The sequence below is a fragment of the Salvelinus namaycush genome, chromosome 37, assembly GCF_016432855.1.
Source record: "Salvelinus namaycush isolate Seneca chromosome 37, SaNama_1.0, whole genome shotgun sequence".
Classification (NCBI taxonomy): Eukaryota; Metazoa; Chordata; class Actinopteri; order Salmoniformes; family Salmonidae; genus Salvelinus; species Salvelinus namaycush.
In genome coordinates this window covers 14,396,463-14,466,922 of record NC_052343.1, presented here as the reverse complement: position 1 = coordinate 14,466,922, position 70,460 = coordinate 14,396,463, and the positions used below count along the sequence as shown (strand labels likewise).

The 70,460-nt window shown below is 41.7% G+C and overlaps 2 protein-coding genes, 3 non-coding genes and 1 pseudogene across 5 annotated transcripts; all 6 read right to left on the bottom strand.

The window, feature by feature from the left end:
- Positions 1–31,909: 31,909 nt before the first annotated feature.
- On the bottom strand, positions 31,910–39,314 carry LOC120031637 (protein C8orf37 homolog). The gene is made up of 4 exons (XM_038977438.1): positions 39,229–39,314; positions 34,202–34,267; positions 33,653–33,748; positions 31,910–32,069 (listed from the first exon to the last, which is right to left on the bottom strand). Exons 1-4 carry the CDS (start codon positions 39,312–39,314, stop codon positions 31,910–31,912), a joined length of 408 nt encoding a protein of 135 aa, XP_038833366.1.
- trnas-aga lies at positions 34,567–34,648 on the bottom strand. The gene has a single exon. It is a non-coding gene; the product is annotated as a tRNA-Ser (tRNA).
- Positions 35,339–35,420, bottom strand: trnas-aga. The gene has a single exon. It is a non-coding gene; the product is annotated as a tRNA-Ser (tRNA).
- Positions 37,127–37,198, bottom strand: trnae-cuc. The gene has a single exon. It is a non-coding gene; the product is annotated as a tRNA-Glu (tRNA).
- A 1,714-nt stretch (positions 39,315–41,028) lies between the features above and the next one.
- LOC120031171 lies at positions 41,029–43,164 on the bottom strand (annotated as a pseudogene).
- A 4,217-nt stretch (positions 43,165–47,381) lies between these two features.
- Positions 47,382–50,491, bottom strand: LOC120031170 (CD83 antigen-like). The gene is made up of 5 exons (XM_038976776.1): positions 50,416–50,491; positions 50,186–50,322; positions 49,219–49,453; positions 48,967–49,067; positions 47,382–48,829 (listed from the first exon to the last, which is right to left on the bottom strand). Exons 1-5 carry the CDS (start codon positions 50,441–50,443, stop codon positions 48,677–48,679), a joined length of 654 nt encoding a protein of 217 aa, XP_038832704.1. The 5' UTR covers positions 50,444–50,491; the 3' UTR covers positions 47,382–48,676.
- Positions 50,492–70,460: the final 19,969 nt, after the last annotated feature.

Here is a 70,460-nt window from a genome sequence, read left to right as displayed (position 1 = left end):
CCTCATCTAAGCCTGTGGTGTCTTGACATAAAGTCAAATAAAGTAAAGATTATAGGGATGGTTTTGTCACATTTACCAATCCCATTCCCTGTAGTAATACATGATGTATGAAGCTTAACTTGTCTAACAAGTGCAATTTTTTTATTTTTGAATATTTTACTGTCCCTCTCCCCGCAGGTACAGGTCTATCAAAACATTCAGGTTAAAGTTGGTTAAATGCCCCCAAATCCCTTCGATACACCATCCAGCCCAAATCCCTTCGATACGCCATCCAGCCCAAATCCCTTCGATACGCCATCCAGCCCAAATCCCTTCGATACGCCATCCAGCCCAAATCCCTTCGATACGCCATCCAGCCCAAATCCCTTCGATACGCCATCCAGCCCAAATCCCTTCGATACACCATCCAGCCCAAATCCCTTCGATACACCGTCCAGCCCAAATCCCTCCGATACACCGTCCAGCCCAAATCCCTTCGATACGCCTTCCAGCCCAAATCCCTTCGATACGCCATCCAGCCCAAATCCCTTCGATACGCCATCCAGCCCAAATCCCTTCGATACGCCATCCAGCCCAAATCCCTTCGATACGCCATCCAGCCCAAATCCCTTCGATACGCCATCCAGCCCAAATCCCTTCGATACGCCATCCAGCCCAAATCCCTTCGATACGCCATCCAGCCCAAATCCCTTCGATACGCCGTCCAGCCCAAATCCCTTCGATACGCCGTCCAGCCCAAATCCCTTCGATACGCCGTCCAGCCCAAATCCCTTCGATACGCCGTCCAGCCCAAATCCCTTCGATACGCCGTCCAGCCCAAATCCCTCCGATACGCCGTCCAGCCCAAATCCCTCCGATACGCCGTCCAGCCCAAATCCCTCCGATACGCCGTCCAGCCCAAATCCCTCCGATACGCCGTCCAGCCCAAATCCCTCCGATACGCCGTCCAGCCCAAATCCCTCCGATACGCCGTCCAGCCCAAATCCCTCCGATACGCCGTCCAGCCCAAATCCCTCCGATACGCCGTCCAGCCCAAATCCCTCCGATACGCCGTCCAGCCCAAATCCCTCCGATACGCCGTCCAGCCCAAATCCCTCCGATACGCCGTCCAGCCCAAATCCCTCCGATACGCCGTCCAGCCCAAATCCCTCCGATACGCCGTCCAGCCCAAATCCCTCCGATACGCCGTCCAGCCCAAATCCCTCCGATACGCCGTCCAGCCCAAATCCCTCCGATACGCCGTCCAGCCCAAATCCCTCCGATACGCCGTCCAGCCCAAATCCCTCCGATACGCCGTCCAGCCCAAATCCCTCCGATACGCCGTCCAGCCCAAATCCCTCCGATACGCCGTCCAGCCCAAATCCCTCCGATACGCCGTCCAGCCCAAATCCCTCCGATACGCCGTCCAGCCCAAATCCCTCCGATACGCCGTCCAGCCCAAATCCCTCCGATACGCCGTCCAGCCCAAATCCCTCCGATACGCCGTCCAGCCCAAATCCCTCCGATACGCCGTCCAGCCCAAATCCCTCCGATACGCCGTCCAGCCCAAATCCCTCCGATACGCCGTCCAGCCCAAATCCCTCCGATACGCCGTCCAGCCCAAATCCCTCCGATACGCCGTCCAGCCCAAATCCCTCCGATACGCCGTCCAGCCCAAATCCCTCCGATACGCCGTCCAGCCCAAATCCCTCCGATACGCCGTCCAGCCCAAATCCCTCCGATACGCCGTCCAGCCCAAATCCCTCCGATACGCCGTCCAGCCCAAATCCCTCCGATACGCCGTCCAGCCCAAATCCCTCCGATACGCCGTCCAGCCCAAATCCCTCCGATACGCCGTCCAGCCCAAATCCCTCCGATACGCCGTCCAGCCCAAATCCCTCCGATACGCCGTCCAGCCCAAATCCCTCCGATACGCCGTCCAGCCCAAATCCCTCCGATACGCCGTCCAGCCCAAATCCCTCCGATACGCCGTCCAGCCCAAATCCCTCCGATACGCCGTCCAGCCCAAATCCCTCCGATACGCCGTCCAGCCCAAATCCCTCCGATACGCCGTACAGCCCAAATCCCTCCGATACGCCGTACAGCCCAAATCCATCCGATACGCCGTACAGCCCAAATCCATCCGATACGCCGTACAGCCCAAATCCCTCCGATACGCCGTCCAGCCCAAATCCCTCCGATACGCCGTCCAGCCCAAATCCCGCTCACTACAGGTCCTGGCTAATCACCACTGTACAGTTCCCATGGTAACCGCAGAGGGCTGCAGCCTGGCCCTTGCTGTGATTCTGACCTGCTGTTGAACTTTGACCTCTGTCTGGGAGACGTTTCAGTGCTATTGAATTTTTACTGAGACTTCACAGAAAATATATATTTTTAATCCCATTGAGAAACTTGGAAGGTTTAGTATTTGTACGTTGATACTTGAGATTTTTGTGATAATGTTGCAGATGGTGTTATAGATTGACTCCTTTATCAGGCCAGTATAAACTTGTGGTAGTTATACATCTTAAGAATTTTCTTACTCAAATGATGTCAAGGATATTGACTGGGACCAAACTAAACCTAATGGTCTAAGCTGGGGGGGATTCAGCCCCTACATGGCAAAAAAAATGTGTACAACATCTTCAGAAAAATAAGTATTGATTGCTTAAAACCTATGACAGACAATCAGACTGGGAGCCATCAGGACTGATGTCCAGCCGGCCTATAACACTGGCAGGTCAGCAACCAAAGACTCATGGGGTGGAGGAAGAGGAAAGAGGTATCGATTAAGCTAGCTGCCAGTGGGATGTGGCAGGTTAACGCCACTAAGAAAGCATGATGTACTTGCTCAGGTTGGGGGTGTGATCAGCGGGGAAGCTAGACCACTTTGTCTGTGAACAACATGCAATAAATGCACATGTAACAGTACAACTTTAGTACGTCCCCTCGCCCCGACCTCGGGCGCGAACCAGGGACCCTCTGCACACAACAACAGTCACCCACGAAGCGTCGTTACCCATCGCTCCACAAAAGCCGCGGCTCTTGCAGAGCAAGGGGAAACCCTACTTCAGGTCTCAGAGCAAGTGACGTAACCGATTGAAATGCTATTAGCGCGTACCCGCTAACTAGCTAGCCATTTCACATCCGTTACACACAGACAACCATTAAGTGGGGTGTTTGGTGTAGAAGTGAGAACTGCTTGTGTGTGACTGCTCTCTTACAGATGGGAGCGATGGCTGGTCTTGATGCTGTAACTTCAAAAGCTGCAGGATGCTTCCTACTGGCAGATGCTTAAACTGGGTGCATGTAGGTGACTGTAGCAGTTTCCTACTAGGGACAGTGTTCATACTGAGAACAGAAACTGACATTACCACAGGAGGCTGGTGGGTATTAGGCAGTTTACGCCACACATGCTATACATCCTCTTGCAGCGGTTTTGAACTCAGTACAGTTGTGATTCCTTCTCCTGGCATTCTCCTTTTCTACTTTCTTTTTGACAGAGGTGCAACAAAATGCTATAACTCATTTTCAATCTGAGAGTACCTTATTCATACTGCTTGTGTATGAAAAACTGATTCAAATGAATGGAGGTAGAAAAGCTGTTTTGAAAAGCAGCTGTAGTACGTGTTCCATGTTTCATTCTACAAAGTCCCATTGTTTCGCTCCACAGGTATTAATAACCTTACTGTTGTGTGTCAATTAGCCTGCCTTGTTTCTACATGGTGGAGTCTGATGAACTACCCTGCATCGGAAACAGAGGTGCATTGTTTCAATAGTGATGGCTGTTATAGGAAATGCATGAACATACTTGAGGAAGTTGCCCGTTGGGTTCCCACAAAAGTCACTTGAATAATATATGTCAAATACATTTCAAAAGACAGAGGCCTAGAGAACAATGTTTTAAATTAATTAATTATTTAACCTTTATTTAACCAGGTAGGCTAGTTGAGAACAAGTTCTCATTTACAACTGCGACCTGGCCAAGATAAAGCAAAGCAGTTCGACACATACAACAACAGAGTTACACATGGAATAAACAAACATACAGTAGAAAAAGTATATATACAGTGTGTTCAAACGAGGTAGGATAAGGGAAGTGAGGCAATAAATAGGCCATGGTGGCGAAGTAATTACAATATAGCAATTAAACACTGGAGTGATAGATGTGCAGAAGATGAATGTGCAAGTAGAGATACTGGGGTGCAAAGGACAAGATAAATAAATAAATGCAGTATGGGGATGGGGAAGTTGAATGGGCTATTTACAGATGGGCTATGTACAGGTGCAGTGATCTGTAAGCTGCTCTGACAGCTGGTGCTTAAAGCTAGTGAGGGAGATATGAGTCTCCAGCTCCAGTGATTTTTGCAGTTTGTTCCAGTCATTAGCAGCAGAGAACTGGAAGGAAAGACGGCCAAAGGAGGAATTGGCTTTGGGGATGACCAGTGAGATGTACCTGCTGGAGCACGTGCTACGGGTGGGTGCTGTTATGGTGACCAGTGAGCTGAGATAAGGCGGGGCTTTACCTAGCAGACTTGTAGATGACCTGGAGCCAGTGGGTTTGGCGACGAGTATGAAGCGAGGGCCTTCCAACGAGAGCGTACAGGTCGCAGTGGTGGGTAGTATATGGGGCTTTGGTGACAAAACGGATGGCACTGTGATAGATTGCATCCAATTTGTTGAGTAGAGTGTTGGAGGCTATTTTGTAAATGACATCACCGAAGTCGAGGATCGGTAGGATGGTCAGTTTTGAGGGTATGTTTGGCAGCATGAGTGAAGGATGCTTTGTTGTGAAATAGGAAGCCGATTTCTCGATTTCATTTTGGATTGGAGATGCTTAATGTGATTCTGGAAGGAGAGTTTACAGTCTAGCCAGACACCTAGGTATTTGTAGTTGTCCACATATTCTAAGTCAGAACCGTCCAGAGTAGTGATGCTAGACGGGCGGGCAGGGATCGGTTGAAGAGCATGCACTTAGTTTTACTAGCATTTAAAAGCAGTTGGAGGCCACGGAAGGAGAGAGCGTTGTATGGCATTGAAGCTCGTCTGGAGGTTAGTTAACGCAGTGTCCAAAGAAGGGCCAGATGTATACAGAATGTCGTCTGCGTAGAGGTGGAAAGGAGAATCACCAGCAGCAAGAGCGACATCATTGATGTATACAGAAAAGAGTCGGCCCGAGAATTGAACCCTGTGGCACCCCCATAGAAACTGCTAAACAAAACAATGCAAAAAGAGGGCACATAGCTGTCAGAAAAGCTTCAGCTATGCAATTATGACCTTAACGATGTTCTTTACTGACAGAAGTACAATGGAACGAACTTGTAAAAGAATGCATTGACCAATAATAAACAGAATAATAATAATAGTAACAGTGATTATGATTGTGTAATCAGCAGTGCTTCCCAATGATGAATCATAGCTAACTGAACACAGGAGGTACAACAGCAAGAGAATGTTGTACTTTACAGTACAACCATCCCCACACATTTTAAATGCTGCCTCTGCTGTTTTCAAACATCTTGCATAGCTTTCATTTCCTGTTTTCTGTCCATCACACTGATCTGACTTGACAGGTGACTGGCAAATAACGCCAGGATCAGCAAGAGTGAAGCTGTTGCAGATAATTGGGGTAACATAATTTCTATAGAAATACAGTAAATCAAATTCAAAGTTAAACTTCCTCTTTCAAGGAGTTGCTCTGTCTCCGTCAAACAGATTACATTTGATTAAATGGATGTCTTGTTGACGAGTGCAAAGATGTGTGACGCACACCACCAACAATCACCCTTTTGCCCGTCCTTGTCAATTAGCTCCAGTGAGCAACAGTAACAAGACAACTAAAGAGAGAGAGAGAGTCTTGACTTAGCTATTGTGCCATGTAATCCATGTGAGTCATTGTGGGTGCTTACTGAGGTATGTGGTCTGTAGTACAGGGTAACGGTATATAGAGAGTAGTGGTGAGGTAGTGGTGTGTGCTTCGTGATACACCAATCAGTATCATGGAGACCTGACCTACAGTATAGTACTGTAGGGACTCAAAAGGGTTGTGAACTTGTTCTGGAACAGGATCCATTGGATGGTGGGTTGCAGTTGTTACACAACTCTCCCCTATTGAAAAGCATGTCAACACTGACTCACTAACTAGTCCTTCATAGGACTTCAGGAGTGATGGTTGTCATGGTCACAATTCCACTTCTGCCACCAACGTAACAAAGCTTTGGCCTCATGTATAATGACTATACAGTATATTGTCCTTGTACAGTGTGTATAAAGGACACATTTTTGACACAAGCACAAGAGAAATGCACATACATTGTTGTCTTCCTGGATCTGCTACAACATTTCAAATGAGTTTGGGCCAAGTTCTGGGCCCAGGCCTTCTGCAGGCCCTTCAGACTGAAGGAGTCTGTTTGTGTATGGTAAAACCACGTCAATCTCATTGTCAAAGGATTCATGATCAATGGAGGAGAACATCAGGGGTGTAATAATTAGTCCAAACAGTTGTTTTGCAATGAAAACAAGAGTTTCTATTGGACAAATCCAGGTAGGTCCCTCCCCGTTCCATTCCGTTTAAGAAACGTTTTGCAACAGAATTGGTGTAGTGAATATGCCCCAGTTGTGGGCGTACTGGAGGTTTAATCATGTGTACTCAATGACACTCATAGGACAGGATATTAGTTGGTTACGAAATCCAACACCTACTCCTCCCTTGGGCATTCTGTCTGAGGCAATATTGAACACTATACCTGAGGTCTCAAAGTGGTTTTGGTTGTGGTGGGAAATGCGTCATGGAATAATTTTATTTAAGTAAACAGCCAGACTTAGCAGTCCTGTCCATTCCTGTCCGCAGTCCAGCTGTTTTAGTGGGAGATAATGATTTGTTGTGGTAAAAGTGCTTTTGTAAATTGCTTGTTAATGTAGTAGGTAGTATATGAATGTGTTACCATTGAAAAGGGTATCTGTGTAAGTATGCAAAACTATTCAAACCAATAATTGACTCATTAATGAAATGTCTCATTAGATTATATAGCCATGCCTTCTATAACTTTCTCCAATTATAGCAAATTAAGACCTTGTGCCTCATGCAAATCAGTCTGTTGACATCCACCCAGTCCTCGAGTGGTTCAAGTGGCTTTCCTGTTCAAACCAGAAGCCCCGTGGCGGTAGAAAATACATTTAGTTAGGGGAAAACCCTGAGTCTGATATCAAGCCAGGGCTGAGTACCATTCCAAAAACTGTGACCTTGTCCATCTGGCCTTAACCAACCTCTTGCACATTGGAAGGTAGAGCTTCTGCTTTCGCCTATCCAGTACTTTCCATTCTGCAAGGTTTAGTCGTCAAGGGCAGAGGAAAGATGTAAGGTTTTTGGAATGGTATGCAGTCCAAGACTAGAGCCACACAACACCACAGCAAAGGTTCCTGTAGCAAACAGGTGAAAATAATACTAGGTTGGCTTGGAAAGCTATTTGGTTAGTTTCTCTTCTAGTGTCAAACTTGGCAGTAGTTACCAAATGCAATTAGGTCGTTTTTGACAAAGGTTTCAAAAAAATTATATTTGATTTATCGTGCATCTTCAGTAATCTTTGTCCAGGGCATGACTCATTCCATGTCGCTGGAAACATTTATGATGCACTGCACTCGACAAGAAAATGCCAATGTATGAGCAGTACATCATGTACACACATACTTACCACCCCCATAGCTATCGACATGGTTTGAAAGTCTTTGGTGTGAAGAGATGACACACTGACCATCAGCTATGTCCAATAACTCAGCATGAGAAACACAATAATACCGCTCCACAGCCTATTTGTCACCCTACCTTCCTGGCTGTGTTGCTATTAACCATTCTATGGTAGTTTCAGTACATGTTACATTTGTCATTTCTCTGTGGGAGAGTGAATCAGACACCTAGTCTGGATCAATCTGAAAAACCATTCCAGTGATAAACATGCAGATAGGACTGACTGTGATGGTTGGAGGGGCGGAAGTAGTCTTCTTATTTGATTGAACATGAGAGGATGCAAATTACAGTATTTAGTACCCTGTTGAATATTGAAATAAAGAATTGTTCAATATTCTTCCTTTAGAAGTGGGGTATAAGTGGGGTATTTTTGACTTATATATATATATATATATATGTACACTGCTCAAAAAAATAAAGGGAACACTTAAACAACACAATGTAACTCCAAGTCAATCACACTTCTGTGAAATCAAACTGTCCACTTAGGAAGCAACACTGATTGACAATAAATTTCACATGCTGTTGTGCAAATGGAATAGACAACAGGTGGAAATTATAGGCAATTAGCAAGACACCCCCAATAAAGGAGTGGTTCTGCAGGTGGTGACCACAGACCACTTCTCAGTTCCTATGCTTCCTGACTGATGTTTTGGTCACTTTTGAAGGCTGGCGGTGCTTTCACTCTAGTGGTAGCATGAGACGGAGTCTACAACCCACACAAGTGGCTCAGGTAGTGCAGCTCATCCAGGATGGCACATCAATGCGAGCTGTGGCAAGAAGGTTTGCTGTGTCTGTCAGCGTAGTGTCCAGAGCATGGAGGCGCTACCAGGAGACAGGGCAGTACATCAGGAGACGTGGAGGAGGCCGTAGGAGGGCAACAACCCAGCAGCAGGACCGCTACCTCCGCCTTTGAGCAGGAGGAGCACTGCCAGAGCCCTGCAAAATGACCTCCAGCAGGCCACAAATGTGCATGTGTCTGCTCAAACGGTCAGAAACAGACTCCATGAGGGTGGTATGAGGGCCCGACGTCCACAGGTGGGGGTTGTGCTTACAGCCCAACACCGTGCAGGACGTTTGGCATTTGCCAGAGAACACCAAGATTGGCAAATTCGCCACTGGCGCCCTGTGCTCTTCATAGATGAAAGCAGGTTCACACTGAGCACGTGACAGACGTGACAGAGTCTGGAGACGCCGTGGAGAACGTTCTGCTGCCTGCAACATCCTCCAGCATGACCGGTTTGGCGGTGGGTCAGTCATGGTGTGGGGTGGCATTTCTTTGGCATTTCCTCCATGTGCTCGCCAGAGGTAGCCTGACTGCCATTAGGTACCGAGATGAGATCCTCAGACCCCTTTTGAGACCATATGTTGGTGCGGTTGGCCCTGGGTTCCTCCTAATGCAAGACAATGCTAGACCTCATGTGGCTGGAGTGTGTCAGCAGTTCCTGCAAGAGGAAGGCATTGATGCTATGGACTGGCCCGCCCGTTCCCCAGACCTGAATCCAATTGAGCACATCTGGGACATCATGTCTCGCTCCATCCACCAACACCACGTTGCACCACAGACTGTACAGGAGTTGGCAGATGCTTTAGTCCAGGTCTGGGAGGAGATCCCTCAGGAGGCCATCCGCCACCTCATCAGGAGCATGCCCAGGCGTTGTAGGGAGGTCATACAGGCACGTGGAGGCCACACACACTACTGAGCCTCATTTTGACTTGTTTTAAGGACATTACATCAAAGTTGGATCAGCCTGTAGTGTGGTTTTCCACTTTAATTTTGAGTGTGACTCCAAATCCAGACCTCCATGGGTTGATAAATTTGATTTCCATTGATAATTTTTGTGTGATTTTGTTGTCAGCACATTCAACTATGTAAAGAAAAATAAGAATATTTCATTCATTCAGATCTAGGATGTGTTATTTTACTGTTCCCTTTATTTTTTTGAGCAGTGTATATATACTACACATGTTGACATGACTTCACCATAGTTCACACATTTTTCAAATACTGTTGTTTATTTTCAATGGCATACTGTAATTACTGACAAAGCATGGTTTAGAAAGGTCTTCTGAAAATGACTGAGTGTCATGAAATTGGATGACAGAACTAGTCTACATCCAAAAATAGAGAAAAGCATCAAAACCTTATTTTGGTTGACGGAATGAGGTGGACTTGAACGAAGGAAGATATTTGACGTCCATTCGGAACAATTGTGGATGAAGTGAGATTCAGAGCGAGTGACTGGTCTGCCTCTATGGGTAGAGGTGAGTCACAGTACAGTGTTAGGGGACTACTTCAGCGGCAGCTGTAAGCTGAGATGTCGCCGAAGCAAAGACATTTTGCCGAGTCGTTCTGAAGAGTTATTTGAGGAAGGAAAGCGAGGAAGGCTCCTGCCACTCTCATTTGAGTATCTTACCTAGTTATTTTCTCCTCTCATTTTTTGTAACTTTTTTGTAGCTTTGTGTTTCCCAGTTCACAGGTTTTACAGATGCTCCCAACCCCGTGGCTGCAACCCTTCTAATTTAGTGTAACCTGCGTGCACAACCCATGTTGAATTCCTAGTCTCTGGCAAAGTTTGGCAAAGTTTGGAACTGCCAATCTGCGGTCCCTCCACTTTTTTGGCCCTGACGGAGACATGGATTTCCCCAGAAAACACTGCTACTTCAGCTGCTCTCTCGTCATCTGTGTTCTCACATAGTCCGAGAGCATCAGGTCGTTGCGGTGGTGGCACAGGGCTACTAATTTCTCCTAAGTGGAGACTCTCTTTTCCCCCTCTCCCGTCTATCTCCTCATTTGAATTCCATGCTGTCAGTGTCACTTGTCCACTCAACTTAACATTGTTGTTATCTATCACCCACCAGTCGCCCTTGGAGAATTCCTCAATAAGCTTGACACCTTGATAAGCTAATATACCGACACTGGCTCACCACTCATCGTACTGGGTGACTTTAACCTCCTCATGCCTGACTTCAATTAATTTCTTTCCACCTCTTTCTTTTCACTCCTTTCCTCTTGACTTCACCCTTTCCCATTCACCTCCCACTCACAAGGCAGGCAATATGCTTGACCTCATCTTCACTAGAGGCTGTTAGCCTACAAACCCCAATCAATGCCTCTTATCACTACTTTATTTCCCTTGGTGGTCAGATGTCATGCACAGCCGCAATCTTCACTCTCTCTCCCGCTACTCTCTCCTCTTCTATCCTATCCTTTCTTCCTTCTAAATCCTTCTCCCTCCTGTTTCCTGACTGCCTCTTCGACCCTATTATCCTTCCTTTCTGCATCCTATGACTCTCACTGTCCCCTTTCCTCCCGGCCTGCCCACTTGACCACATCCCCTCCTCCTTTCTTCAGACCATCTCTGGAAACCTTCTCACTTCCCTCATCAACTCAACCCTGACCACTGGCTGCGTCCCCTCTGACTTAAAGATGGCCAGAGTCACTCCGCTTCTCAACAACCAACAATTGACCCTCTGACGTCAAAAACGACAGATTGGTATCCCTTCTTTCTTTTCTTTCCAAAACACTTGAGCGTGCCGTCTCTGACTAACTATCTCGTTATCTCTCTCAGATCTATTTTCTTGACCATAACCAATCAGGCTTCAAGGCGGCTCACTCAACTGAGACTGCTCCCTTCTGTGCCACCAAGGCTCTCCGCTCTGCCAAAGCTGCACTCTCTTTCATCTGTTATAATCCTTGCGACACTCATCTCTGTGTGCCTGGCAGAGATGAGTAGGGTTTGAGCACCCACCACCTCAAGCTCAACCTCGAAGCTGCTCTTCCTCTCGGGAAAGGCCTGCTCGCTACAAGACCTCTCCATCAAGGTTAATTTTCCATCCATTCCTTATGTGGTGTTATAAGTTGCTAAACGATCACACTTTTCAGACGTGCGTGTGTGTGTGTTAGAGAGAATACAAAGTTAGAGAGAAATTACTTCCAGTCTAGTGAAGGTACACTACATGACCAAAAGTATGTGGACAATGGCTCGTTGAACATCTCATTCCACAATCATGGGCATTAATACGGAGTTCTTCCACACCGATCTCGCCAAACCATTGCTGTATGGACCTCGCTTTGTGCACGGGGGCATTGTCATGCTGAAACAGGAAAGGGCCTTCCCCAAACTGTTGCCACAAAGTTGGAAGCACAGAATTGTGTAGAATGTCATTGTTTGCTGTAGCGTTAACATTTCCCTTCACTGAAACTAAGAGGCCTAGCCCAAACCATGAAATACAGCCCCAGACATTATTCCTCCACTATGCATTGGGTGTGGCTGCTCGGCCAAGGAAACCCATTTCATGAAGCTCCCAAAGAACAGCTCTTGTGCTGACGTTGCTTCCAGAGGCAGTTTGGAAATTGGTAGTGAGTGTTACAATCGAGGACAGATGATTTTTACCCACTTCAGCACTTGGCGGTCCCGTTCTGTGAGCTTGTGTGGCCTACCACTTCGCGGCTGAACCGGTGTTGCTCCTAGACGTTTCCACTTCACAACAGCACTTACAGTTGACCGGGGCAGCTCTAGCAGGGCAGAAATGTGATATATTGACTTGTTGGAAAGGTGGCATCTGTTGAATGTAACTGAGATCTTCAGAAAGGCCATTCTACTGCCAATGTTTGTCTATGGTGATTGCATGGCCGTGTGCTCGATTTTATACACCTGTCAGCAACGGTGTGGCTGAAATAGCCAAATCTACTAATTTGAAGGGGTTTCCACATAATTTTGTGTATATATAGTGTATGATAACCACTTATTACTAAGAACAACATAGTCGTTTTACCTCCTTCACTTTATATTTAGATAGTTTGGAGGGTGGAAAACTGTTTGAACTGTGTTTGGAGGGAGCAAATCACAGTTGCCTCTGTCCACAAATACACACAGCTGACATTAATCTCACTCCACTGCTTTCTTTCAATCTTATCTGAGGATCGTTGCCAACAAAGCGCAAATTGATATTTGGGCAATTTTCTAAAATGTTTTCTCATTGGGTGTTTATGCAGAGCTTTAAAGGTATGGCTCTTGACCAGAAAATGCATAGCTAACCTATTTGTTGTTGATTCAGAGAGCTTAGGGGTCTTTTTCTCAAAAACACTGAATTGACAAATATATTTTTTACCAAAATGTGAGATCAAGTAGGCCTAGTGATGATGAAAAGTTTGACTGTATAGTGTTAGGTCATATTAGGCTTTTTGTAGCTGATAAAATTAGTCAAGGGTTTGTTGTTGATCAGCTATAGTTTGATCAGTTGGTATGGGTTCAAACAAAAGCCTGCACTCTGTGGGTCTCCACTCTCCATGGACCAAGATTTCAAAAACAGTTGTAGGGGTGTGAAGATTTTGTTGTTAGCATATGACATCACAAAATGCAAAGTAGGGCTGCTTTTATCTTGGCTTTGAACCTTTCTCTTCATTTCTAACCCATGAAATGGAGGATTGGGTCATCTCAGAAATCTCAGGTAAAAGCAACAATTTAAGGCAATTTTGAAAGAACTAATAGCGCCCTCTTTTGGGTTTTCCATGTACAGGCACAATTGAACTCATAAAGCAGGCGGTCATTGCTTGCAACAGGTGGAGGGGCCCCATGGCGTACGCAACTCTTTGTTTTACATCATGGCACCTGATAATTGTCACTGTACATTACGTCAGAGCAAGAGTGTTTTTTAAGGCCATGTGACAATCTGTCAGACGCAAATATCTGGTTTGATATCGGTCTCAGCCTACCTAAAATCATGGCTGATAGAAGAGGATAGAATTCAACCATGATTACCCGTAGCTCCCAGGAAGTTCTCTCTCCAGGTAACAAAAATAAAAGTAGCCTAGGTGCCTACCTAGTCTTGTAAAGTAGGCTAGATAAATACATTTAGGCTACATTATAAATGGGTATATGGAAGGAGAAGGGATGGAAATGACAGAATACATTTTAGAATCAAACTACATTGACCTTGTTATTATCAAAAAACTGAACCTAATATTTAAATATCTGTTTAAAAGGAGGTTATCATTAACTGATTGCCCCTCTCTGTTCTCCCTATAGCCTCCAACAGCTCTGACCAGGGTTGGTGTCTGAATGCAAGTGGAAGAGGAAAAGATCTGGGTTCCACAACGCCAAAACTGCTTCCCCCAACTTAGAATGTAGTGGGTCCAAGGAGCCAAAGGCTTTCCAGGAGCTATTTGCTGTGCTGGCTCCCCCTGCACCCAAGGTCCTGTGGCGGCGTCCAGGGAACGTTAGCCAGAGATGCAGCGCTGTGACCTCCAGGGCCTGGGGCCCAGGCAGAGGGGGTTGGATGGAGCATGTAGGCCATGAGTCTGGTTCAGGGCTGGACCAAGGCCCCTGGCCACTGTGCCTGGTGGGGGCAAAGGGTGACTGCCCCTCCACATCCCGCCCTAAAGCCACTAAACGCCACCGCAAAGGTAAAAGTGACCACCAAACAGATTCAGAAATAATTTCTGGTTCCATCAGGAGGGAATTCATTTTCACAGCTTTGTTTCATTTCAGCCTGGCTGGAAAAGCTGTATGTAAAGGGGGCATTACTGGGGAAAGGGTGCTAAGGGGGCTCCGTCTATGCAGGGACCCGCAAATCTGACGCATGCCTGTGAGACAACACACAACTCTTCCCTTTCCTGTGAAAACAAATGTTGTCTGTGTGACACTTAATATTGTTTTAGTGTCATACAAAATCTTAAGCTAGTCTGGTTACACAGTCTGTTTCTGCATCAGCCAACTTGTTGTTGTCCTGCTTGTTTAGCAGAGCAACAAAGAACTGATAAATTGTTGAAAGCAGAAACAGACTGGTAGTCTTATACATGTTTCTACTCTCACATTCTCAATCTTACACACTTGCAGACTCACCCTACTCACACACTCAAGGGATCTAATCATCATAGACAGCCTTGCAGATTCGTATATTTTTATAGTTTGAGACATTCTGTCTCATCGATGCTATAACTTTTGACTGTCGGCTCTCTATGGCAGTTGACTATTGATTTGTGTTCCTTTTGCACAGTGCTCGACTTGGGCAGGAGCTCACCGGAGCTGAGTACCGGCTCCTCACATTTTCTACTGCTTAAACTCCTGTTCCTTTTTATAGAATATTAGCTCAAATGTATTGTGGAGCTCCGGCACCTAAATGGAATCAGTACCGGACTCAAAATGAGTACCGGCACCTATTTCAATCCAAGTCAAGCAGTGCTTTTGAATGAAGCAACTGTAGCTTATTTAAGAAGCCAAGGGTATTTCAAACAAAGAGGCTGCTCTCGATTCCATCTTACACCTAAACTCCCATAACTCTTGTCCAGTGTCATGGATCAAGCACACACTCGCCTTCCCTGGCCCACCAGGGGGCAAGATTCAACTGAAGCAGTTGCAATGGTAGTCTGAGATATTTTCTTGATGAGAGAATGGAGATCAAATATTCCTCTGGAGTAGTGGATCACACTCTTTTGTACTGTGACATGGCCACGCAAAGTCAATGTGACCTGACACAGGAACAAACACAGGGCCCAGTGTTGAGCTATAACCCAAATGGGACTGAGCTGTGACTCAGCATTTGAGACTGCTCTGCGGTAATACATGCCTTGGGCCATTGTATTGACAGGCCAATTCTCACTTAGGTCATCCTGTTAAAGTACATTTTATTTCTCTGTGGGCTGTCAGTCAATATAATTGCGCCCCCTCGGTCGTTCGCTCCATCTATCCTGCAAATTTAGCCCCTCTCCTTTCCAGTGGCAGTGTAGGAAAGTAGTTACACAACCTCACCTAACTTTTCTTTCCAGTAGAAAATCTCAACTTTCTTTTCATTTAGTGAGATCTTGCGCTGCTCCCTTGAAAATCAGGAAGAATGACCCAGTCATTAAACGAGCCTGTAATTATACTGAACAAATATATAAATGCAACAATTTCAATGAGTTACAGTTCATATGAAGAAATCAGTCAATTGAAGTACATTCGTTAGGCCCTAATCTATGTATTTCACATGACTGGGCAGGGGCGCAGCCATGGGTGGGCCTGGGAGGGCATGCGCCCACCCATCGGGGAGCCAGGCCCAGCCAATCAGAATGAGATTTTTCCCACATAAGGGCTTCATTACAGACAGAAATACTCATCAGCTGTCCAGGTGGCTGGTCTCAGATGATACCGCAGGTGAAGAAGCCGGATGTGGAGGTCCTGGGCTGGCGTGGTCTGCGGTTGTGAGGCCGGCTGGACATACTGCCAAATTCTCTAAAACGACGTTGAAGGCTTATGGTAGAGAAATTAACATTCAATTATCTGGCACCAGCTCTGGTGGACATTTCTGCACTCAGCATGCCAATTGAGCGCTCCCTCTACATTTTGACATCTGTGGCATTGTGTCGTGTGTCAGAACTGCACATTTAAGAGTGCCGTTTTATTGTCCCCAGTACAAGAACCACCCGTGTAATGATCATGCTGTTTAATCAGCTTCTTGATATGCCACACCTTGGTTGGATTATCTTGGGAGGAGGAGAAATGCTCACTAACAGGGATGTAAACATATTGGTGCACAACATTTGAGAGAAATAAGGTTTTTGTGTGTAATTCAAATTTATGGGGTCTTTTATTTCAACTCATGGAACATGGGACCAACACTTTACATGTTGTGTTTATATTTTTATTCAGTATATTTGACGTAAAATTAAGCAATAAGGCACGAGGGGGTGTGGTATATGGCCAATATATGGCCAATATATAATATATATTAAAACGATTTTTAATGATTCCAACCTAAGTGAATGTAAATTTCCAACTTCAACTGTATATAGCCAATATACCACGGCTAAGGGCTGTTTGCAGCGGCCTTTCAGGTTATGTCGATGTAGGTCTCGTTTTACTGTGGATATAGATACTTTTGTACCTGTTTCCTCCAGCATCTTCACAAGGTCCTTTGCTGTTGTTCTGGGATTGATTTGCACTTTTCACACCAAAGTACATTAATCTCTAGGAGACAGAACGCGCCTCCTTCCTGAGCGGTATGACGGCTGCGTGGTCCCATGGTGTTTATACTTGCGTACTATTGTTTGTACAGATGCGCGTGGTACCTTCAGGCATTTGGAAATTGCTCCCAAGGATGAACCAGACTTGTGGAGGTCTGCAATTGTTTTTCTGAGTTTTAATGACTCCAACCTAAGTGTATGTATACTTCCAGCTTCAACTGTATCTGCTCTCTATAGCACAATATAACATCAGAATGTGAGAGGGAAGCCTCTTGAACTGAGGGTGTGTAGAGGGTGGGATGGGTCGCTAACAACAGTCAGTGCTTTCCTTTTAGTTGCCCTATGGAAGAGGTTGACCAGCTGTTCCTGTGGCTGACCGATGATTTTGCTGGCTGACAATTGTGGCCAGCTTGTTTTTACTCACATTGAAGTTGCTGTATCAGACTGTCATGTTGATGGTTAGGATGCTCTCCAAACTGCGGTACACCATCTCCAGAATATCTTGACCATCTTATTACCTTGCTCTCTTTTTTCCTATCCTTTAACCCAGATTTCTAGTTTGCAAAAAACTGTCCTCACAAAACAGGCTCTGCATATGTCTGAAAAAGGGAAGAATTAAGATCAAACTGAAAAGACATTTTGACCTCAGTCTGAAAGACTGGTAAATGATCTAGACATATTCAGAGCATAGACAGAGCTTGGACATTTTTCAAATGTTTTGGGGTTATTCAAGCATAACATGGGCTCCAATCTCTACTGTTTTCTGATAAGTACAGCCCCACTGCAAATGCTGGGGCTAGTTCAAAAAGTGAGATATATCTGTACAATTCATGTTTGAGTTGTGAAAGACATTTAAATAAAGCACATGATCTATGTAAAACTTTAAAAAATAAAGATTGAGACAAAGACAAGTTGGAAAAAAATCACAAGTTCTCTTTGAAATATTCTTACAAAACAAATCAAAACATGAATGAATGGAAGAGAGTTACTGAGTTTCTCTGAAAGGAGAGTAATCAAGTCCTTTCATTTCTTTTTTGATTCTATTCCATGTATTAAACTTTGCTGAATCTCGTTGATAATTATTTTGTTCACATTCTCGTATTCCTTGGCAACATATTAGCTGCACTACCAAACCAACATGCTTGGTATTCAGTCAGTGTCCAAAATTATCCATTTCATTTCAATCGAGATGTGGCTCTGTCAGATGAGAGTTGATGATTTATATAAATAGAATCTATGTGTATCTGCCTGCTGGGCTACTGGACTTGTGAAGCATACATTTCCCAGAAATTGTTTTCTCATCAAAAACGGGAGAAGGTAGACATCACAGCTACACACGATTCCTTTACTTCCTAGCAGATAGCTGTCCTGTAGCACAACAGAATAGACAACCAAAGAGTTCTAACCTTTATGCATTTGAGTTTCTTGAAAACATTGCTTAGTTTTGGGAACAAAACAATTCTGTCAGTGCAAGAGTTTTTTATTAATACAATATGTGATTGAATAGGGTTCCTAAGTTTACAAAGGGACACCAAAAGTAAGATTAAATGGGTGTGAAAGAGGGTAATTGTAATTGGAACATAAATAATTCACTTGTTAAAACATTTGATTTCATAATGCTGTACTATTTTGAATGCAGAATGCAATATTCAACCTGTTTTGTGGTTTTGTTAATTTTGATTAATATGAGTTCAAGTCTAAATGATCACTCTGAAGCTGAAACACCGTTTCCTTCATTAATCAATAGGAATGGCAGGAACAGTAATAATAATTGTAATGAAGGAGACCAAGGGACCATAATACCAATTTCATTGGGAGGAACAGTGATCATTTTAATAAGATGAGAACAGCTCAAGCCCAACTCTGTGACAGGTAATCTCTATTGCCCATTGTCTGATTGTGACCACATTATGCTAATGACGGAGTCTGCGTTGATTTATGCAAGACCCTGAGGGCAGTGGGAGGCGATAAAGTCACCAGACTGGAAAGGTAGGTAGGAATTGTATTATCATATAAAAAGGAAGAGACATTTAGTCATGGGAACTGACCTTCATGGCATCATTTGGAGATACTCTGCAGGGATAACAATAAAAGGTACTGTAATACAAATTGAAGATATAAGTTTAACTCAAGTAATAATTAACGCTATGAAACACTAAGGATTTTCATTGTCCTCAGCTTAGCTAACTGAAAAAATGCTACATGGTTGGTTGTATCAGTCATTAGGATACTCAGTTGATTATATATGTTCCCATCATGTCACAGGCATGCCTGCAGAGCTGTCATTTAGGAGAGACGTGATTGACATGACTTAAAAAGTCTACTCCGCCCCCAGAACAACTGGGCAAGTCATCCATCTGTCACATCCTGACAATCCTTTATTTACCTTGCCATCGGCGGTTTAGATGTTGTCAGTCATGTATTAAGCTAAATAAAAGCTGCCCCAAAAGATACAAAGGAACGATACAAAGGAACGAGATGTGGGGGTGAGCGAGGAGATGAAAGAAAGATGACAGAAGTTAATGTCATCATTGAAAATAATCCTGCAGCAACAAGAAATGAGAATTATTATGTGGATTATAATTCATAAAAAAAAATGTATAGGGGTTGAAAATCAAGTCTCAAATTTCAAAGTGGAAATTACAAACTTCCGTGGCCTTTTTAATCCTCAAATACACTACTAGTTTTACATTTCCTGCAAGGCAGGAAATGTGAAACAGGGTGATCAAATTAAGATCCTACATCTGTATGTTGACTGTATTTGTTATGGTTGATATAGTATGAAGTTATTGTATTAAGTCAATCCCCAGGAAAGGAAAGTGAAGTCACCTCTCATTGAGTAGTGTATGTTTTCCAACAAACTTTCAGACTCAATGGAGAGCATTAAGAAACCCAAGGTCTTCTGGTGCTATATGATGAATCAAATGAAATGAGAAGCCAACTGAATAGAAACACAATTCTAAAGGGTGTTAGGGTGAAACAGGGTCAAGGTGTGTGAAGCATGATTCACTTTCTCTAAAGAGTTAAATGAATAGGGAGGTTGACTAGGCTGACTCTTGGGAGCTCTGCTGTGGTGGCTAAAGGCAGTTTGTATTTACGTCCCTAAACCTGCCTCCAGGCTGCAACCATAGAGCACTGGCAGATTCAATAGTGTTAATTAGATTCACTGGAATAGGCCTGGGCTGTGTGGATGAGGAAGGTTCCACAATAACTTCCTGCCTTGTCCTCAGGTTTGTGAGGTGTCTTCAAGAATGGGATAAATGCTTTTTATTTCAAATGAAATGACCTTGATGACCTTTGGTATATGGGTACTCAATTATATTCAAGGCTATGGTACAGCCAAGGCCTAGTCCAGTCGAGTGAAGATCAGCTGCCTCACATAAAAGGAAACGTTTACTTGTTTGAGGTAGTCTTCATTGGTCATAATGGTGGCCTTTGCGTACTGAAGTTCAGGATGTTTGTGAAGTGCTATCATAAGATAGCCTAAAATAGATTCCATTACTGTGTATGGGGACAGCTTCTACTCAACTCCTTTATTTGCTCAGACTGTCGAGGCAGACAGGCAGACCTTCCATGCCTTCCCCTACTCTGGGCCTATAATTTACCAGCTGAATGGTATTGGAGTTGGTCTTTGTTCACAAACAGTGCTTAAATTCTTATCCAGCCCATGTAAAACACTGATGAAAATTTCTTCGCTTCGATCAATGTTTAATTTAGACTGTAATAATATAGTTTTAGTATTGCCAGCGGCTACAGCTTTTCTCAAAAGTGTTCTGGCATATAAGGCTTTTCAAGTAGATGTATTGTTGTGTTCGCCTGAATCCTAAAACAGGGTTATTTGGGTCTGATTCATTTTACATGCTCCTCTTTATCAATATAAGGAGATAATAGTAATTTGGGTAAACCTCTTAAATTGCATATGAATTTGAGTTTGTTTGTTTATTCAACCTTTTTTGAGTGTCGTTGGGAGGTTAAAATTAGTTGTCGAGGGTGTTAGCCAACAATTAAACATCTTGTAGTTGTATGTAAGGCAGTGGGTGTATCTCACAGCCAGTCTGTGTCTGAGAAAGGCTTTTGTCTGTAGAGCACACTACTATTTGATTTTGTGTCAGAGACGGTGCTTGTGGAAAACCACAAGTTGCAGCAGTGCAAACAGAAATATAGTGAGTACACAAGTTCTGACATATACTGCTTTATTCATGATAAGATCAGTAACGTGCATTATTTTTCGTTTGATTGTTATTAATATTAAAAGAACAAAGTTGTTTCCGGTTGAGGAGTATGCTCAAAGGACCGCGGCCTGACTGTTTTCTGGGAGATGGAACTGTTCAGGACGGCAATACTTCTGCCAGTTCTGGTTCTCTCTCAAGGTAACACAGTTTAATCTAATATTTCTGCTTAGATTGTATTCAACTATATTATCTTTATTGGCTCTTTTGAAGGAAAGTATGACAGTTGTACTCTATGTACATCAAACACAGCATCAAATGTATTTTAGAATTGTTTGTATGAATACTAAAGATATGCACATCAAAATAGTTGGCAGTGGAGTCACATTTGCTTTTTTATTATGCTTCAACATCACCATATTTTAAAATTAATTTCTGTCTGTTACGTTTTACTCTACTTTTTGACAGCCATGTGTTGGTGTGTTCAAGAAAGTAATAACATATTCATACAAAAAGGGACTGACCGGAGTGATGCCAATTAGGTGTAGGCTAAATGCTGCATAATCTTACAGAGGATTACTTTACTTGCCAAAGCAAGGTGTTTACTGCAACAGCCAATACGATTCATCGAACACTAGCAAGCTAAAATTCAAAGACCGCTTGACGCAACATAAAAGTACAGGGGATTCAAATCAACCAACCATAGTAAACAAGGATTGGCTGAAACGTAAATGTTTTTGTATGAATCACTAATTTGTCACAGAGTGATACATAAACAAAGTCATAGTTCAAAATGATTTGCTTTCCGAGGAGGAGAGCTGTGTCATGGGTTAAAGCATGAACAAACTATTTTGCTTCACGAAGATGATTCATTATCTGCATTGATTCCTCAAACATTGCTAGTGTGAAATTGGTTTTAATTCAACATTGAGCCACAGATGTTATTCATGGCATATCCATCTAACAACTAAATTAACCAATTGAGGCAGTTGATAATAGCTGTTATGAAATCCAACATAAATATAGTGATTTACAGACTCCATATTATATCCTTCTAATGGGACTATTGTGTAGCCACCTTGAAATACCATCAACAGACAGTTTACAAAATGGAAAAGATTATTCTGATTAGAGCCAAATTCAATAACCTGTTTGTAATTTACCGCTGCGTGTCCTGGGCTTCATATAACATTGACAACACGTGGTAAGCTGAAATAACTGATTGGACAGCTGCATGAATACTCTCATAACTACAATAAGCATAACTACAATAATTTTTCATTTATCTTAGTTTACTTTGTTGTTGTTTGTCATTTCAGGCTTTCTAAATAAAGCCTACTCTGTTCCGGGGAACTTCTCTGGGTCGAGAGAGACTGATGAGCAGCAGACATCCAATCTAAGTGAGTTCCAGTTTTATTTAAATGGTTGGAATTATGCTAAAAAGATCCTCAGAACCCGAGCCTCCAATCAAGCTTCATTTGGTTCCGGAGGCCACTGCAATCTACATCGATCTTACTCTCTGAATACCACCCACCATTCCTTCCTTCCTAAACCCCAAATTCCAATCCCTCGTGCCCATCCAGTCAAATTGCTAGGTGCTAAAGTAGAGGGATGAATGGGTAAGGTGTCTGTGTGCTTCTTAGAGGGAGGAGACACAACCTCAAGCAACAATCCTGCAGAGAACTTGATTGCTCACAAGTCATTATACTGAGATCGAAATGAGATGAGGCAAAGGCATTTGTTTTACTATAATGATACAGGTCACCATCAAATAAGCCATAGTATGACAATATTTTCATTGTTCTGAGGGTTATGATGATGATGCGTAAGGCTCCGTTAGTGCAAAGTGGGAGGAACATCCCATACAAACATGCTCTCTCTAACACACAAACAGAAAATAAAAAGAAGAAAAGAATGGGTCAATTGTCATTTGTGTCATAGAGGATATCAAATGGTCCGGTGGAGTCAGATTTTGAAGGAAAATGCTATCAATCAGTTATTCAGTTATAACCATACGACACTAACCTCAATTTCATTCTCTATTTGTTGAACCTAAATTAAGTGAAGACTGAAGTGTGAAATGCAGTACCAAAGGCTCCAGTGTCACATGATTTGAAACCACTGTGAGTATTTGGTCCCGTGGTGTTTCTAGAATCAGGTTGGTCGACTTCAGTGTCCCCCTCCGAATTTACCACCCAGTGACATTTCCACAGGACATGACTCACAGGATGTGGCTGCTCTGCTGAACGTCTGCAGAGCACGGCAACCGATAGGCCAACAAACAGTTAGGGCATTCAATGTGTGTGGGTATGTGTGTGTATTATGCTGTATAACATGTACTGTACATGTGGCTACACTACATGGGGAAATATAAACAGACATCTGTATTTCACTCTCATATTGATTCTGCATCTCCCCATCCCTCCAGCCATATCTCACCCCCCCAGGCTATCTCAGCACTGCTCTGGGGTTGTCGAGGTGCTCCATCGAGGGCTGTGGAGGCCGGTGACCTTTGACCTTGGGTCTGCAGAGTGGGCCAAAGTGGTGGAGGACATATGTACCAACCTGAGCTGCGGGGCAGTGTACGAGCTCCGACAGAATGGCACAGCTACTTTAAACTACTCCAGCTCAACGTGTCTGAGCCAGTGTGTCTACAGAGACCTACTGGTGGAGAACTGTACAGAGCTCTCATACACGGACTGCTCTAACCTGACTGAGATAACCTGTGGTAAGACCCTCATTGCAAAGCTTATGAGTGGATCGGCACAATTTATCTTGAGCAAGAGTAATAGCTACCGCTGTTGATAAGCAACCACAAACACGTTGTTGCAGTAACGCCTGCAAATTGCATGCCATGGAGAGCCATCGTATGGGCCGTCTCAAGTGTTTTGTGGACGCTTTGCAACAAGTTCCTCCCTTCAGCACGCTTCCATTTTCAAGCTGCTTTTTAATGATCCTGAGTGAGGCCCAGCTTCTATCGAGGTTATCTGATGATCTATGAACTGTTTGGTTGATCTGTCCATTCCTCAGGGCACCAGGCCGTGCGATTGGCTGGAGGCTCACACCACTGTGAGGGACGGGTGGAGTTGTGGAGAGAGGAAAAATGGGGAACGGTGTGTGACGATAGCTGGGACCTGAGAGATGGGGGCGTGGTCTGTGCTCAATTGGGCTGTGGCTCTGCCCTAAATGTGAGTGGGGAGGACGGGTCCTTTGAAGCGGGTGTTGGCCAGGTTCTCTTAGACGAGGTGAACTGTGGAGGGAGCGAGAGGAACCTATGGGAGTGTCCCTCCATGGGGACAGTCAACAACTGTGGACACAAAGAGGACGCTGCAGTGATTTGTTCAGGTAAGCCTGCAGCTATAATATTATCATTGTCAGTTACTGTATTCACAATCATGTCATAGTGTTTTTATATTATCTTTAGATTGGTCTGAATATGGATAGTGCAGTAATAACATGTAAAATACATTACCATGATTGAACATCTGGTGTCTTGGTGGCGAACCAAGTCCCTATCATCTTAGCGCTGATTTTCAGCACGCTAAATGTCGACAATCAGGATTCTGATGATTGCGAATCAAGAATGATTTGGCTCGTGACCTTATCAGCGTGTCTGAATGGATAGCACTGAGTCTCAGTCACACTCAGCACTGACACTGACAAACAAGCTTCAAATCCTCCTACAGTAATGCAGAGATCAGGTGATGTGAGAGAGGTCATAAGCAGAAAAGAGACAGCTGCTTTGCATATGAATTATTGTTATTTTCATTAACGAAAAAAAAAAAAGAAACACACAGGCAGCACAAAAACACACAGGCCTAAGTAATGCATGTCACTCAGAAAGTAGACAAACCACGTCAATACCACGTCGCAACAGCTCTGTCTGAGGAAGACCCTCAATGAAAGATGTTCAACCTGGGAGCCAAGTTCAAGAGTTCCTTGGTGAGAAAACATCCAAACTGCCTTGACCTCAACATGACAACAGTTGTTCGCCACTTCCATGGGTTTTGAATCTTGCATCTAAACGAACAATTTTTGCTAAATGTATAGTGTGAGTTTTAGTGTGTCTGAAACTCCCGTTCTGTCAAGGCCATGGCTTGTTGACCATGTTTCCGATCCATTTCGAACACCTCAAGTGATAGTTAATTATGTAGGCCTACTCAAAAGGCTACATCCATCAATATGTGAGTCCTCCACATTTCAAGTACATTTTTTAAAGAGAAAACGCACACATTCCTGTCAGTAATTGCCAAATGACTGACTGAAATGTCTAACTTTTGAATAAGAGTCAGATATTGGTTCAATAGATCATTAGATACACAGATGGACAAACACAACTCCTCTTGGATTTACAATTTTTGAGCAAATGTTTTTTTTAAGCAAAAATGTTCCCCGTCTTTCAAACAAGAGTGCCTTGAACACTCAGGAGAAGTGAGCCATGCATCTGTTATACATTCTAGTTCTCTAACACCTCTAGGACTTTTCCATTTCCCTGACAGGAATTCCATCTCAACCAGGCAACGAGACAGCAGAACAGAACACCCAGACTTCAACCACAGGTGCCTTCAATAGATGCTGACACACATGACCCTCCATCTGTGTAATAATGCACCAAGAGTGCCTGCTCTGCTCATATGAACATGTCAAGAAGAATTTGTTATCTAGTCTGTACTCTGCACTATGATTTGTTCTTGTTTCCAGCAGGCTCAGTTCTACTAGTCACCAGTGCAGAGAGCTGGTCCTCTCCTCCCACAGCTGCTGTCTGGGGCTGCATCGCATTGTCTATAGCCCTCCTCCTCACACTCCTCTCCAATGCTTCACTCTTCCTGTCTTACAGGAGAAGAGCTGGTGAGTCATCGTGTTTCTCTATTTTTCTTTCTCTTTCATTGCCTCAGACTCAACTGCCACTCTCCCCATTTGTTCACACCAACAACAACAAACATGCTACCATCAATGAGTAGTAATTAACACTGAGAAACTGCTTTGTCTGAAGGGTATTACATATTCTTCTCAATGGTTTGCCAATTATGATAATACAACAACACAATGCAATGTGATTCAATACAGTACACAAAGGAAATCACCAAACTGGAACAGTATACATATCACTGGGTTGGTTGATTGCTCATTAAGAGAGTCCCACCACCAGTGTTGTTTTCACACCAACTTAAAAAAAGCAGCATTTATTATTTCACAAGGATGATAATGTTTGAATATGTGCCATATGTGACGGTGGTCTAATTCAAATATTTAATTGGTTTTGACATGTATTGTCCTTATTTTCTTTTCCAACATCAAATACAACAAAGACCAACAAACCTATTATCCTAGCTTTGGTATAGAGAAGTTTCAAAGGTAAAACTTTCCCTTCATTACTAGCACTTCTGATTCACCAAAGACAAGATGGCCGCCTGCTGTCCATCCAGTCTCAACACACCGACCGAGGGGAGAGAGTCAACCTCCTCACAGTCACCACGGACACAGCTGATTACAGTGAGTTCCTACTGATGCACTTGTCCTCTCTGTGCCCATTAGTTACTTGCAATTTTAGGAAATGTCTTATTAGTTCAAGTGTCCCATTTGTCAGAATACATTTTCTCTGTGGCCTTTCATGCAGCTCCACAGTACCTTTCCCAACAACCCTCTCAGAATGACACCGACGCCTTGTGTGACTCTGACTATGAAAACTATGACTTCAATGACCAACCCTCTGTTGCCATGGCTACTGCACTTGGTCAGTTCATCTTCATAGTTTTGGATAAATAGTGAAATTCTAAAAGAAAAAATATGGGAAGTGACACATGGCTATTAAGGGAGAAAGTGGTCCAAGGACTTGCTCACAGTGCCAACCAAATGGTCTTTTATGTTTTCATTAGTCAGGGTCCTTGACAATGGAGTAAGCACAAGCAGAGAGCCATGGGAAACCACGCAGACAGCAGAGACCTCTGACGCTCCTGAGAAATATAATATTGTTGCTGAGACAATCAATGGCATTGAGAGAAATAACACTGCCACCCAAAGCCGTAAGTTACTGTCAGGTTGGGTGAACCAGATTTTTACCATGATCATATTGTGTCCATGTCCGACAGATTTCTTCTTTGTCTTAAAAGGACATAATGTCCTCTTAAAATCTGGGACTTTACTATAACCGTTTGCAGAACAAGGAATCAGAAAAGTTATAATTTTTTGGAAATTCCCATGGTGACAGAAAAGTTGAATAAGAGCCCTATTGTAACATACTAGCACTAACAACCATTTGTATGTCCAGTGCATTCGCTGGTGTCATCCAGCACATCTTCTGGGGAATGCTATGAAAACATTGAGACACAGGAGAAGGAGCTGCTGGACTCAGGTCAGTTTAAAATGCTCAACGACAAATGCTGCAAAAAATAAACAAAATAAAATAATTGTAGTCCAAAAATGCTTTTGTGGAGTCAGTCAGTGCATCTATGAAATCCATTCTCATGAATCAACGATAGCAGAGTAACTGTGTGGAATGCTAACCACCCAGGTCCAGATTTGAGAGAAACTGCCCTCACAGACTTGATCTGTGGAAGAGAGCCATCCTTGGGATCGAGTAGTAGTACATCATCAGGGGAATCCTACTACAACGTGGGGATGGCAGTGGAACAGCATCTACAGTCAGGTCCGTTCAAGTCAAAATCACGAGAACAACAACACCTAATTTCTCTGGCTGTGTCTAAACACTGAATGGAGTAGACACAACAGCAAAGGCCTTTTGCACTACAGAACAGTACATGAAAGTATTGTCTTGAAAGTTTTTGGGAGAAAATATGTAGATTCGTAATTACTTCACTGGGAGCACATTTTCTCATTTTCTCCTCAGAGAACACCTATACACATTCCCCTGTGCAATCAACAAGTACACACAAGGATCAGCAACAGCCTGTGAACAGTAGCTTTCACCTACTGAGCAATCAAAATCAAGGTACCTGATATTTCTGATGAGTCTGTGCATGTGTGTTTCAAAGGTGGACAGAATTTCCATTGAACCATGTAATGTTCCCTGCAGAGACTAATTCTCAGTCTCCTTGCTGGTGTCATATTGTGTTTCAAAACCTGACAAATTAATTTGACAACCACCGGTGTAATCCCTGAAAGAAACAGAACAAATCATATTCAAAGGTTTCTCTAAGTTTATAAGCCAATGTGATTTCAAGTTGTGTCAAAACTAAATTCAAAGAACTAAGGTAGCTTGACAGATGAGGCCATTGGGTATGGGGCATAAACATCTGTGAGGATTTAAATTGTACTTAATTCCTTTAGTTTTTGCCAGATTTACTATCACAGTGAATAATGGAAAGGGTAGTATTCCTGGCAGGCACATGCTTGAATCCAACAGAGGGAGGGAGAGAGAGCAGAAGAGACTGTCCTCATTCAGATGGAGGAAATTGGCCAACTTTCACTCTAATCTGCCATTAAACTATAGACACTAATACCCTTTATAGACAGACTTTACGGCATGTTGCCTGTAAAAAATGTTTATCTGCCAATGTTTTTTAGAACCCAATTCATATAGTCCCATTTTTAACACATTCTTGCCGGGATAAGTATTTTATATCTACTGTGCACATGCCGGCATGATTAGGAGTGGGAGTAGATGTGGGTGGATGTTATTTTAATAAATATACACCATCACAAAGAAATCCATTATTAATTTGTTTTTTGGCAGGTCCTAAGAAACATTATAGGACCAATACAATTTATTTTCAAAATAATACAAAATAATGGCATATTTTGAGTTTAATTATGTTACTGGTCTGTGCAGCCTATAGGCTACATGGCTGTGCCATGCATATAAAACCAAGTTATTTTGTTCATTAAACAGAGAAGACACACTTAGGCTACACTGGTCACAGTCAACACACATTTTATAGTAGGCTGAGAATATAATGAAATATAACAGAATAAAATCCAGAATATTTTTCCCACACAACTTGCGTCACGGCAACGTGTGGAACTGCTGTCATATAAAAAAAAAAGTGATTTTGAAACATAGTCCAAGGCAAGCCCATGCTTTTTTGATCCACAATCCTCACTCCGCTTTGATAGGGAGCAGGCGTCTTACATTGAGAGTCTTCGTCATGATACCCATAGAAAATAATAGCAATCTATACTTTCAAAAGCATGAGTCTCCTGTTCATATTTCACCACTGCTGGCTTTTGGAGTTGCCTATACGCGACCTAGCATAACAATAGGCCTACGCTTGATTTAGGGTACATTATTGCATACTAAATGTTTCTAATCAGTGATAGATGAGCAAACAAATAGATGAGTTACCACCTCTACTTATTTGGCCAGCCAGAGAATTAACCAAATATAGATGGAGATTCAGGTGAAACAAAATCACATTGACAAGTCACAGGCTTTTGGTAGGGAGTAGAACAGGCTACCAAGCCACTGAAGATTAGTATTTTTCTCCGCTCATACAGGAGTAATTAAGGCTTAGTTCTCTAATTGTACTTTTTTTGCTCATTAGAATTGTTTATTTATTATTTCATTTCGAATTATTAGGGGGTGCTGCATCACCCTCAGCACCCCTATTTCCTGTGGCTATGCCATTAATACAAAGGGGTGATTTAAAATGTTCAAACATTGATGCATTATCATTAAGGGTAGGTTCCCTTGACAAAGATTAAGCCTAGTCCTTGACATTAAGTCATGTTCAATGGCGGCACCAGGTACCCGTATTCCCCTACATGGATCACAACTGTGCAGTAGATTCTAGAGTCATGTACTGTCTAATGTACATTGCCTTCATAAAGTATTCATACCCCTTGACTTATTCCACTTTGTTACAGCCTGAATTCAAAATGAATGACATAAATAAAAACACACAATACCCCATAATGACAAAGTGAAAACATGTTTTCAGAAATGTTTGCACTTTTTTAGAAAATGAAAAATCTATTTTAATTTAAATAAGTATTCACACCCCTGTGTTAATACATGTTAGAATCACCTTTGGCAGTGATTACAGATATGAGTCTTTCTGGGTAAATCTAAAAAATCTTTGCACACCTGAATTTTACAATATTTGCACATTATACTTTTTTTAAATTCTTCAAGCTCTATCAAGTTGGTTGTTTATCATTGCTAAACAGCTATTTCCAAGTCCGTCCATAGATTTTCAAGCCGATTTAAGTCAAAACTGTAACTAGGCCAGTGTATATTTGGCCTTGTGTTTTAGTTTATTGTCCTGCTGAAAGGTGAATTTGTCTCCCTGTGTCTATTGAAAAACGGACTGAACCAGGTTTCCTCTAGTATTTTGCCTGTGCTTATCTCCATTCCGGTTTTTTTATCCTAAAAATAACTCTATTCCTTGCTGATGACAAGCATACCCTTAACATGATGCAACCACCACAATACTTGAAAATATGAAGAGGGTACTTAGTGATGTGTTGGATTTGTCCCAAACATAACACTTTTAAATTGTTATGAATTTGTTAAAATGTCTACAAACATAATTCCACTTTGACATTATGGGGTATTGTGTGTAGGCCAGTGACACAAAATCTCAATTTAATCTATTTTAAATTCAGGCTGTGTAACAACAAAATATGGAAAAAGTCATGGGGTATAAATACTTTCTGAAGGCATTGTAGATGCAATTGCTGAAAACATGTAGCCTATTGTGGATGTATGTAGATGGTAATGTAAGTCTTTTATACAGATGATTCAAGCAGCTCATCCTCCTCTGAGCTTTATGAGAACATAGACGTCCAAGATGAAGAGGGGATTGGTGATGCTACTGTGAAAGAAGATCCGGACCAGTCTCTTTCTGACAGTGACTACGATGACATAACAAATTACTAGCATTTCATCAAACATAGCAGTGAAGTGAGAACTATAAAAACAGAGTCATTTACATTTTAGCAGATGCTATTATCCAGAAAGACATACAGGGGCAATTAAGTGTAATTGCCTTGCTCAAAGGTAGACAGATGTTTTTTCACCTCGTTAGCTTGGGGATTCGAACCAGCGACCTTTCTGTTACTGGCCCAAAGGTCTTAACCCCCTTCGCTTCTCCACTGCACAGAATGACCAGCATTGTCAACAAACTGCACTGTCACTGATATTGATTTAATACGGTGACCTGAGCCACACAAAGCACAGTCAATGCACATCAAACTTTTTAAACTTGAAATTCAATTGTGTTAATATTATCAAGGAGAAAAAGCTACAAAAAAATAAGTGCATACAACATATATTCAACTATGACTAAATGTGAATAGCCTAGTCTATACACGCATATGCAGATGTTTTGTACATAATATGAGCACATTTTTTACCATCCAAAATACCTACTTCTGACTGGGCTATCACAACAAATCCCATGAATGTCTTTGGAAGTTAAGCTTTTTTATGGTTCCCTAATGATGAATAAATTAGTACATATTTAATCAACTATCCACAGAATACTTCATTTGATTATGATTCATTTATAAAGTATCAACTACTAGACTGCCAGAGTGAAGTAATGCTTTTATGTTTAATATTTTATGTCTCAATGTCTAGCACAGATGCATCAGGAAAGGTTTGCATCATTTAACTTCACACTAACCTCACCTTCATATTATACACAATACATGAATGGTAGGATCAGAAATCACTGAACAGAGAATGCATTTGACTCAAACTCAAAGGGACAGAAGGAAATAAACAAAAGGACAAGGGAGATAGAAACTAAGATAGAGAAGGAAAGGCTACAGAAAAGCATGTAACATCCTTTTTTTTATTATTATTTTTTTTTTTTACATAAGACTCATTCAATTTAGCCTCATCTTTCATAAGTACCGTTTTCACACACATATGGTCTGGCATATACCTGCTCTTAAAACTGAGCTAGCTAAAATCACATCTCTAAAGATAGCAGAAGACCTACTTTGTTCATTTACCTTTAAACCCAGAACACACTAAATGTAATGCAGAGAAAGACCTATATCATTCTCAAGGCAGAAAAATATGTGTTGGGCTGTCTATAACAAGAGGACATTGGTTTTCAAGTAACTGCAAAGTGGTGTGTGTGTGTGATAGAAAGAAGGCTGTCACATGTCATGCTTCCCACAGACCCACTTGAGCTGGTGCTGTTCTCTCAGGTCAGTGAGGTCTCGAGCAGAGTGCCAGCTACACTTGTAGGCGTGCGTCTGCACCCCTTTTCTTCTCCTCAGCTTGGCCCGCAGCTTCTGACAGTCTCGCATGTTGCTCCTGCAAAGATACAAAGAGACAAGGCTGGTTAGCTAAGCAATGAGCTAGATGAATAGATTAATTTCTCTCACAGTATAATACTGGTATATAGAGTTATAGATAGGATAAGTAGTACTAAATTCACAAAGTACCTGACACAAATTGGTCATGTGCATGGAACAAAACCAGCCTCCAAGAACCCTTGAAATATTGTTGAATGATTGGAAATATCACAAATATTCCAGAGTTAACTTGAAATTTACAGCTGAAGGAATACATTTGAGTGGAAAGACAAATTAGACAAGACACAATGGACATGGAAGTTTGATGGTAAGCATGTCCATACTAAAGCTTAATTTCTGCATCATTTGCACAATACGTTACTTTGCATTTAACAAGCACATTTGAATGATAAATGAATCCCCATGTCTTGTAGAGGAGCCCTAGTCTCTCAGAAACTTAGTAAAACCTCTATACTCCAGCACAAAGCCTGAAACCACCAAGTGTCCACCAGAACAGATCAGAACACCGACAGGAAAACCCACAAGCTTGGAACATCAGCCACTGCGCATTCTCTAGGAAGACAACGTGGTAGGGTCCATGTGAGTACTCCCTGCTCGCTGTTCTTGCACTGGATTTTCACTAGGCCTACTACCTCCATTTTGTCAACACAAAAGTCTGGATTCAACAAAGCTGTGCTGCTGCAATCCTACACTATGAAACATTTTTCAAAAAATGAAAGGCACTAGCTACAGTATATTTTAGATGAAAGAAAGAGGCTGTTCACAAAGCATACGCTGCTCCAAGTGCCATAATTTACCTGCACCAAAATACCAACATTGTGATTGCGATAGGCTTTGTTGTTTTTATATTTTAAAATGTTTTTCTCCCATTTGAGCACAGCCCTTCTGTCTATTGTCTTAGTTTGCATTTCAAGTCGACTCTCACCAATAGTATCAAATTAGTGTAGCCTAGAAGAATTGAATTCCTGTCTTTGTGTTAAGAGCACCAAATACCCACGCCTGCATACTTACAGCGCTACTGTTGTAACGTCTTCCACTTCACTGCATTAACTAAGCTTAAGTGTCAGTCTTTGTCATCATGGGCAAGCTCTCTGTCAGTGAAACACAATATTGAACCAGAGAGGCACCCAAGGTGGCATTGTTGTGTTGTTTGACTGCCTTTATAAAAGTCTGTCTCCATCCACTAGTACCAGTTGTCCTATGAAATTCCTATCTGCCATGCACTGATCTCAGAGCATGGTTAAAAAAAGTTTTAAATTAAACCACTGTGTATTCATACTCACTTTGACAAAAAAATACCCGTTTCTCTGAAAGGGTGGATATCAATCAAGGTGAAAGTCATAATCCCCATTTAAAAGGTATTTTACATTAAGAATCAAATGAAGATTATTCCAGTTTATTTTCACGAAGTCCCAAAATAAAAGGTTTACACTGCCTTCTTCTGTTCAAATCTGAGATATTTGGGATTTGTGGTTTTCTGTAACAACTTCAAACTTGTTTCAGGATAATAACAATATTTAAATTCTGCAAAGAGTTTGTTAACCCATAAAGATACATCAGGCCCAATGAGAGGAGGCTCACCTGAAGAATAGGTCATCACAAGAGGGGTCCCATTCATGATCGTCAAACATGGCCACCCGAAAGTCACAGGAGATACATTTCAGCTGGTCACACGACCTGTCAGCACAGGTTAAACAATGAGTCATATTAAAATGTGATCCATACTTACACACACTTAACATTACAACAGGGTTCCCCAACTGGTGGCCTGCAAGTGATTTTATTTGGCCCCCCACGTTTTCTGAGCAAAATAAATAAAATATATTTTATAATTTTATTGTTGGACATAAGACTGTAAAAACGGAAATCTGTTCCAAAGAATTCCCATGCATAATATAGAGATATACAGTATGTGATCATACACAAATGTAAGCAAGATTAGAAATTTGTCTGTTTTAGTTAAATATTATTTATGTTTGAGCTTCTTGCGGTCAATTTGCAGTGGAGTTATTTGAAATTATTCGTAATTATGTTCCGACCTCCTGACCATCCACTCAAGAAAATAAAAAAATCGTCCCGCGGCTGAATCCAGTTGATGACCCCAGCTCTACAATTTAACAGCACTTTTACCTTTGTGAAACGGCTGTTCCTACACCATTTGCAATGGAGCTACCACCAAGGAAAACTGGGCAGCACCTGCTCACATAAGAACAAATAGGGATTGAAAGAGAGCTTTTATCAAATACATACTTTACCAAAGGCTCACTACTAGACTTTATGGCTTCCCGTGAATGACCATTTTGGTCTTCCTAAGATAATGACAACTGTAAAACATACAATGACATTCACAGCATGCAACAGAGATATACAGATGTCTTAGATAACATTTACTGAGTTTCAATAATAACGTCATATGAACACATTGACTTTTTGCAGTATTCCACTGACAGAATGATACAGCCAGATATTATGATTCAACAAGCTGCAAAACAACCCGTTGTCGGCAGGATTCGAACCTGCGCGGGAAGATCCCAATAGATTTCTAGTCTATCGCCTTAACCACTCGGCCACGACAACTGCCTTCATGTACAACTACTACCAACCAACTATGCTCGCATGAATAAGTGAGGTTCTTTAAAGTTGAGTTATTGGCAAACTTACTTGCCTGTTGCCTGTGGCAATGACTTAGTCTTTGTCGTTTTAGGAAGCTGTCCTGTCTGCAAATGTGTAAAGTTAAGCAAATATGAGACTACCTAGAGGGCAGCCCTTTTACAATTTAGGAAGGCTGGCGTCTGCAACTAATTAGCTAACGTTACATAGCTATTGTCGTTAGTTACGTTGCATAAGCTTCCACTGTCAGTCATGGTCAACAACTTGGTTTGCTAACGTTAGTCCATTCCACCGTACTAGTTAAAGTTAGCCTGTTAACACTTGCATTTTACTACGCACCAGTTTCCCCCCCCCAGTTTGCGTTAAACATTCCCTTGAAGTTGTGGCGTCAACGAAACATTGCGACAGAACTTTGGTTCAACCTCATCTAGTAATTCGTCCCAATCGTCTGCCATAGCTTCAGGGTACTGCTGCTTATTTGACTGTTGTTGTCATGAACAGGAGTGCTTGATTGACAGGCGTAACCTCATTTCAAGTAGGTAAAGTCCGATACTTTGTAGCTCGCGATTTATGTGTAGTGATACAATAACGGATACCTGCCATCTGTGATACAATGTAAACGCCTGGGTAATGCGTTAATCACGGGAGAAAAATAATCGTTGTCGGCAGGATTCGAACCTGCGCGGGAAGATCCCAATGGATTTCTAGTCCATCGCCTTAACCACTCGGCCACGACAACATCTGATAGTACTGTCGACAAAAATTGGTAATATCCAACATCTTTTGTATATAAAAAGAGATATCTGACATTTTGACTGATATTATGATTCAGCAGGCAGCAGCACACAACAACCCGTTGTCGACAGGATTTTGACCTGCGCGGGAAGATTTCCTGTCTGTCGCCTTAACCACTAGGCCAAGATAACTACCCCCTAATTTCACTTGTACGAGTAACTTTGTTTCAATTATTATCATGTTGGGTAGTTAGTTAATTAATTGGTTTCTTCATATTGACTGTGGCAATGACGCTTCTCAAAAATGTTACTTAATCAATGACCTAGTACAAACATTTGTGAATAAATGAATTCAACAGATAAAATAAGCATTACAAACTGGGTGGTTCGAGCCCTGAATGCTGATTGGCTGACATACTCGTGACGTGTACCACGCGTATGACCAAACATTTATTTTTACTGCCCTAATTACGTTGGTAACCAGTTTATGCAGGCTGTATTACAACCGGCATTGATTGGGAGTCCCATAGGCTGGCGATCAATTGGCCGAGCTTCGTCCGAGTTTGGCCGGTGTAGTGTTAGGATTTATGTTTATGCACTATAGCCTGTTAGCATATTGTTTGAAGATGAATATTGTTTTGTTACACACACACACAAACAATACAGATGGGTGTGTGTGTAGGTGTGTAAGGACTGACCAACACAGGCCATAAAAGCTGTGGACAGTCTGGAGAGGGGAGGGGTGCATCACTCTAGGCCAACCAGGAAGGTTGGGAGACTGTTCAGTACCATATTAGGAATTGTGTGAGTGAAGAAGCAGGGGGAGACACAAGACGGAGCTAATCTACCCAGCAACCAGATGTGGACAAAGGAACGCGCCAAGGGGCTTGGACAAGTCCGAGGGCCAGCAAAGGCGGGGCAAAGTCTAAACCGCGCCCAGCCTCTACTGTGATAGGCCAACAGACGCGTTGGAACTACGTCATCACGGTATAAGAACAGCTGTTTACGTACTTCCTGCCAGTTCCCTGTTTACCCTGCGCGGTGATACAGCGAACCCGTATATACGAAAATTGCATTTGCCATTCATTGTTTGCGGTAATTAAACATAATTAAAGAAAGTTAGCAGACCTTGCTTTTTATTTATCCTGACACCGGATGTGTTACACGCAGCGTTCACAGTAGGCCGTCATTGTAAATACACATTTGTTCTTAACTGACTTGCCTAGTTAAATAAAGGTTAACTAAAACATAAATAAAAAGTATAATAGCAATAAGGCACCTTGGGGGTTTGTGGTATATTGTCAATATACCACGGCTAAGGGCTGTATCCATGCACTCCACTTTGCGTCGTGATTAAGAACAGCCCTTAGCCATGGTATATTGGCCATATACCACACCTCTTCGTGCATTATTGCTTAAATATAAAAAACAGGAGGTTGGTGGCACCTTTATTTGGGAGGATGTGCTCGTGGTAACGGCTGGAAGCGGAATCAGTGGATTGGTATCAAATACATCAAACACATAGTTTGATGCCATTCCATTTGTTCCATGCCAGCCATGATTATGAGTCGTCCTCCCTTCAGCAGCCTACACTGATATAAAATTAACTTTATAAAGAGAACACTGATATAAAATTAACTTTATAAAGAGAACGTTAGTGCAAACCGTTAAGGTACAGAAAGAGCTGTTCAGAGCAAAGGAAAACAGTATGTTCCCTGACCGGGAATCGAACCCGGGCCGCGGCGGTGAGAGCGCCGAATCCTAAACACTAGACCACCAGGGATCTGTTACAGACTCCAAATTGACACTTTCAAATTAATGGAACAATGCTTGCATGTCTCTACAATATTCTCATACCAATGTTGTGCCGAAAAGCCCCCACCTTTTCGCGTGAATGCGCACGCACCCCCTCCTTCTTCATTGCTGCGACTTGCGTGAACGCGCACGCACTCAAATCTTCATTGCTGCGACTTGTTTGCTAGTTGAGATTTCTGATCACGTTATTGACCAGTAGTGTGTGCCACAAAATCAAGGGAATTAGAAGGGGGGGATTTCGGAAATTAGAAGGGGGGAATTTCGGCAAGGCTTTTTTCGGCAAGCCCCCCCTTTCTATTTTGGGAATGCAAGGCCTGGCACACTTCAGAATAATTTTTGGTGACCTATCATGCCCTCTGATGTGTGCCATAGGAAGTATTAGACTAGTCACAAAAGGAAGTGGTTATTTCAGCAATAATAGTTTTCAGAGCCCTCTACTGTTCTCTACCCATCCCTCAATCCCCCATCCCATCGTTCTTTTCCCTCTTACGGCTTTTCCCACATTTTTTTTGTTTTTAAGAATGTAGGTACAGTAGTAATAATAATAATAATAACAATAATAAATCTAAAATATGTAATCTGGGCCCAAAATAAAGTTCAAATATATAAGTCAACATGAGTGCATTCCCATAATCACAGTAAACTGTTATAATAATAGAAAAAAAAGGGAAAAAATGTATAATAGTATAATAAACAAAACTATGACTGAATGTGCCTCCATGAAGAATCCTCTCCCCAATAGCTCCCTTCGCCCTCAATAGGTCACCCCCAGCACCTCCACCATCCCCATCAACCTCCCCCCACCACTCAACCACAAAACACAATAATGACAATAATAATAGAAATTAAAATACAACAAAATATATACCAAGATATATATACACATACACACACATGTATAGTACATATACATAAACATATTCACAGGACACTTGTTAGGATATTTTATCAAGGTTTAAGATAAATGATTAAATAATTCTACCCAGAAACTTAACCATTAGGATTAGAGGTTAGGGGGGTAGGGGGGTAGAACGGAATGTCTGTGTGTGTACCTAAAGAAAACTAAATGGATCATTAACCTATGTTTGAACCGACTAAGCTATAACTCTGTGGAGATAAGGGAAGACAGAAAAAGCCCATCCAGGTTTTCCGTATCGGGGTACTGTCAGCTAAGGGGTAATAAACTGTGGTGAGAATTCAGGAGATAATCCAGATATAGTGTGTATGTGTGTGCGTTAGGGTGTTGGGATGGACTTTTGAATTAGCTTTGTCCTAGTCGGAGGGGGAGGGACTCTATGACGCTGTGTGTAATATATAATGTGATGTACATGATTTTTGGAGGAGAGATCTCTCGAGAATAAACGCTATTGATTAATTTGGACACGGGTCTCTGTCTATTTTATGCAAATAAGAATCTTACAAATTCTTATAAACGGACAGAGTGTTTGCATTGTTATAATTAAATTGGTTAACGAACATTTAGGAACCAAATTCGTTCATCAACACTCAACTCATCCCTGCTAGTGAGCATTTCTCCTTTGCCAAATAATCCATCCACCTGACAGGTGTGGCATATCAAGAAGCTGATTAAATAGCATGATCATTACACAGGTGCACCTTGTGCGGGGGACAATAAAAAGCCACTCTAAAATGTGCAGTTTTGTCACACAACACAATGCCACAGATGTCTCAAGTTTTGAGGGAGTGTGCAATTGGCATGCTGACTGCAGGAATGTCCACCATAGTTGTTGCCAGAGAAATTAATGTTAATTTCTCTACCATAAGCCACCTCCAACATTGTTTTAGAGAATTTGGCATAACATCCAACTGGCCTCACAACCGCAGACCACGTGTAACCACGTCAGCCCAGGACCTCCACATCCGGCTTATTCACCTTCGGGATCGTCTGAGACTAGCCACCCGGAGAGCTGATAAAACTGTGGGTTTGCACAACTGAAGAATTTCTGCACAAAATGTCAGAAACTGTCTCAGGGAAACTCATCTGTGTGCTTGTCGTCCTTACCAGGGTCGGTGTCGTAACCAACTTTAGTGGGTAAATGCTCAGCTTCGATGGCCACTGGCATGCTGAAGAATTGTGCTCTTCACAGATTAATCCGGGCAGTATGGCATCGTGTGGGCAAGTGGTTTGCTGATGTCAACGTTGTGAACAGAGTGCCCAATGGTGGCGGTGGGGTTATGGTATGGACCGGCATAAACTAAGGACAGAGAACACAATTGCATTTTATCGATGGCAATTTCAATGCACAGAGATACCGTGACGAGATCCTGAGGCCCATTCTCGTGCCATTCACCTCATGCTTCAGCATAATAATGCACAACCCCATGTCTCAAGGAGCTGTACACAATTCCTGGAAGCTGAAAATGTCCCAGTTCTTCCATGGCCTGCATACTCACAGACATGTCACCCATTGAGCATGTTTGGGATGCTCTGGATCGATGTTTACGACAGCGTGTTCCAGTTCCCGCCAATATTTAGCAACTTCACACAGCCATTGAAAAGGAGCGGAACATTCCACAGGCCACAATCAACAGCCTGATCAACTCTATGCAAAGGTGCTGTGTCACGCTGTGTGAGGCAAATGGTAGTCACACCAGACACTGACTGGTTTTCGGATCCATGCCCCTACCTTTTTTTAAAGGTACCTGTGACCAACAGACGCATGTCTGTATTCCCAGTCATGTGAAATCCATTTATCTCAATTGACTGATTTCCATATATGAACTGTAACTCAGTAAAATCTTTGAAACTGTTGCATGTTGTGTTTATATTTTTGTTCAGTGTATATTGCACAGTGAGGAGAAATTCAACAGTGGACATAGTCCCCCCCCCCAAATCCTGCTGTTGTGAGCATGTAACAACCACAATACAATGACATAACATGTAGCTAGTACAACAAAAAGGATAATCAATTAAAGTATTAGAAAGTTCAGTATTTATTTTTGCAATCTTAGTCCACACCCAGGGATCCAGCCACAGCAATAGAATGTTATATATTGCCTGTGTCACGTGTGCTCCCTCTCCGGCCTCTAGGTCACCAGTGTGCTCCCTCTCCGGCCTCTAGGTCACCAGGCTGCTCGTTATGGCGCACACCTGTTACCATCGTTACACGCACCTGCGCGTCATCTGACTCCATCACTTCCCTGATTACCTTCCTTATATATGTCACTCCCTTTGGTTCCTTCCCCAGGCGTCATTGTTTCTGTTTCTGTGTTATGTCTGTGCGTTGTTCGTGTTTCTTATTTTGTATTATGTTGCGTTTATTTATTAAAACACTCACTTGAACTTGCTTCCCGACTCTCAGCGCACATCGTTACAGCCTGGCTATACCTTAATTACAATAGAATGCTATCACTGCATTCTTATAAAACACAACCTATTATTTTTTTGTCATACTTACCTCTCTTATTTTAGCCACCACTTACTAACTTAATGATTCTATAATGGGTGGGGAGCCGTGGTTTCTCTTCTATTTTACAGACTAAGCTCTCACTTTAACTTTCATTCTGTGTAAGTTTGTCATAATGGCCCTGATACTTTCAATTTATCAGAAAGGGTGTAGGCTACTGTTTCTGTTTAATTTCTTTGAAAAGCCTACACATACTGGTTCTACAGGACCGGCCAGAGGGTTGTCTGCCTACCTCTGCTCTAGAGGTAAACTCTCCAGAAAGTAGACATGACTCTTAGGCTCCTTGCTCAGCTTCAAAAGTTCACTGGTCTTTCTCTGCCTCTCTGCCTTTCTCTACCTTACAATGAGCCCAAACTAGCTGAACAGGGTCTCACACACAGACATGTTTTATGGAAGCCTGTCCCGACCAGTTTGGCCCCAGAGTGTAGATCAACATTAAATCCTTCTTCTCAAAGGGTGCATCTAGAAGTTGTTCTTGTGGATTCTTCTTGCTCCTTTGTAGTAACATATTCGTAACGGTTACCTATGATAAAGATAAAAAAAAAATTGCTAAAAAAAATAAAAACGCAAAATGAAATACATTGAAACTATTACCATTAAATGAGAGGACAGTGGACAACTCACATAGCTGATGGTGAGCAATGCTGCCACAAGCCCCACAATGGAAAGAACTAGGATGGTATTGCTTTCTTCTGATTGGTCTGTGGACTTATTGTCAAGGCAACCTGCAAATGAAAAAATAATAATACACTGGAAACTCTAAAAGAGTATATATCAGCACAGAGGAACTCTCTGGGGGGTCCAATTTAAAACACCCACATGCAGTATACAGTTAGCTTACATACCAAAACAAGCACACAATGAGATTAGAACAAACTCACCAGTCACTCTGAGGTGAACCTGCCCCTGCTGGTTCTGCTCTCCTACAGACACTTGTACCTCCCACTATCAACAGCCGTTACATTGGGCAGGAAGATATCAAAATAATTATCAGCCAAAAGTTCCACTTCACCCTCCAAACCTGCGTACCATTGGGTGGTGTTGTTAGGTGATAGCCTCTTCATCAATAGACCAGACTCCTTATTATAGGGCTCCTCACCCAGCTGGGAGAAGAGGGTGTGAGGTTACTTTATGCCCCTAACAGCTGGTCTGGGGCCAGTGCTGTAGTTTCAATAATGAAGATTACAATGAGGACTGAGGACATACCAGATTGTAAATCACTAGTATGAGCTACTTAAGTATGTGTGAGCAGCCAAAGATCTCCAGAAAAACAGTAAAAGGCAGATAGTCAAATAGTAGTCAAATCAAATTCCATGGTTCAATTGCTAAAATGAATTAACTCAAGACATATTTTGCTCATCAGGACAGCAGGAGACAAACCTGAGGTTAAATTGGCTGGGAACATAAAAGTTTTGAGTTCTGCTGTCTTTAGATGGAGGAAAGAGTGGACGAAGATTGATATGATTAAGTGGCTAGACAAAGGCGGTCTACAATACTAGAAAAGTACATTTCCTGAAGAAAATGTGGTGTGCTTGCTAACTTGCTTAAAGTATTTATGGTTTTGAAAAAAGTTATTGTAGTGGTACTGACTGCAGTAGTAATGGTAATGACTGGTTATATTTGAAAAAGTGGGTAACTGTAAACAATTATTGATTGGTTTGGTGTCTCTAGCTTGAACAGTTCAAGAGTTACTGTTGGTGAGTTATTTTATGCTAATTTATATAGTTATAGTTATTAAACGTTTCTAAGAATTTGAAGTTAGGATAGCCAGAACCTGTGAAAGTTGGTTTGGTGTCTCTAGCTGAATGGTTCAAGAGTTACTGCTGGTGAGTTATTTTATACCATTGTATGAATTATAGTTGATAAAATAAATCTGAAGTTAGGATAGCCTGAAAATGTGAAAGATGGTTTGGTGTCTCTATTTTAATGTGGTGTCTCATAATTATATGAGGTTTTATGTGTTGTTGGAGGTGCGTCTTGGTCAGTTTAGCTCAGAAAATGTTGCCTTCGTCAATCCGTCTAATCCTGCCTAATGAGCGGCCGGCCCTGAGGTCTCTGATCCAGGGCTTTAGTCAGCATTAGCAAGCCACACTAATGCCCTGGAAAAGAGTAACACAAAGTAGTTTACCATGTACCACCTCACTGACCAGTGCCTGACCCCAGGTAAAGAACCGAATCCTCGCCGCATATCGACCTTGTATCTTCAGCATCCTTCATATGCCTGCTGTGTACGCAAACTGGAAAAAAAATAGAAGGCAAATGACAAGACGAACCTTGTTGGACAGCCCTTACGAAAAAGATTGCAGTCAGAGTGCAGTATTACTGCAGTATGCTGCTTCCAAAATAACCGTTGTTTTTTTACTGCATTAATTTTGCAATGTAACTGCAGTTAGAGAGCAGTATAAAAAAGGTGTAAGGGAGGACATACAGACTTGTTAGCCCTAAAAGGAAGTGTCAATTTACCTAGTGCAAAGGCATGGAGAAAGACTAGGGTAACGTTACGCATTTTTTTGTTCAGCACCAAAACGTTTTCTAGATTTCGCTGTATAATTCAAGGCGTAGGTATATCCTACTAGAATATGAAAATGAAAGTAAAAGTAGCCGTCAAAGTGAAAGCAGACTGGGCTTTCTGTTGAGGGAGAGAGGCCCAACTCGTCGGAAAATCTGTCTCCCTCCAACAGGTAACGTTAGCGTTCTTTCGTTGTTTTGCCCACAAGAAAGGAGTTTTGGTATGGAGGTCAGTGGGTGTAGAATTTGGTCAACAAAAAATAAATGGCTTATTAGTTTGCTACGAAAGGTTTAGTTGATCGAATATAAATACTTTCTTAATAGTTAGGTTGTTACGAGTGTACTAATATAAGTAGGACACGTGACATCCCGGCAACTTTGAGAAAAAATACTTTATATCGGAGTCTCGAGGTGAATATGCATATTCATATATGAGGCTAGTAGCGTAGCATCTCTCACCATTGAATACAGGCCGTGACGTCACCAACCCTCATCGAATATTCAAAAATATTGATACAATAATGAGATGTGTCCACCAATCCAAATAAAAGAGAGGCGGGAGCCAACTACCAGTGTTAGAGCGGAGAGACATGTGTGTTTGTCAGGAAATCCATAATCTTTGACTGCAGTAAATCTGTTGACTGTTTTATTTCCACGCCCCGCATTTCTCCAACTTGTAAGTCGCTCTGGATAAGAGCGTCTGCTAAATGACTTAAATGTAAATGTAAATGTATTGATTAACTCGTGCACTTCACAGGTGGCACATCAAGCATCAAACATGGAGCTCTTGCCTTTGATTAAACGTTTTTGGTAAGTAGGAAAGGCAACGTAAAACGCAATTGAAAGGAGACATAGTTATTGTCTATATGTAATGTATTTAAGACTATAACTTTAACATGGACCTAATTTTGATAAGAAAAATGTATCGAAACCACTAGGCTGCTATAGTCTCGCGCACCAATCGGATACTCCTCATATTGCCCTGTGCGCAATGGCGACGAGGGTTTGCTGTCTATGTGTGACTGCATATAAAAAGATCGTATAGGTCTGTGTTTATAGGAAAATGTAATCATTTACATCTTAACCATATTTAAAAGGTGTCAGCCGAGGAATTCCCCTTGCTCTGGACCAGGGTCGGCTGTGCTCTCCACGCACTGGACCAAGATCTAGAATTCCCCTAGCAGGGTCTTCCCCTGGCAGGAGTCGAGTCACTGGTATTCTTTTAAAGGTCCACCAAAATGTTCATTTACATCTTATCTCGGTATAGTCAGTTTTCCCTCACAGCACAGGTATTTGAATAAATAAGTAAAATCATTGCCTGATCTTTTCCCTGAGGGCCAGGGCATCTCAATCTTTTCTTTTCAGAGGCCCCTTAAAACAGAAAGAAAATCTGGGGTCCCCCATGGGCGTTATGGCTCTGCTTAGTTGGCCAAGGCTTACTTACTAAAAATACAAATCTGGGGTCCATCTACATTAGAGATACCATTTTTAAGAGTAAACTGTCTGCTTGATATTAATTGTTGACACTCACTATATAAAATTGAACATTGTTTTTAATATTTTAATGCATGTCAAACTCTAGTTTGTAATTTTCTATTTCTTAGTTTTCTCCCTATATTTTCAAGGGCTCCTAAAAGCTCTGGGTCCCTCTCCCCTGGGGTCCTACGTCCCCTGGTTGAAAACCACTTGTCCCTCCTTTTTTTATGTGGGTAAATTGACTGAGAATACATTCTCATTTACAGTAACAACCTGGGAATATTTACTTACGGGGGGGGTGGGGCAGATTGGGAATTTAGCCAGGACACGATAAGTACCATGGGACCTTTAGTGACCACAGAGAGTCAGGACACCCATTTAACAATCCCAAAGACTGCACCCTACACATGGCAATGTCCCCAATCACTGCCCTGGGGCATTGGCCTTCCAAAACCTGTTCAGCAGCATCCAGGGACCAACTCTGCTTATCTTCAGAGGTAATTCAGCAGTGGTATGCAGGGTGGTATGCTGCTGGCTAAATATGGCCTATGTGACAGCAGTCTGAATTCTACAACAATGTTCCATAATAGGTCTAATGTCAGATTGTCTAATGTGAAAGCATTAGATGTCCTGAATACAAAGCATTATGTTAGCCGCAAATCCAACACAACACATCACTGATTACCACTCTTCATATTTTCAAGCATGGTGGTGGCTGCATCATGTTTTGGGTATGCTTGTCATCAGCAAGGGCTAGGGAGTTTTTTAGGATAAAAAGAAACGGAATAGAGGTAAGCACAGGCAATATCCTAGAGGAAAACCTGGCTCAGTCTGCTTTCCAACAGACACTGGAAGACAAATTCACCTTTCAGCAGAACAATAACCTAAAACACAAGGCCAAATATACACTGGAGTTGCTTACCAAGACAACATTGAATGTTCCTGAGTGGCCTAGTTATAGTTGTGACTTAAATCGACTTGAAAATCTATGGCAAGACTTGAAAATGGCTGTCTAGCAATGATCAACAACCAACTTGACAGAGCTTGAAAAATTAAAAAATAATAATGTGCAAATATTGTACAATCCACGTGTGCAAAGCTCTTAAGAGACTTACCCAGACAGACTCACCGCTGCCAAAAGTGATTCTAACATCTATTGACTCAGGGGTGTGAATACTTATGTAAATTAGAGATTTCTGTATTATAATTTTTTATTTATACTAAAAACATGTTTTCATTTTGTCATTGTGGGGTATTGTGTGTAAATGGGTGAGAGAAATGTTTTTATTTAATCCATTCTGAATTCAGGCTGTAACACAACAACATTTTTGAATAAATGAAGGGGTATGAATACTTTCAGAAGGCACTATAGATGTTAGAGATGCAGAGCAGTAACAGAAAGCTCTCAAGGTTAATCGGTTCATCTTGGACTTGGAAGTGATGAAATGAGCTGGCAATTGGGGAGTTACTGGTCTGAAATCCTAATGCTGTTGTGGTATAAGGAAGGTACTCACTTAACCTGTGTCAAAATTAGCAAGGATTAAAAAAACATTTAACATTTTTATACTGTCCACTATCTACTCTGCAATTTATTATTGGTACGGAAATACTTTTCTTTTTGAAGTTACAAGCTACACTTATCCCTATCAGACAATAAGCTTAGAGACACATGACTAACTGAATAGGTTGATATTACTTTGTACATTTCATGGAGACTTACCAAATATCAGTTTTTCTAATTCCTCTTATTTTTATTAACCGACAGACGTCATTTGATACACACTAGTATTACATGAGCCGCAAATAAGCAAATGTTTTTTTTAGGTCAGATGCTTTGCATTTGCACTCTTTAATTCTGTTAAGCTTATTATTATTGTGCAATAATGTGTTGAGTGCTATGATCACACAGTTGTCATGAAAAAAGGTCACTGTTATTGTATATGACCCGAATCCATGCACTCCTTATATCAAATCTGTCCTGTGATATGGTGATGCAATAAAAAACAAATATTTAGTTATTCTATAGTGTTACATTTTTTAAGCTACATGGAATTGAATGTTTGTAAAGGATTTTCATTTTCAATGTTGTTTAGATCACATGTAACCTAGCTTCCATTTTATGCTGTGTGATGTTGTTACCTTGTAATGTGTTTTGGGTAATGTGATTGTCGATGACAATGACAGAGACTTCACAGAATTGTTGTCACTCAAAAGATTAGTGAAGAGGTATTTATGGATTTAACAATTAAAACAGCTATCCAAAAATATAATATTTCAGCTAACACTTTGTGTCAGCCCTTGAGGATAATTGGGATCATCCCTTTTAAAATGTGCACATTACAACATTGACAGGTGATGGAAATGACTCATGTCAAGGTTCAGTATATAGCTAGTATAAAATATAACAATGTGTTGTGTGAAATAGGTAGAGATTTGTTGCCAGCCATTTAGCACCTCAAACAGTATACTATGCAGAGAAATAGTTATGTATCTAGTTTGTAAGCCTCTGTAAAATGGTAGGGTAAATAATTTATCTTAATAACATGAAATATTCTTTGTAACAATCAATTTTTCTAAGAGAAACATCACTACTGTGGTGACTAAGAAAGTGAAGACTCGTCTTAAGAAAAAGTTAAATAACATTTATCTAAGAACCATAGCACATGTACGTCAGATACAGTACATTACAATTATTCTTTATTTCTTTATTTTCAACGTATACACAGAATTGCTGATCATATTCAAAAACCGGATAAAGATTTATACAAAGTTTATTTTCTGTCAGTTACTTTTTGCCAATATTCACCAAAGCCCACTTTCGTATTGCTTGGATGAAAAAAATATTTTTTGGTTCTGCATAAAAAAGTATATACTGTTTTGACCTCACAAAATAACTAAAAGTTATCGATAATGCCTGAACATTAGAGTTAATTGAGAGCTTTGCTTGGCTCAGATGGAATGCAGTCTTGGTTGGTTTCATCTCTCTGCAGAGTCCAGCATGTCCCACCAAATCCTTCCAACACGGGTGAGCCCCATTGAACAGTGCTCAGATCAATTCCATTTCAATACCAGTCAATACAGGATTTTAATTAGGCATGAAATTCAATGCAGTACACATTGATAATTTTCCAGTTCAAAATCAATATCAACTTCCAATTACTGAAACTTCAATTGACTGGGTTGACTGAAATGTAAATGGAATTAACACCAACATTGCCATGGAAAGACCCTGCAGAATGACCCCTATTAGGTTCTAATTTTCAGAGTAAAAACTCAACAGCACAATGAAAGCTTTACCAAGTTTATTCTTCCCAGAGGATCAATACAGCTGCATTAGACAAAAAGATTTTCACACAAGCACTGATATTTAACCCTCTCTCTTTGGCTGAGTCTCCTCCTACCCATCTGATTGTATCTTTACTGCTAGGCAGGAAACTAAGTAATATGGCCATAAACTTTTCTTTCTCCCTTAATGTGACCTGACCTGACCTCGACCCCCTTCATCACTAATCCATGGCTCTCTCACCTTATCAATGCCTGCCATATGTGATCGCTTCCCTGCACTCAGCACATTCCAAGCTTAATTGCACACACTATATACCTTCCTCCTACAGATAACCATAGGATCCCTGATATAATGTAAACGTTATACATTACCCTCTCTCCCTCAGTGACATGAATAAGTATATTTCATATTCTCAGAACCCCACACCCCTTATCATTAATTATTTATTCTCCCTTTCTTGAAGCTCTTTGTTGGGGTTTGATCTTGGGGCTTAGATCGTGGGGTCCCTTCACCAGGCCCTGCTCCTTGCGCATCACAGGCTCTTGAATGCTGCAGTCATGCCTACACAACTTAGTTCTACAGGATCGTCCAGAGGTTTGTCTGCCTCCCGCTGCTTTAGAGGTGAACTCTCTGGAAAGTAGACATGACTCTTAGGCTCCTTGCTCAGCTTCAAATGGACTATAGTCTTTCTCTGTGTTTCCTCTTCACATTCAAGTATACAATGAGCCCAAACTAGCTGAACAGGGTCTCACACACAGACATGTTTTATGGAAGCCTGTCCCGACCAGTTTGGCCCCAGAGTGTAGATCAACATTAAATCTTTCTTCTCAAGGGGTCCATCTAGAAGTGGTTCTTGTGGATACTTCTTACTCCTTTGCAATAACATATTCCTTAGGATGACCTATGGTAAAGATTAGCATTATTAAGTAAATAAGGAAAATGAAATACATGGAAACCATCACCATAAAATGTTAGTTTCTTTCATCTGTTTAAAAAAACAAATAAGTCAGAGGAACAGCTGACAGTGTAGTAACTCACATAGCTGATGGTGAATATCAGCAATGCCGCAACAATCCCCACAATGGAAAGAACTAGAATGGTATCCATTTCTTCTGATTGGTATGTGGACTCAAGGCAACCTGGAAAACAAGTATCCACAAATCCTTGAGCATCACTGGAAATGTTTTAAAAGATTAACTCTCTCTGGCTCCAATTTAAAAACACTCACATGCAGTATACAGTTTGCTTACATACCAAAACAAGCACACAATGAGAGTAGAACACACTCACCTGTCACTCTGAGGTGAACCTGCCCCTCCTGGTTCTGCTCTCCTACAGGTGCTGCCAGGAGACACTTGTACCTCCCACTATCAACAGCCGTTACATTGGGCAGGAAGATATCGAAAGAATCGTCAGCCAAAAGTTCCACTTCACGCTCCAGACCGACGTACCATTGGGTGGTGCTGTTAGGTGATAGCCTCTTCATCAATAGACCAGACTCCTTATTATAGGGCTCCTCACCCAGCTGGGAGAAGAGGGTGTGAGGTTAATTTATGCCCCTAACAGCTGGTCTTAACCTGATCTTAGAGAATTTCATATTATTCTTTACGTAAATCTGTATGACATGTATCATATGTTACATTTTGTATGGTATGTATTAATTTGTGGATGTCCATCACCCATTTTGTATGATATGTTACAAATTACAATTCCTATAATATATTACGAATTTGCAAAACGTATGATATGTTACGAATTCTAGCTACTCTAGCTAATGTTAACTAGGCTAGGGCTCAGGGGTTAAGGTTAGGGTTAAGTTTAGGAGTTAGGTTAAAGGGTTAGGGGAAAGGTTAGCTACAAATATTAAGGTTAGGTGAAGGGTTAGCTAAAATGGTTAAGGTTAGGGGAAGGGTTAGCTAACATGCTAAGTAGTTAAAAAGTTGCTAAAATGCTGAAGTTGTCCCTGATGAGATTCAAACTCGCAACCTTTGATTTGCTAAATATTTGCATCGTATGCCCACCTATCCACTCCGACCAGTCCTCCTCCTTTAGTTTTTGCCTTAAGTAACCATCTGTCTTATGTAACCGTAACAAACGTAACATATCACACTAAATGGAGTTTCATGGATTTACGTACAGAATAATACAAAATGCTCTGAGACAAGTTGCTGGTCTAGGACCAGTGCTGTATATTTTTTACATATATTGCATGGTTCAAAACACAACGTTTGTGCTATTATAATAATAGAAAGCTTACCTTGTACCACCTCACTGCCCGGTACTGGACCCCAGGCTTACGTATTGCTTTACATTTCAGAATTGAATCCTCTCCACAAACTGACTTCACCTCTTGTGTAGGCCTATCCTGTGTAAGCCCACCTTGCAAGTAGGCAGCTATAGAAAAACACAAGGTAAATCATCATTTCAGGTGAGCCTGTCCAGTTAGACTGATATCAAATTCATTGTTTAAAAGAAATGACAACATACCTAGAATGCAGACGAGTTGAAAAAACATATTTGTAGAACTACAGCAATGAAGATGATGATCCAGAAAAGAAGTGAATCATTTTATATAATAAGCTAAAATGGAAGTGAAACTAAGGGGATTCCCGTACAGTGTTTCGTCACAGTGGGTGTAGATGGGCACTTCCGCTTCAGTACGAAATTAAGACGGGACAGCCAGGGTCCTGTATGAGGTGTGAATGTGATCTCATTGAATTACATATTCTGGGTGTGAGGTCTCAGGTGCGCGTGAGATTCCACAGGAATTGTATTTTTTGAGCATATCATGGCGATACGAGGCATTATCCTGGTGTGTTTCGGTAGGCTCTTTTTTATACATATGTTTTCATACACATCGTTAAAATGAAGGACACGGGAATTTACCGTTGTCACTGGATGTTATTTCTGAATGTTAACTCAATACTTTATTTTGCAGTTTATTAGTAGATGGGCCAAAGATGGTGGATACATTAAGATAATTAATTCAGGTCATTTACAATTGAAAAATTAAAGGTCAGTTACTGTCTGCTTAACGGGGTGGCTATCCCATAGGCGATACCAGCTCGGCCTGGTCGACTTAGTTAATTGACTTCAATTGAACCAGAAAAAACAGCGAGTGGGGTGTCTCGTTTCTCATCCGTCTCTGGCTAGGCATCAGATGCATTTTACGCTCACTCACACATGCGATGTGTCTGTCTGCTTGGCATTACTTAGATTTATTTCGGTAGATGAGAAGGCCTTAATTCGAAAATAACAAATATATATATATATATATAAGCCTAAATATACATAGTCCTTTTGCTTACTGAAAGTTTACATTCATTTTCCATCGCCTGTGAATAACCACGCTGGCTGCGCAATCGCACACATGTCTGGTAAAGCAAAATTAGGGAATCCCATAACCATGAGCTAGGAATCCCCGTGAATTCCATTAGTCTTCGAAACGTGGGGTTGAGTGCACACTAAAAACAAATGGTTATATATAGTGCAAAGTAAGGATTATTTGGCTTGTTATGATAGCGGAATCCTTTTTGGTGCTATATATGTAACCGGGGTGCGCGCTAATAGCGTTTCAATCGGTGACGTCACTCGCTCTGAGCCCTTGTGGAGCGATGGGTAACGATGCTTCGAGGGTGGCTCTTGTCTATGTGTGCAGAGGGTCCCTGGTTCTAGCCCAGGTAGGGCAAGGAGATGAACGAAAGATATGCTGTTACATATAAAACCCTTTTTGGAAGGTCCTACAAAGAACCATTAAAAAGGTCAAATCGTTTTTTTATTTAATACATTTATTAAACTTTTATAGTGCTTTTCATTATAGACAAAATCTCTAAGTGCTTGTTAAACAAAATAAACAAGTACTTTTTAAAGAAATATAGGCTATAACAGTAGCTAGATCAGCTAGATGAAGTCTGAGTGTTTCTTGACGCCTCCAGCAGATGGGCATGAGGATCTGGAAGCTCATAGCTAGATGGTCAGCGGAGGTGGTGGTCAGGTCAGCATGTCCAAGGGCATGCAGGTAGTGCGATGTCATCATGGCGTCTCTGCCGTCTCTAGATTTTCTGTATTGTTAGGACTCTATGATAAAGTTTGAGCTCCCCACAGAGAACAGCCCACTCCTTACTTCAGAAGTATCCTCCCGAGCAATTAAAAAACTGCCCCGCTGCCAACATATCCTCTTGTACATTCTGTTTAACTTCATGTACAAATGGGTAACCTGTGCAAGGTGTGAAATGGAAATGTATTTTTTGCATATCCCAACTCCCCCTGAGACACCCTCAGAGAGTGGGGTCACGGCCAGGGATCAGCCATTATTGACGCTGACCCGGGAGCAATTGGGGTTAAGTGCCTTTCTCAAGGGCACATCAGCAGATTTTTCACCTAGTCTGCTCTGGGATTCAAACCAGTGACCTTTTCAGTTAGTGTCCCAATGCTCTTAACCACTAGGTTGCCTGCTGCCCTTGTTCTATAAATAACTATTAAAAAAAGGTTTCAACTTGTCAGTTATCAAGTTTCAGTTTCCAAACGTTTCCTCTTACGTTTCACTTTTAAACCAGGATAGTTTATAAAAAAAATCTGAAGAAACACCAACAAACCAAAGAAAACAAAAGGGTCTCGTGAGGGGTGCAGCCCAGGAGGCAGGCGTCCATTTTCTCCAGTTCTCGGTTGAAGCTCAAACTTCATTAGCCAAACAAAACCATAAACTTTCTGCCCACTTATCTCCACCATGCCTCCAGACAACATTCACTTCCTGTGGACAGCTGCCAAGAAACACAAAAAATAGGTGGGGTTTAAACACGTGAAGCTATAATCACATGACTAGTCAGTTAGCCAATGAAATCACTTGTTATATTAAATATGCTTAAAGTCACAGCTGTGACAATGGCCTCAAAAGGTTTTCCACTATCGCTACAACCCTTTTTGGTGCTGTATAGAATTTATTTTAACGGTTCTTTATAGAACCTTTGTGAACCTTTCTATAAAACCTTTCTCAATCTAAAAATAACCTTCTGAAGAACAATACAGGTTTTTTTCTGGTTAGCCATTTTAAATTGTTAAATTTCCATAGGTTTTATTGTTGTGTTAATTGGTTTATATCAGGGGTGCTAACTCTGGAATGGCTGTAGGCCGTCATTGTAAATAAGAATTTGTTTTTAACTGACTTGCCTAGTTAAATTACATTTAAAAATGGTTCTGTCTAGAACCATAATGACTCAGCATGGTAGCAACACAACATGGCAGCAGCACAAAACATGGTACAAACATCACCCAATCCAAAAAACCCTTGAGGAACCCTATTTTCTTAGTGTGTGACAGTGTGGTCGTTCGGGTAATTGGGCTGTGACAGATTAGGTTACATCTCACATGTGAGATGCATCATGAAAATAGTTCACGCATGCTGAATGGGGATATCAACAGCAGCCTAGTCATACCTAATTTAGTATATGCAGTTTGCATGGTGATGTATCTAATCTCATTTCCAGACACTTCCGCCCAAATGCGCGAATAGTCTAGTGGACCAAGGCGTCAAACTTGGCCTTCATTAGCCAATACAGAAAGATTGCGAGAAACTCCAGACGCATAGGCATTGATTTAGTCGGCTTAATCCACCAACCAATCATCTCTCAAATATACTAAGAGCAAAAACAGCTGCCTAGGATGTAGCATAATACAGTGTGGATTTAGGTCGACATCATCCTTTCTTAGTGCTAGGTGGATTCCAGTGGAGGCTGGTTGGATGTGCTATAGGAGGACAGGCTCATTGTAATGGCTGGAATGGAATGGTATCAAACATGGAAACCACACGTTTGACTCTGTTCCATTAATTCTCCAGTACAAAAAAGTATGAATGTATGTACTTGTAAGTCGCTCTGGATAAGAGCGTCTGCTAAATGACTTAAAATGTAAATGTAAATGTAAAATTCCATTCCAGCCATTCCAATGAGCCTGTCCTATAGCTCCTCCCACCAGCCTCCACTGGTGGATTCCCAATCCCATTCAAATCCTTTTATTTATTCGCTTTTTCAGTCTTATTGTCCGCAGCCCTTGTAGTGGAGAAGAACATTGCCTACACATGTCAAGAGGGTACAAACACACTTGAAGCACCATTTGGAGCAATGGATCCCCATTGTGATCAGAGCTGGACCACTGGCAAAAAGGTAATCTATTATCTATGTGGTCATGACAAGTAGATACATTGTAAAGTCAAACATTTTTATTAGCACTATTATTTACATATCACCATTGATGGTATCATCATCAACAGTATGCAGAGGGTTAGGAGCCATGTCAATTGACCTAGATAGTTTATGTGTATGCATTGATATGTAGGCTACATGTGCCTTTTTAAAAATGTATGTAGTTCTGGCCTTGAGCTGTTCTTGTCTAATGATGTTCTGTATTATGTCATTCTGTATTATGTTTCATGTTTTGTGTGGACCCCAGGAAGAGTAGCTGCTGCTTTTGCAACAGCTAATGGGGATCCTATTAAAATACAACAAAAAAACAACAATTGAGACATGACGTGAAAGATTATTTTCTTACTGCAGCCCATTGCCTACTACAAAAATGGCAAAGGTGAATGCAGGTTTCCATGCAAGCACGTGTTCTCTGGCAAAGTCATCCTCCGTGAATGTCCCGATGTCATATTAACTACTGGTTGCACCACCAAAGTAGGTCAACTTATACAATTCACCTTCCTCTCCTCTGTTACTGCCTGCCAAGTGTCAACCTGTTTCTTTCTCTTTCACAGGATGGGGTATATGAAGAGACCAGACTACACTTCTCAGGTATGGTTGCTCCTGATGTTATTGGTGTATAACACAACAAACTATTGATATTCATATAAAGCGTTGTTGTCATCATATTGCTCTTTTTGCTCCATTAGTGATAACCAGACCAACTGTCTCTATGACAACCACTAACACTGCAAACAAGCAATTCTATGGTAAAGTATGTTTAAAAAAATAATGGATTACATTTTGATTGCACAAATAAGTGGCACTGTTATCAAAATATACATTACTAGCGGTAAATCATTGCAAAGTAATATATATATATATATATATATTTTTTTTTATCCCATTTTCTCCCCAATTTTCGTGGTATCCAATCGCTAGTAATTACTATCTTGTCTCATCGCTACAACTCCCGTACGGGCTCGGGAGAGACGAAGGTCGAAAGCCATGCGTCCTCCGAAGCACAACCCAACCAAGCCGCACTGCTTCTTAACACAGCGCGCCTCCAACCCGGAAGCCAGCCGCACCAATGTGTCGGAGGAAACACCGTGTACCTGCCCCCCCTGGTTAGCGCACACTGCGCCCGGCCCGCCACAGGAGTCGCTGGAGCGCGATGAGACAAGGATATCCCTACCGGCCAAACACTCCCTAACCCGGACGACGCTATGCCAATTGTGCGTCGCCCCACGGACCTCCCGGTCGCCTGGGCGCGAACCCAGAGACTCTGGCCCTAGACCACTGCGCCACCCGGGAGGCCCCGCAAAGTAATATTTTGATTTAATTCCCCCCCTCCTACAAAGCAAATAGCCTATGTACAATGCCTTCGGAAAGTATTCAGATCCCTTGACTTTTTCCACATTCTGTTAAGTTACTGCCTTATTAAAATATAAATATAAAAATCCCCCTCATCAATCTACACACAATAAATACCCCATAATGACGAAGCAAAAACAGGTTAGAAATGTTTGCTAATTTATATATAAAAAATGGAAATATAACATTTACATAAGTATTCAAACCCTTTACTCAGTACTTTGTTGAAGCACCTTTGGCAGCGATTACAGCATCGACTCTTTTTGGGTATAACGCTACAAACTTGGCACACCTGTATTTGGGGAGTTTCTCCCATTCTTCTCTGCAGATCCTCTCAAGCTCTGTCAGGTTGTATGGGGAGCTTTGCTGCACAGCTATTTACAGGTCTCTCCAGAGATGTTCGATCGGGTTCAAGTTCCTGGTCTGGCTGGGCCACTCAAGGACATTCAGAGACTTGTCCTGAAGCCACTCCTGCATTGTCTTGGCTGTGTGCTTTGGGTCATTGTCCTGTTTGAAGGTGAACCTTCGCCCCCGTCTGAGGTCCTGAGATCTCTGGAGCAGGTTTTCATCAAGGATCTCGCAGTACTTTGCTCCGTTCATCTTTCCCTTGATCCTGACTAGTCTCCCTATCAGGAATCAAGGTAAGACCCAGATACAGACTGTCGAAGTAAGAATGTTTATTGTGGCAACAGGGGCAGGCAAAGACAGGTCAAGGCAGGCAGGGGTCGAAAATCCAGGGTAAGGCAAAGGTACAGGACGGCAGGCGGACTCAGGGGATTATAGGGAAGATGGGCGACAACTGGAGAGGGGTGGAGACAAGCACAAGGACAGGTGAAACAGATCAGGGCCTGACACTCCCAGTCCCTGTGCTGAAAGCATACTCACAGCATGATGCTGCCACCACCATGCTTCACCGTAGGGATGGTGCCAGGTTTCCACAAGACTTGATGCTTGGCATTCAGGCCAAAGAGTTCAATCTTGGTTTCATCGGACCAGAGAATCTTGTTTCTCAAGGTCTGAGAGTCTTTAGGTGCCTTTTGGCAAACTCCAAGCAGGCTGTCATGTGCCTTTTACTGAGGAGTGGCTTCTGTCTGGCCACTCTACCACAAAGACCTTATTGGTGGAGTGCTACAGAGACGGTTGTCCTTCTGGAAGGTTCTCCCATCTCCACAGAGGAACTCTGTCAGAGTGACCATCGGGTTCTTGGTCACCTCCCTGACCAAGAGCCTTCTCCCTCAATTGCTCAGTTTGGCCGGGCAACCAGCTCTAGGAAGAGTCTTGCCGGTTCCAAACGTCTTCCGTTTAAGAATGATGGAGGCCACTGTGTTCTTGGGGACCTTCAATGCTGCAAACATTTTTTTGGTACCCTTCCTCAGATCTATGCCTTGACACAATTCTCAGAGCTCTACGGAATTCCTTCAAAGATTCCTTCAACCTCATCGCTTGTTTTTTTCTCTGACATGCACTGTCGACTGTGGGACCTTAAATAGACAGCTGTGTGCCTTTCCAAATCATGTCCAATCAATTGAATTTACTACAGGTGGACTCCAATCAAGTTGTAGAAACATCTTAAGGATGATCAATGGAAACAGGATGCACCTGAGCTCAATTTCAAGTCTCATAGGGTCTGAATAGGGTCTGAATACTTATGTAAATAAGGTATTTCTGTTTTTTATTTGTAATAAATTTGCTAAAATTTAAAAAAAAAATGTTTTCGCTTTGTCATTATGGGGTATTGTGTGAAGATTGTTGAAAAATATATATATATTTAAATGATTTTAGAATAAGGCTTGTAACATAACTAAATATGGAAAATTCAAGGGGCGTGAATATTTTCCGAACACACTGTATAGGCTATCAACTCAGGCGCATTTAAAAAACTTGTTGGGGGCTACTGTGTTTTTTTGTAGGCACTTGCTCTCTGGACCGATACAAAAGTCAGCTCGGCTACTTGTGTCGCGGGCACATGTTTCGTTAGGCCTAAACCATGTTATCCTTATCTGTTAAAACAGTAGCCTACAATAGAAAATGAATTTTGTGATGCATCATTTTGTGCCTTGCTTTGTTTGACCTCATTATTTCAAAGGATTTGAGGCTTGGTTTAAGAATTGGGGAAAACAGGACAACTGGTCATGAGATTATGCTGTTGAAGATTTTACGCACGGGCCTTCCATAGACTATAAGCGCAGCAGCGCACTTGCAGTTGATAGGATACTTACTGTACCTTGGATACCGCAGATTGCTGTCTGCATGTTGCGTTAATATTGTGACGCATAATTGCCATGTAAATTTGGAATGTCCAGTCCGTAGCCGTGAGACACTCTGTTTGGACACGGCCGAGGTGGCAGCCTGATGCACTGTACGCACCTTATGACTCACTTCCTCATCACTGTCATCTTCTCTTGGGCGTACTCTTAGTGGCCTCTTATTGTTATACCCACTGAGTAGCTGGACCCGCGCGTGTATAGGCCTAGGCTTTGCCTTGGCAGCAAAATGACGTCATAATGGCATCGACATGATGCAATAGTAACCGTGCCATTCGAAACCAGTGTTGTGTTTGATACCACCTAAAGCGAGACCAATTCAAAACCAAGACCGGAGCAATTTGAGTCCGAGTCAAGACCAAGACCAGAGGTGGGGCTAGATCAAGTCAAGACCGAGACCAGGAGGGGGGTTAGGGGTCCGAAACCAAGTCAAGACCTGAAAAATGCGAGACCAGTTCAAGACCATTAATTGTGTCAAATCTCCACCATAATAAGAGTTCAAATTGTCCAGTATTGCTGTGTTGATATGTCAGATATGTATTCTTTAGACATTCAGAATGGTAAGAATTTAAAAAATCATGCTGACGGCAAATAGAGAGCCACTCTGCAAATTATCACGAATTTCCCCCAGTTTCCCCTTACTAATAATAGTAATAGTAATAGTACTCTTCCCTACCAGCGAATCAATTCTGACGAGCGCGAAAATATTTGAGGATAATTTTCTGAGAAAGTAAAGGACAGTAATGTTATGAGTAAAGTAGGAAGCCCTGGTTTCAATAGGCAATAAGATATTAATGTGTCATGAAATGAGTGTGGATATTTGGCCTGGCGAAACGGAGCTGATAATTATAAGTTTTTCACTCCGCTGGTGCAATTCAAGAAATGATTAGTCCTCACTGTCCGGAGACAGAATCAAGACCAATTAAAAATGTATCTAACACCGAGTCAAGACCGAGACAGATCACTCATTTGTTGCTGAGAATTCACCTGCACAGCAGGAAATGAAAACTTGTGTATTCAAGGTTTTAAAAGTTTTCTAAATGTTGTAATTTCTAGACTTGATTTGCCCTAACGAAGAATTTATCATCCCTTACAAAAATATCCATTAATTATAATCCACATAATAATTCACATTTCCTGTTGCTGCAGGATTATTTTACTGCTGATGCAAACTGGCCTCGAGACCAGACTCAAGTAGTTCCAAACACAAAAACCGGGATTATAAACAAAAATACAAAACACAGCACAATATAAAGTGGACAATATCATGTGGGACAACAACGCACATCTTTTGAGCTTAAAATGAAGAAAATTGGCCCACAATTGTAGGAGGAGATCCTCCTGCAGTTTAGAATCCGTAGCGTATTACAGTATAGATAACTGCATATTATCAGAGCTCTATTCGTATCAAAATAAGTTTTGATTTTGAAATACACAAAATAACTTATTATTTAACAACTGTCTTCTTCTGTTTATATTTTAGGACTTGGGGCATTCCTGATTCTTTCGGTCTCTATGATCATACAATTTGTACTGTAGATGTGGTCTGAGGGGCTTCTCCCATTGTTGGTCCTAGATTGTTGGTCCCCAAAGAACCCAGATGACATCCTTTATCCTGCCAATGAAGAACAGCTGTGCATTTGTAGTGGTTGGGACACACTACACAAACTAACATCAAAGTTGAGCCAATAATATTATAGACATCTATCTACTCAGGACCTTTATTGCTTTTTGAAGGAAGAATATGGCTTCCGCCACCAATCTCCAGACTCTAATTGCATGTTTTAGTCTCATTGCTGTCTTCTAAGCACTTTTTTACCTTTTGTTTCAATACTCTGCTAACTAAGTTTACATGTAGGATGGGTGAAGTTAACATCATGTAGTTTCACCTAAGAGAGGAAGAAAGAAAGCCATAGTGTTTTTTTGACTGAACACAAAATTAAACAGGAAATGTGTTGCTGCTGACCACTGCCTCAACATGTTGTGCCATGTAGACAGTGTTATTTATTACATATATTTATGAAGCTATTTATTACCTATTAATTCTAAAAAGCACAAATTACCAAAGTATGAATGTACAATTAGCTAGAAAAACAAGCTGTGAAATGCTCCATTACAAGCCAATCATCTCCAATGGACAATTTTTTGGCACAAAACGGCAGTACTTCAATATGCCTTGGGACCAATGTCAAATTGTATGTGTTTTTATGTCCCATCAAATTAAGGAATTTATTTTGCAAGATTTTAAGAATATATATTTTAAGTAGTGTCCGTTTTTAAAATAATATCCACTTTGCCTTGGACCATTTTGTATTGGTACAAATATAGCTACACCTACTGACCCCTAGATCAGACAATAAGCTTAGAGACAAGTGACTCAATGAAGTGGATAGATTTCACCAGGTATATTTCAGAGAGATGTACTGTAAAATAGTGTTTAACACTTGGTATTAATAATACTTATTACCTGCCCCCAGTCCATACAACCAATTACTTTTATATTAACTGACAACCATCATTTTACACACATTAAGAGGAGCCCTTTTGAACACGAGCAGCGTTAAACAAGTGACTCAATAGTTTATTTTCTTGTCCGTTGATGTCATGTATGTGTACTTTCGTAGCATAGTTGTACACCATAATGTTTTGCATGCTTTTGATGAGACTATCACCCATGTTCATGTTCTGCTCATTTTCTAATCTGTCCTGTGATGTGGTGGTGATGCATTAAAAAAAAAATGTTTACAAACATTGTGACGCTTTTCTATCAGGGTTCTGATTTCCAACATATGTACACAAAAGTACAAATGTTAAGAACACGTGTAATATAGTTGAGTTTACAGGGCTATGTTTCCGCCTTGTAATGTGTTGGGATGATTCTCAATGAAGATTGACAATGACAAAAATATCAGTTAAGAGGTGATAGGAGTTGAACATCCTGTTCATGTGAAAGTTATTATTCATGCAAAATAAATAATGACATAAATCTATTTAATAAATCAAAACCTCCATCCAATGAATATAGCCAATTCATTTAATCGACAGACATTTTGTGCTGTCCTACAAATCATTGGCAGATTATCTAACTCTATAAATTCCAGATACAATACATACTGTATAACAAATGTCAATGTATTATTTTTAGTATGAAATAATATCAAATAGTACGTTTTTATTTTATTTTATATTGATCAATGTTATCTTGTCTGTGAACATCTGTAAATGGTAAAAAAGTTCTTTCGATTAACCCGAATAACATGAGATGACTGAAAGAGACCACATTCTCAGAAAGACACTCAAACTGTGGCGACAAAAAAGTGAGGACTCATCTTAAGAAAAGTAAGACAGAATTTATCTAAAACAGTGATATTTCAGAACACACAGTACATGTACTTGCGATACTTTACAAAATTATTTACATAACTTTTTATTTTCAATGTATGCGCAGCATTGTTGATCATATCAAAAACAAAACCTGACTGGTAGCCAGAGACACCTGCAAGTTTAATTTTCTGCCAATTTCTTTTAGCCAGTTTCTCAAGCCCCTTTACTTATGGTTTGCTTGGAGGAAGACAATTAAATTTTTAGTTTTAGCATAAAAAATTCATAAGGATTGTTTTGGCCTAGAAAAAAAGTGATCAATTATGCCTAAACATTAGAGTTCATTGGGAGCCTTCATCTCCCTGTGCAGAGTCCAGCGTGTCCCACCAAACCCTTCCAACACTGGTGAGCCTCATTGAAAAATGCTCGGATGAATTCCATTTCAATACCAGTCATTACAGGAATTGAATTAGCTATGAAATTCAAAAAGATCAACGTTGTACACATTGGTAATTTCCCAGTTCAAAACTCAATGTCAACTTCAATTCCTGGTATGGCTGAGATGTGAATGGAATTAACCCCAACGTTGCCATGGAGCGACCGTCCAACATGACCCCTCATCGTGGACCATTCCTTCACCCCTTCCTGAAGCTCCTTGTTGGGGTTAGATCTTGGGGCTTAGATCGCGGGGTCCCTTCACTAGGCCCTGCTCCTTGCGCATCACAGGCGCGTGAATGCTGCAGTCCCGTGCCTCACAGAAGCCGGGCACTCCTGCGTTTCCCGCCATGCCAGGCTGGCCTAAAGCGCCTGTGAAACCACGGGGCCCTCTAGGACCTGCCATACCGGTTTTTGGCTCGGCTGGGTGGCCTGGCAGCCCTGTGAAAAAAATAAAACAATTGGAGGTCGCGTCTTAACAGTTCTCTTGAAAAAGAAGACTTCCTGCTAACATAAATGTTGAATAAGAACCACACAATCCCTTTTGAAGTGAATCTGGAAGTGAGTTACAGATACTTTCCAACAATTCTAAGACAAGCAATTTTGAGGTAGACCTGAGAGTTTCACACCAGTGGAAACAGTGTCCTACCTCTGAGGCCTTGATGCCCATCGTGTCCTGGCAGACCTTTACCGGGCTCACCCCCCTTTCCTTTCAGACCTTTTGTACCTGTGGAGTAAAACAGAGAGCCTGTGAGTGAACTCTGAAGCTAACACTACAAATGTGCTCCACTAATTTTCACTTGAAATGAGCCTTTGTGATCAGGAGTTTTGTTTACCAGTTATCAAGTTTGGTTGAACTAAGACAATTGGAGTACATACCTCTTTCCCCCTCTGCCCCCTTCTGACCATCCACTCCTGTGTCCCCTTGGATGCCCCTGCCTCCTTTGACTCCAGCTTTGCCCGCTTTACCCTGAGAGAGAGAGAGGTCAACAGAACTTATCATCATTTGGAATAAAGGCTTTCCTTAGTAGATAGGGGTTGGTTTGGGGGCTGTGTGACTCACGGGTTTGCCTGAGTCTCCAGTTGGTCCCCTGGTTCCGGGCGGCCCAATGAGTGTGCGGTTGTTGATGGGGCAGCCTTGGGAACACTTGGCCCGGATGGAAGCTGCATACTGGGAGATCTGGGCTGTCACCACTCCTTTACACAGCTGCAATACCTGCTCATCTGTCAGCCCAGGGCCCTGAGGTCAAAAAGCAGGCAATCAATCAACCAAGCAACTAAACAATCGATCAATCAATCAGTCAGTAAAAGTTATTGCTAGATATGGGTCAATGTAAAATAAGGGGGAGACCCTTCCTCCAGGCAGACTGGAGTTAGCTCCTGATACGCACAGGGGCACCTGGCACTCCTTTAGGTCCAGAGCCACCTTTGACGCCCAGGTCACCGCCTGGACCTGGCTCTCCTCTGGAGCCTGGGATGCCGGGGGGTCCATTTCGTCCAACAATGCCATCAGGGCCGATGGTACCTCTCTCCCCTTGCTGCCATTCAGGGATGAGGGGAAGGAGGGAGACAGAGAGAGGGGGGACACTGTTCAGTCACTGAGTGCAGAAAGCCACGATTTAAACTCAATTATCTCAATACTTCTACCTAATAAAATCATTTAATTCTCAATACTTCTACCGAATCAAATAATTTAACTCTCAATACCTCTACCTAATTAAATCATTCAATTCTCAATACTTCTACCTAATCAAATCAATTAATTCTCAATACTTCTACCTAATCAAATAATTGACTTCTCAATACTTCTACCTAATTAAAACAGTTATATTAGGATTTTATAATGTAACAGGAACTCAACACTGTACAGTATGTGCTGTTGTGTCTGCTGTCATCTAGGAACAACCTATTGTGTCAGTATTGTGGTTTTTATGTGACATAGAATGAGTTAGGGTGAAAAAAACTCATACATTCACAGAATGAAGTATACAAACCTGTCCTTTGTCACCATGTGCTCCAAAACTTCCCTATTTGGAAAGAGGAACAGAAACATTTTTAGTAAGAACAAAATCAGTCCCACTACATCAATGGAAACAGGAAGTAGACACATGAGTGACGTCGCCTCGGCATTGTCACATGATTACCTTGTCTCCTTTCCCTCCCTTCACTCCAGTTCTTCCAACCCCACCCTGAGGAAGGAACAATCAGCACATGAGATGAGTCAGTAAGATGCCATGGCAATGATAGGACTGCTTATTACAGCTTATCAGTCACAAAGGAAAGACCCAAACATAAACAGTAGATGACCAATACACATCCACTTTCACTTACTTGTGTGTGTGTGTGTGTGTGTGTGTGTGTGTGTGTGTGTGTGTGTGTGTGTGTGTGTGTGTGTGTGTGTGTGTGTTTGATTAACTGTGAGAAACTGTGAGAGACTGGTAATTTAGCAGTCTGATGGGGAACGTAAATAAAAGGTTACCTTCTCACCATCAGGACCTGTCTCCCCTTTGGCTCCCTAGAAACAAAGCATGAAATCAACAATTACATAATCATCAAAGTGATGATAATTGTAGTGGTAATGAAAATGTTTGAGTAATGACATATACACACAGGCTGAGCCTGCAGGCCTTTAGGTCCTGGTTTCCCTGGAACTCCTGCATCTCCTCTCTCTCCTTGAGGCCCCTATAATATGAAATATATATAGGTAAACTGCTGCAAATACACACACACACACTTTAGAATGAGAACCTTTGTTCAAAAATAGGAATTTTGTTGAATTTCCAATGACAGATCATTCTTAATTGTCTAAACTTATAACAAGATACACGGTACTATTGTCATAACATCTCTGACAGTTAAGCTGGGTTTTTTAACTAAAAACAGAATGACCATCTGTGTTTTTACCTGACACTGAAACCTTTTCAGGGACTTTACCAACAGATCTCCTGTTTTCAGGGACTTTACTAACATATCTGTTACCTTCCTGTTTTGACTGTCAACAATATCACATAGCTATTTGTCCACCCACACAAAACCCTCAAGCAACATGGAATTTAAATCTAATTAACAACAACACTGAGGGGAATTTACTGAGGAATGTGGAAGTGACAGTTTATGTACTGTGATCTGTAGTCTACTGTGCACATGTGATTGAGATTAGAGCACCTCATGTAGTGGTTATAATTAAACAGTAAGGCCCGAGGAGGTGTGGTATATGGCCAATATACCACGCCAAGGACTGTTCATAAGCACGACGCAACACGGAGTGCCTGGACACAGCCCTTAGCCGTGATATATTGGCAATATACCACAAACCCCGAGGTGCCTTATTGCTATTATAAACTGGTTTCCAACGTAATTAGAGAAGTAAAAATAAATGTTTTGTCATACCCATGGTATACGGTCTCATATACCACGGCTGTCAAACAATCAGCATTCAGAGCTCGAACCACCCAGTTTATAAAGCCTGTCTTACCCCAGCTCCTACTCTCCCAAGAGGTCCCCTCACACCACGATCCCCTCTCGCACCCTAAGAGGGAAGACCGGCCATTACTCACAAAGTATTCATATTAAAAGTATTAAAAGTACATGTCCACTTTTAGTTTATTTAGTAAATATTTACTTAACTCTTATTTTCTTAAAACTGCATTGTTCGTTAAGGGCTTGTAAGTAAGCATTTCACGGTAAGGTCTACCTGTTGTATTCGGCGCATGTGCCAAATAACATTTGATTTCAATAAATGTACTGTACAATATAACAAATTACATCCATGTCATAACAGCAGAACAGGTCAACTAGACATGTTTGGATTATATATCTCAGCCATTGTGATGATGTCATCCTGATACCCAGCATGCAATTCTCCTTCACTTTACCTTTTGTCCAAACTCTCCAGGAAAGCCGATCACCCCAGGAACTCCAAGAGGACCCTGGAAAATAAACAGTAAATGTAGTTTGTTAGGAGAAATCCCATCAACAGATTCCTTACCTATTTATTACTAATTTAGTGGTTATCATACTGATACTCACATCCTCTCCAGGCTCCCCATCACTGCCTGGCATGCCCCCTGGGCCTTGGTCACCCTGAGAGAGAGGAATGAAAGAGATACAAAGAAAACAGAAATTGGAAGAGAAGAGAGCAAGGGAGACATTGCTACTACAGTATCAATCTAATCTCCCACGCAGAGGACGTGCTATAGTTATGGCCAAAAGTGTTTAACAGCCACATGACTCACGAAATCAACAATAGCAAAACCTTCAGTGAAAATAACAGTATGCAGTTTAGGGAAAACACCCATGAACACACATACATCTTGGGGGAACCAGAGTAGTTTCTGTGAAGAGTAAGGGCCAATGACTTTTGAAAGCAACCACAGTACTTTCTGTGAAAACAACACTACTCCTCTCCCCCTAAACATACCCTGTGACCGGTCTCTCCTCTGCCTCCTGGCTCTCCAGGATACCCCTATAAAACACAGAAAGAAAAAGCATGTTAGTAGGATTATTGGTCTCCCTCCATGTAGGGAATAGCATAGTCTTTGTAGAGAAGGACAAACAAGAGGTCCAAATGGTATTTTTTTGTATTTGGTATTTTTATTAGGATCCACATTAGCTGTTGCAAAGCAGCAGCTACTCTTCCTGGGGTCCACACAAAACATGAAACATAATACAGAATGACATAATACAGAACATCATTAGACAAGAACAGCTCAAGGACAGAACTACATACATTTTTAAAAAGGCACACGTAGCCTACATATCAATGCATACACATAAACTATCTAGGTCAAATAGTGGAGAGGTGTTGTGCCGTGAGGTGTTGCTTTATCTGTTTTTTGAAACCAGGTTTGCTGTTTATTAGAGCAATATGAGATGGAAGGAAGTTCCATGCAATAAGGGCTCTATATAATACTGTACGTTTTCTTGAATTTGTTCTGGATTTGGGGATTATGAAAAGACCTGGTGGCATGTCTGGTGGGATAAGTGTGTGTGTGTGTGTGAGAGCTGTGTGTAAGTTGACTATGCAAACAATTTGGGATTTTCAACACATTAATGTTTCTTATAAAAAGAAGAAGCGATGCAGTCAGTCTCTCCTCAACTCTTAGCCAAGAGAGACTGGCATGCATAGTATTTATATCATCCCTCTGATTACAATTAAGAGCAAGACGTGCCACTCTGTTCTGGGCCAGCTGCAGCTTAACTAGGTATTTCCTTGCAGCACTGGACTACACTACTGGACAATAATCAAGATTAGACAAAACTAGAGCCTGCAGAACTTGCTTTCTGGAGTGTGGTGTCAAAAAAGCAGAGCATCTCTTTATTCCGGCTAGACCTCTACCCATCTTTGCAACCATTGAATCTATATGTTTTGACCATGACAGTTTACAATATAAGGTAACGGCAAGTAATTTAGTCTCCTCAACTTGTTCAACAGCCACACCATTCATTACCAGATTCAGCTAAGGTCTAGCACTTAAGGAATGATTTGTATCAAATACAATGCTCTTAGTTTTAGAGATGTTCAGGACCAGTTTATTACTGGCCACCCAATTCCAGAGAGATGAATGGTGTGACGGATAGACAGACATCCATCTTACATTATAGCCCATCTCCCCATGGTCTCCTGAGAATCCAGGTGCTCCAATCTGACCCTGTGGAAGAGAAAGGATGAGATGGAAGACATTTTAGACAGGGGAAATGGAAGTTGAAGTCATAAGATAAAAATAAAATAAAAAATTGTAATTCAACCACGGTTTAATTAACCATGGTCACAAAGTGAGGTTGAAAGGCGCTACCTTTTCCCCTTCTGTTCCCTCAGGACCCTGTTTCCCTTCTGCTCCAGTTGATCCCTGAGAAGAAAGGTTGGGGGAAAAAATGTCTCAACATGGCCAGAACAAATAACAATCATTTGTATGTTGTTTATATGTTAAATGGAAATGATCACATCACATAGCCTGTTTGAGGCTTTCACATCATACGGTCTTGTATTGCTTCTAATGAAAGCTGTGTAAGGAGCTGAGTGCAGAATTGATTTGAGCATGTTGAGAAGACAGTGTGTGCTGAGTTGTGGTAGCAACTCTGAGTGGTGGCAACAATTGTGATTGGATAGTGTTGAGTTGTGGTGGCCACCATGTTTACCTTGATACCTCCAGTTCCATCAGGCCCACCAGGCCCTGCCTCACCAACTGGACCCTAGAAAAAGACAAAGAACTAAACACATGAGTAGGGCCAGACAGAAACATGCTGGGGATTTTGTACCAAATTTCCTTACACTCATTTGAGGAAGCACTTTATTTTACACTACAGAAATGACCAGGTAGTGGATTTCCTTAGAAAACCCATGGTACAATGATAATTACACAATAATAACCTATGGATTATTTATTTGTTTATTTGAGATGAATTGAAAAAAATCTCTGATATCAAACCAAATATGGTTACCTACAAAACATAACAGCTGCATTGTGTCAATACTCACAGTCTCACCCGTTACCCCGACTCCGCCGCGTGGCCCCTCCATACCGATGTCACCCTGTTGAGGATAAGGAACACACTCAGGCATAGAGACAGTTTCAAATTGTCATTGAAGATTTCTTTTGGTGTAATTAGCTGATATTTGTGATGGAATAGTGGTATTCTATGATGTCATGCTGGTACTCTGTGATATCTCTGTGGTACAGTGGTGGTCTATAATGTCATACCTTTTTGCAGGTTTTACCTGATGGATGCGGTAAAGAAGTCAATGAAATGCAAACCATTCCAAATGACCATATTGGCACACATTCATCAACTCTGATCCAACAAAGTGGATATTCGTAACAGGGTCAATGTGGTTACTTAGATGCGATTTCGATATATTTGTCTGTTTTCTCTGTATAACATTTACAAGTTGTCCTTTTTCAGGTTTAGAAGTGACTGCTAAATGCTAACTTCCGTTCGTATAAGCTGGCTAGCATAGCTAGCATACTGAAATCGGTGGTGGTAGTCAAAGTCGTTTTTAACTGTAATACAGTTGATTGGTGACGATGACATGAACATGTGTTGGGGTTGACAACCATAAAACCATTATACGCCAATTTTTACCTCACCATAGTGTGAAATACACATATAAACAATAGGTTAAATGTAGGATATTTTTGCTACGGGCAATGAGAAGTTTCAGGATCTTTCCCCCGCGGCCCTTTCTCCCACTCGTTTCCATGGCAAATCCATTGTTTTGGTCAGGTTCGATTGACCTCAATACTGCATCTATGAGGATTCAAACTGAATTGTGTGGTGTCAGAGTGGTTCTCTGTTATGTCATACTAGCGATCTGTGGTGTCTTATGATGCTTTCAAGACAACTCAGAATCTCAGAAACTCTGAGTTAAAATGTACCTATGTTTTTTGCGTAGCGCTTCTTGTTGGTCAATTCTGATATTTTCCAAGTGGAAAACTCAGACCTCATCTTTCTACAACAAGTTTTTAAGAGTTTCTGAGTTCCAAGTTGTCTTGACCGTGGCAATACTGGTTCTCTGTAATGTCACACTGGTACTCAGTGATGTCATTTTGGAATTCCTTGATGTCATACTGGTTCCCTGTGATGTCATATTGGTTCTCGGGGGTATAACAGGGGTTTTATGTGATGTCATGCTGTTTCTTGTAGGTTTAAACTTTAGTCAAACATTATGGTGGCTTGGGCTGTTATTAGTGAACATTCGAATAAGATTTTGTGAAGGGCCACATTGTTTTTGATATGGGGTTATAATGGCTTTTTAGGTAGAGGGTGATTTTGTTTGATGTGATACATATTTTGTAGGATGCCGGTCTGGTTTTGAGGAAGGGTCTTTACCTTCAGTCCTAGCACCCCATTCTCACCTGGATCGCCAGGAAGACCAGGCAAGCCCTGTAGGAGAGAGAAAGAATGAGAGACAAGGTGCAAAAGAATGGAATAAAGTATAGACCAAGAGAGAGAATGAGAAAGGGTGATCATAGTTGTTGAAGCTCAGCCAGTCACCTCAACTACACAACAGTACCACTCTCTAGTTCTGTATAATAAAGAGATCACCATCTACTGGCCATAATCAATATAGAAAAAGTTACATTGCTTGTGCCATGTTGCAGAATTTAGACCAGAGCATAGAAACAGATCAGAGCAAAACAATGAAAGAGAGATACATTACATCTGTGATATCCTCTAGAGGCCTCTTACTTACCTGGGCTCCAGAGAAACCAGAGGCACCGTCCTCCCCATCAGGCCCGGATTCACCCTGTAGAGATGGCAAAAGTCAATATAGCTGTTGAGTCAAGTTCAAGTGTAATGTTGATGCCAGACTTTGTAGTTACAAACATTCCTCCCAGGGAGATACTGTTTCTCTTTTGAGGTTGTGGCAAGCGTGTTTGCCGTGGGGTTGGGAAACCTGGGTTCAAGCCTCGCTTAGGGAGATGGATAGTGTCTAAGGCTGCTTTGGGTATTTGTGTGAGGTCTTTTATTTCACTTTTTTGACTTCCTCACCTCAGGCCCTGTGTCTCCTCCTCTTCCTAGAACTCCTTTGAATCCTTTGTACCCCTGAACACAACACACAGGAACAATATCAACAGCATTCCTCCAATAGGGATATGAGCAGTGATTCATTGATTAAGCACAATGGAGGGTGTAATTTGGCATGCACTATGAATTTGATATAGTGATTATACAGCAATTAACACTCACCTCCCGTCCTTGAGCCCCAGGGAAGCCATCTTTACCTTGCAGTCCTCTGGCTCCCTAGTTGGACAGACAGATAGACAGACAGACAGAGACACACAGACAGACTGATATTTTGTTTAGTCCAGAAAACAGAAGGATACCACAGGATGGTGGTGGATGGGGTGAGCTACCCCCATACAATGCAAATCACTTATGGACCCAGTGAATGCTATATAAATGCCATTTAATCAGTATTAATCAGCAAAGTACATGCATGTTTGCTGTTTATAAGGTT

What these genes read in the sequence shown, in the direction of transcription:
- LOC120031637 (XM_038977438.1), bottom strand. Translation starts at nt 39,314, where the DNA reads ATGCCAGTGGCCATCGAAGCTGAGCATTTACCCACTAAAGTTGGTTAC. An exon ending in GACGACAAGCACACAGATGA is followed by an intron (nt 34,268 to 39,228) that starts GTTTCCCTGAGA and finishes TTATGTGAGCAG; the next exon opens with GTGCTGCCCAGTTTTCCTTG. An exon ending in TGTGATGACCTATTCTTCAG is followed by an intron (nt 32,070 to 33,652) that starts GTGAGCCTCCTC and finishes GTATCTTTGCAG; the next exon opens with GAGCAACATGCGAGACTGTC.
- LOC120031170 (XM_038976776.1), bottom strand. Translation starts at nt 50,443, where the DNA reads ATGTTTTTTCAACTCGTCTGCATTCTAG. An exon ending in GGGCAGTGAGGTGGTACAAG is followed by an intron (nt 49,454 to 50,185) that starts GTAAGCTTTCTA and finishes CTCTTCTCCCAG; the next exon opens with CTGGGTGAGGAGCCCTATAA. An exon ending in GGTTCACCTCAGAGTGACAG is followed by an intron (nt 49,068 to 49,218) that starts GTGAGTGTGTTC and finishes CTTGTTTTCCAG; the next exon opens with GTTGCCTTGAGTCCACATAC.